The sequence below is a fragment of the Nicotiana sylvestris genome, chromosome 8 (assembly GCF_000393655.2).
Source record: "Nicotiana sylvestris chromosome 8, ASM39365v2, whole genome shotgun sequence".
In the NCBI taxonomy this organism is placed as follows: domain Eukaryota; kingdom Viridiplantae; phylum Streptophyta; class Magnoliopsida; order Solanales; family Solanaceae; genus Nicotiana; species Nicotiana sylvestris.
Genome location: NC_091064.1, coordinates 123,133,114 through 123,205,202, shown reverse-complemented (window position 1 = coordinate 123,205,202; position 72,089 = coordinate 123,133,114). Strand labels below are relative to the sequence as shown.

The 72,089-nt window shown below is 40.2% G+C and overlaps 1 protein-coding gene across 1 annotated transcript; it reads left to right on the top strand.

Moving 5' to 3' along the window:
- Positions 1-53,040: 53,040 nt before the first annotated feature.
- LOC104233564 (lysine-specific demethylase JMJ13-like) lies at positions 53,041-60,192 on the top strand. The gene is made up of 11 exons (XM_009786974.2): positions 53,041-53,513; positions 55,164-55,545; positions 55,850-56,006; positions 56,085-56,304; positions 56,735-56,788; positions 56,879-56,958; positions 57,032-57,309; positions 57,512-57,907; positions 58,003-58,346; positions 58,461-58,721; positions 59,314-60,192. Exons 1-11 carry the CDS (start codon positions 53,511-53,513, stop codon positions 59,674-59,676), a joined length of 2,538 nt encoding a protein of 845 aa, XP_009785276.1. The 5' UTR covers positions 53,041-53,510; the 3' UTR covers positions 59,677-60,192.
- Positions 60,193-72,089: the final 11,897 nt, after the last annotated feature.

Here is a 72,089-nt window from a genome sequence, read left to right as displayed (position 1 = left end):
TAGAACTTCGAACTTCTACATTCGATGTCGAAACCTTAGATCACGTCCGATTGACCTAAAATTTTGCACACAAGTCAAATTCGACGTTACGGACCTACTCCAACTTCCAGAATTGGATTCCAACCCCAATATCAAAAAGTCTACTTCCGGTTAAAATCCTTAAGAACCTTCAAATTTCTATCTTTAGTCAAATGACTCCAAAATGACCCACGGACCTCCGAATTCACTTCCGATTGCGCTCCCAACACCAGAATCACCCTATGGAGCTATTACCAGACTCGAAATCCTAAACAGACATTGATAATACTGAAACACACTCCAATCCAAACTTATGAAACTCTATCAAAATGCTAACTTCCACAATAGGTGCTGAAACATTTCCGGGTCTTCCAAAACCCGATCCAGACATACGCCCAAGTCCGAAATCATCATATGAACCTGCTGGAACCTTTGAATCCCAATTCCAAGGTCGTTTACTCAAAAATTCAATCTTAGTCAATTCTTTCAACTTAAATCTTTTGAAATGAGAATTCTCTTTCCAAATCAACTCCAAACTTCCCGAAATTCAATCCTGACCATGCGCACAAGTCATAATACCTAAAGTGAAGCTGCTCGCGGCCTCAAACTACCGAACGACGTGCTAGATCCCAAAATAACCGGTTGGGTCGTTACATATGCTATGGTTATATTTACTTAGAGGTTTTGCAGACAGTATCCTTTATATAGTTTTGGGTATGACATGTTTGTGGCCTGGTCGACCTCTATATATATAAACCTTTTTCTAAATTAGTTATGCAAGTTATGTGTTAATATTGTTACCTATATATATATAGATGTAGCACGAAGTGGCCCGTGATAGATTTGATAACCAAGGATAAGGTATGTGGTGTTCGGTTGGGTAGAACTTGATATTATTGTGGGTATGGATTGGTTGGCCTTTTGTTATGCTAACATCAAGTGTATATCAAAGATGGTTTGATTTCAGTTCCCAGTAGAGCATGTTTTAGAATGGAAAGGTAATACAGCATCGCCAAGAGGTAAATTTATCTCCTATCTCAAGGCAAGGAAGATGATCATAAAGGACTATATTTATCACTGAGTTCGGGTTTGGGATGTGGAAGTAGAGTTACCAACCATTCCGTCCTTCCCTGTGGCTAATGAGTTTCCCGATGCTTTCCCTGATGAACTTTAGGGTCTTCCGCCAGAGCAAGAAATTGAGTGGTTATTGACCTACTACCAGATACGCATCCAATACTCCCTATAGAATGTCCCCCACAAAACTAAAGAGTTGAAGTAACAACTAAAGGATTTTCTTGAAATATTCTTTATCAGACCTAGTACATAACCATGGGGAGCACCGTGTTATTTGTGAGGAAGAAATATGGTTCCTTACGGATATGTATTGATTATAGACAGTAGAATAAGGTAAAGATCAATAATAAGTACCCCACTCCCGAGGATTGATGATTTATTTGATCAGTTGCAAGGTGACAAGTGTTTTCCAAAGATAGACTTGGGGTCCGAGTACAATCAGGTAAGGTTTAAGGAGGAAGATATTCCAAAGACAGCATTCAGGACCAGATAGGGGCACTTTGAGTTTCGTGTTATACCGTTCGGTTTGACCAATACCCCAGCAGTATTTATGGATTTGATAAACCGTGTGTTCAGGCCCTTTTTTGATCTATTCGTAATGGTATTTATCGATGATATATATTTTTATATTCTCATTCAGAGGCTGAGCATGCAGATCAATTGCGTACGGTGCTCAAAGTTCTACAAAAAAGGGAAGTTGTATGCAAAATTCTCTAAATGTGAATTCTAGTTGAACTCTGTAACTTTCCTTGGGCATATCATTTCGGGTGAAGGCATCCGGGTGGATACACGAAAGATTGAGGCAGTGAAGACTTGGCCTAGACCCACAACACTGACAGAGGTTCGTAGCTTCTTCTTTTGGCACGTTATTACAAGAAACTTGTAACAGAATTTTCTTCTCTTTTAGCACCTTTGACCAAAGTGGTATGTGGTGTCTCGCTTGATGATCCAAAATAACATAAGGAAATCTATGGTGCAAGTATGTTGAAGGAAGGTTGTGAATAAGTATAAATAGATATGTGTAGGTCGCAAGCTAAAGTATGGTAGAGTGACAAGGTTTTAGGAAGACACGAGGAAGGATAAGAAAAGATGAGTGAAAATGTGACGAGAATGGATAAGTCCTTAGGGTTAAGCTCTTAAGAGAGCTGATGGTTTCTCTAAGTTATAGAAGGCTCAGTATAGCCTGAATGAACTCAAAGGAGTCTAAGACTAGTAATATTTGGAATAGATGAAATGTTGCCCTGGTAGTAGAGTAAAGGCATAGTTGTGATAAATAAAGGATGAAGTTTGGGCCTTCGAAGAGGGGAATTTCATGAACTGTGAAAGATTAGAATACCCATATAAGTTAATTCAGAAAGGAGCCAAGTTTTAATGGATAGATGCTTGCGAATGGAGTTCCCGGGCATTGAAGGACAAATTAACTTCAACAATGGCTCTAACGCTCCCAGAAGGGACCGATGGTTATGTTATCTATTGTGACGCCTCGGGCGTTGGGTTGGGTTGTGTACTGATGCAGCATGTTAAGGTTATAGCTTATTCTTATAGACAACTAAGAAAGCATGAGAAGAACTACCCGACCCACGATCTAGAGTTAGCTGCAGTGATCCATGCACTAAAGATGTGGAGGCACTACTTGTAAGGCATTCATGTTGATATCTATATGGATCATAAGAGCCTCCAGTATATCTTCAAGCAAAAGGAATTGAATTTACGTCAACAGAGATGGTTGGAGCTACTTAAAGATTATGACACTAATATTTTATACCATCCGGGGAAGGCAAACGTAGTAGCTTACGCCCTCAGCCGTAGATCTATGGGTAGCCTATTATATTTACAGCCAGAAAAGAGAAGAATAGCCCATGAGGTTCATCAGCTAGCTAGTCTCGGAGTTCGGTTACTGGACTCAGGTGATATTGGAATTACTATTCAGGATACGACAACATCCTCTTTAGTAACTGAAGTAAAGGAACGCCAGTACGAGGATCCTGTGTTAGTTCATTATAGGGATACCACCACTCAGAAGGAGAAGACACCGTTTGAGATTACAGAAGATGGGGTACTTAGATATCGAGAACGAATATGTGTCCCTAATGTTGTAGGGCTGCGTCAGCAGGTTATAGGAGAAACTCACTATTCTCATTATTCTATCCATCCAGGAGCAACAAAGATGTATCATAATATCAAGGAAGTATGTTGGTGAGACGGAATGAAAAAAGATATAGTGGGGTTTGTTGCTCAATGTCCTAACTGTCAACAGGTTAACATTGAGCATCAGAAACCCGGTGGGTTATTGTAGGCTATGGAGATTCCGACTTGGAAATGGGAAATAATAAATATGGATTTCATCGTAGGCTTACCTCGTACACAGCGTAAGTTCGATTCGATATGGGTGATTATTTATAGGCTTACAAAGTCAGTCCATTTTCTGCCCGTTAGAACTACATACTATGCAAGGCTTTATATTAAGGAGATATTAAGACTACATGTTGTCCCTGTATCTATTATCACGGATAGAGGAGCTCAATTTATAGCTAACTTCTGGAGGTCCTTCCAAAAAGGATTGGGGACTCAGGTAAGTCTTAGTACAATATTTCATCCCCAGACAGACGGACAAGCTGAGCGTAATATTCAGACACTTGAGAATATGTTACGAGCTTGTGTGATATGTCCACGAAGGATGTACAGATTATAGAGGACTTGTCATACAAGGAAATTCTGGTTGCCATCCTAGACCGACAAATTCGCAAGCTACGGAATAAGGAGGTAGCCTCCGCGAAAGTACTTTGGAGGACAACAATGTGGAAGAAATGACTTGGGAGGCCGAGGAAGACATGAAGTCTAGATATCCCTACTTATTTCCTCTTCCAGAGAAGGGCCCAACTGAGACGTCATAACTATAAGGTACATATATAAATTCTTATGTTGGTTATTGTCGTTGGTCGTGTGAGGCCATTATCGTTATTGATGATCATCATCCTATGTGGCATTAAATTATTGAGTTTCTACAGGAAGAGTAAGTAGTAGCGTTGTTACAAAGGCGACCCAGCCAAAGTTATATAGACCCCGGGGAGTTAAACATTCGAGGACGAATGTTTCTAGGGGGAGGATATTACATCCCGCATTTTCGTAATTTAAAAGTTTTGTCTTCAGTTAATTGACGTAGACTCGGGGATAATATCATCTTGACATTAACATATTTATATATTTATAACAAGCAATAAATAAGTATCATAAAGGATTAAGGGTACACGAATTAAAGAAAACGAGTTTCGTTGAAAGTGGCCAATTTGGGAGAAAATATGGGTCGAGCGATAATACCCGATAATTATGAACTAGTACCATGCAAGGTACCATATAACCATGGTAGTATAATATATAAAGTATCTTAAAAATAAGTAGAATTTTAAGTAATTTGAGGCAATTTCAAAATTATGCGGGTAATTGGCTAATTACCGGATAACGGGACATTACCCAGTTAACTAATAAGTGAATAAAAATTAATAAATTACACACACACAAAAACGTGGCACAAATACACAAGACTAAGAATGACTCTTAGTTATTTATGCTTAGGTGGCTACCTAAGGTTGAATTGAAACTTAATGAAGTAAAGACTTATGATAAGTCTTAGCTTATCTTTCATTTGGACAAAGAAAGAAAAGAACGTTCATAACCCAAGGACAAAGAAATTGCACGTATAGGTGACTGATTAGTCTAATCCTATCTATTAGTATAGAACAACCTTCTCTTTATTAACTATTTTAGCCATAAATATATCAAAGTATGCAGAACAAATTTGAGATATCATCAATATCACTTTTTCCTTTCCTTTCTGGTCACAATTAGTTAGTTGGTCCATCTACTACCTTCTTATTTGGAGCAGAATACCATTTTCCTAGTTCCAAATGCTTCAAGGAGCAAAATCTTAGTTCATTCAAATTGCTTCAAGAACATAAGCTAATTCAGTCCAGTTCTTGCGATTTTAAATTCAATCAAACGTACAATCTTCTCCAAGAATATTATACGGAGTTTTACCTACTCCAGGTATGTTAGGGCTACCCCTTCCTTCTTTTTGGCATGGTCCAAGTTATACAGAAGAAACGAGCAAATGCACGGTTTTCATAAACGACTCTATTCATAGAAATACTAGGGGTCTCTTTGTTCTTGATTCTCCATGTGATATATTATTATATCTTATATTCATGGGTCTCAGAATAATATGCAGTTGAAAAAGTTTATCCGAAAAGAATATTGAGATTATTACATATTTTTCATGCATGTCATTCATTTATACATGTACATTGACCCATGATCAGATGACGTTATATACACGTATTTATATGTATATATATATATATATATATGGGATATGGAAAAAAGGTTACGGTATTATATACGCAACACCACCTGATCAGTTGGTATATGTTGATGATGTTGCCCACAGTGGCCGAGATGATATGATGGGATGCCCTTAGTGGCTTGATGATGTTATGTACACCTATACCCATGCATGACACGACATTTATATACATGTGCATGACATTATAAATGTTTCAGAATTTACAAAGTTATTCAGATTACAGATGGATTTCTTTATCCCATGTTTCATCTATGTCTTTTACGTACAGATTTTCATGTCTTACATACTCTGTACATTTTTCGTACTGACGCCCTATTTCACGGGGCCTGCGTTTCATGCCAGCAGGTGCAGGTAGGCAAGCTAACGGTCCCCTTTCTTAGGATCCCTTATTAGCGAAAGTTCGCGTGCTCCACTTGATCCGGAGCTGCTTTTGATTTTGGTATGATATGTTTGTATATAGATATGGGTATGACGTGGCTCAGTCCCATCTTTGTACAGTTATATTTCTATTAGGGGTCTGTAGACAGTATGTCTAGTTGGATAGTATGTGGCCTTGTCGGCTTTCAGTCTATAGCAGCCTTATCGGCTCGCCTTACGTATGTTGCACGTATATGTATGTATGCTTGTTGGGTAGATTTCCTTCATGTACAATATTCTCGTAATTCAATAGATGTTATTCAGGTTTATATCTTAGACGCATGCTTAAAGGTATTTGACAGGTAGGACTCGGGCACTCGTCGCGGCCCATCGGTTTGGGTCGTGACAAAAACTAGGCCCTTAGGATTAGTAGTATTTCTTTTAAAGTTGTCCTTGGCCTTTGTAAAAAGTTTTAGATCGGACCAAACGGTGCTTGTAAGAAAAATTTAGGTATATAAAAAATTTCCTTTCTGAATTTCCCTTGTTTTGTCTTGACTTGTTTTATTTCAATTTCCGCCTCGTACAAATTTTGTTTCGACCAAGTCTTGGAAATTTTCACAAGTGTGAGGCTTGGGCAGTTTGATCAAAATCGGACTAGTGCAGTCTCTATAGTCGAGCAAGTATTTGCTTGAACTCGAAGTATGATGACCCTTAGGTTTTAGTTGAGTGAGGATGACTTTTCGAACTCAAAAATAAAACGGCCCCTAGGCTCTTGAATTAGGCCGATACGGTCTTAAAAGAATGGCTTCTTTCCCTTTTTCGGCTTAAAAGAATTAATCATATAAAGGTTGTTATGCCTTAGCATAAGATTGTTTTGAGAGTTTGAACAATCCGGTATCCCTTTGGGATTTTTGGAGGGTTGATATTATCGAAACCCTTTTTTAACTTTGCCGAGGGTAGCCTTTTTTAACCGATTTTGTGAAAATATTATAAGGCCTATTTTTATTATGGAATTTGGACGTCTCCGAACCGTGTTAGTTTGGTCGTAGCCTTAGGATTTGCCTATTGGGATTATTTCGAAGTATTAGTCCCCGAGTGGGGCGGCCTTGGCCTAAAAAATATTGAGGATTGCATTTTTAAGGTCTTATAATTTCAAAGTTCAATAATTCGGGCATGTCGATTTTCGGACGGCAGTCCTCGAGTACGGGGTTGATTGCCCGAGCTTTTAGTTGCGATCTGCGCTTGAGCCAGTTTCCGCAATAAATCATAATCATGAAATTGTAAAGTAGAAATTTTACTAAGGCATGGAACATCTGATAGGGAAAAAATACTTCTTCCAATAGAACATTCATGCGTACATGATTTGTCATTAGGGCTCGGGCAATCTACATGGGCATGGTTTGTTTGACCGTTTGTCCCTTTACAAAATTTACCTACCAAGACCCCGTTGACACAAAACATTTTCCTCGAAGACATAACATCCAAGGGTGATTCCCCCCAGTATTCGAGGTTGATTGTAAAGGAGTCTCGGATATTGTTGAATTCCTCTAAGTTAGCATGAACAATGGTTGCCTCGTTAAAAACCTTGCCGGAAAAACCCACTTGGGATAAAAATCGGTCGACGGGAAAAAGAGTGGAACACGTACTTTCAGACCTAAGGACTTCATTTTTTGAGAGAACTTAGACGTCTTCGACCAAACACCTGCAATAAGTTAGTGCAAAATACAAATGAAAAAGGAGAAAACCATGCCTTAGCAATAATATCGTTTGAGGAGTGATATGTTCCAATTATTCGGCAATTGTTCGCCGTTCATCGTGCAAAGTTTGTAAGACCTTTTTCCGATGATGTCGATGACCTAATACGGTCCCTCCCAATTTGGACAGAGTTTTCCCTCGTTTGGGTCTCAGGTGTTGATAGTGACTTTTCTCAGAACTAAGTCCCCACTTTTGAAGTATCGAAGATTGGATCTTCGATTGTAATATCTTTCGATTCGCTATTTCTGGGCGGCCACCCGAACGAGGGTTGCTTCTCGTTTTTCATCTAGCAATTCGAGGCTTATGTTCATAGCCTCGTGATTTGATTCTTCCGTTATGTATCTAAACTTGACTCTTGGTTCCCCAACTTCGACCAAGATCAGAGCTTCGAGGCTATATACTAAGGAGAACGGCGTTTCCCCTATACCAGATTTTGTTGTTGTCCGATATGCCCAAAGGACTTCGGGCAATTTTTTTTATTTCCCCTTAGCATCGTTTAATATTTTCTTTAGGTTCCGAATGATGGTCTTGTTTGTTGATTCAGCCTGTCCGTTCTCGCTAGGATGATATGGCATCGACAAGATCCATTTTATCTTGTGATCTTTGAGGAACTTTGTTATTTTGTTGCGGATGAATTGTTTTCCATTGTCGCATACGATCTCGGCGGGTATCCTGAATCGGCATATGATGTGATCCCAAATGAAGTCTATGACTTCTTTTTCTCTGACTTTCTCGAAGGCCTGTGCTTCAACCTACTTAGAGAAATAGTCAAACATAAATAAAATGAATTTAGCTTTACCTAGGGCTGATGACAGAGGGCCAACGATATCCATTCCCCATTTCCTGAACGGCCATGGGGATAGGACTGAATGAAGTTGTTCCACGGGCTAGTGGATCGGTGCATGTCTTTGGCATTTGTCACATTTTCGAACGAACTCCTTAGTACTCCCTCTATTTCAATTTATGTGAACCTATTTCCTTTTTGGCCCATTCCAAAAAGAATGATCCCTTTCTAAATTTGGTAACAATTTAGCTTAAACTTACAATTCTACCCTTAATGAGAAGCTTTTATAACCACACAAATACTCTAGGCCCCTTTATGACTTGTTTAGTACCACAAATTTCAAAAGTCTTCATTTTTTCTTAAACTCCGTGCCCAGTCAAAAAAGTTCAAATAAATTGGAACAGAGGGAGTATCTTTTACCATATTGACCCAATAGTACCCTACTCAGATGATTTTGTGAACCAGTGATTCGGCACCGGAATGGTTCCTGCAAGTACCCTCGTGAATTTCTCGTAGGACGTAGTCGGTGTCTCCTGGACCCAAACATATTGCCAATAGCCCATCGAACATCCTTCTGTACAACGTTCCATCTTTAGCCAATGTGAATCGTGCAACTTTCATTCGTAGAGCCCTCGATTCCTTAGGGTCACATGGAAGCTTCCCGTTCTTTAAATACTCGATGTATTTGTTCCTCAAATCCCAAGTTAGGCTTGTGGAGTTTATTTCGGCGTGGGCTTCTTCGACCACTGACTTTGAAAGTTGTACGGCAGTCCCCACGCTAATTTCATCGTCGTCGATTAATGACCCCAAATTTGCAAGGGCATCGGCCTCATTGTTCTGCTCTCGAGGTAAATGTTGTAGGGTCCATTTTTTGAACCGGTGTAGGGTTACCTGCAGTTTGTCCAAGTACCTCTGCATTCGATCCTCTCGAACTTCGAAGGTCTTGTTTTCTTGGTTAACCACAAGTAAGGAATCACACTTGGCCTTGATGACCTCTGCTCTCAGGCTTTTAGCTAGCTCGAGACCTGCAATCATAGCCTCATACTCGGCCTTATTGTTAGTCAACTTAGCGGTTTTGATAGATTGTCTAATTGTATTACCTGTAGGCGGCTTCAAAACGATGCCTAGACCGGACCCCTTCACATTTGAAGCACCATCCATGAAAAGGGTCCACACCCCCGAAGACATACCCACTTTTATCAATAGTTCCCTTTCGACCTCGGGTACGAGGGCTGGCGTGAAGTCGGCTACGAAGCCTACTAAGATTTAAGACTTGATGGTCGTTCGGGGCTGATATTCGATATCGTACCCACTAATTTTGTTGGCCCATTTAGCCAGTCGGCCCGAGAGTTCGGGCTTGTGCAAAATGTTGCAAAGGGGGTAAGTGGTTATAACACAAATTGGGTGGCATTAAAAATACGGTTTTAATTTCCTAGAGGCGCTTATTAGAGCAAGCACTAATTTTTCTAAGTGTGGGTACCGGGTCTCGGCTTCACCTAAAGTTCAACTAACGTAGTAAACAGGAAATTGCATACCTTGCTCTTCTCGAACTAGGACACCACTTACCGCAACTTCCGAGACTGCCAAATATAAGTAGAGTTGCTCGTCCGCTTTTGGAGTATGAAGCAATTGTGGGATCGAAAGATACCGCTTTAATTCTTCCAATGTTTGTTGGCATTCCGAGGTCCAAGTTAAATTGTTCTTCTTTATGAGCACTGAGAAGAACCTGTGACTTCGATCCGAAGACCTCGAGATGAACCGGCCTTAAGCGGATATCCACCCTGTTAATCCTTGTACGACCTTAACGCTGTCCACAACTGTGATGTCTTCAATTGCCTTGATTTTATCGGGGATGATATCGATTCCCCAGTTTGACACCATAAAGCCGAGGAACTTGCCTAAACCGACCCCGAATGCACATTTCTCGGGTTTGAGCTTCATGTTGTATTTTCTCAATATGTTAAAGGTTTCCTGCAAATGTGTCAAATGGTCCTCTGCGCGCAGGAACTTAACTAACGTGTCATCAATATAAATGTCACGAACCCAGTTTGCCCTCCGTGAACTATCGTGATGGCACCTAGTCTCTACGACTAGGTAAGCCTAACAATTGCGGAAAAAGGGAAAACAATAGATAAAACAAATAAAAACTGCGGAATAAACATAATGAAGGTTTAAAGATGTCACTCGGCATATACAATATAACTCTCAAACTGAACAACTTCCCAAAACCCGGAATTTCATGAAAATCACAAGCTGCGGAATAACTACAAGTGTCTAACTCCAGAATGTCTAAACAAAAGTAAATACAAAAGGGCTAATACTATAATAGAGAATGGAATGGGACTCCTCAGTCTGCGGACGCAGCAGATATACCTCGAAGTCTCTGGAGAATCGCCTCGCCTCAAGGGTAGTAGGGCTGAGTCAAAGTACCTGGATCTGCACATAAAAAACATGCGCAGAAAGGGCATGAGTACACCACAGCGGTACTCAGTAAGTGCCAAGCCTAACCTCGGCCGAGTAGTGACGAGGAAGGCCAGGGCCTTACTGACTGTAGCTGAAAAATGAGATAAAACAGTGTAGAATACGACAATATAATAAAATGCTAACAGTATGAAGTAACACAGGATAATAAGACTAACAACTATAACAGAGACAAAATAATCACAAAAGGAATACAGCTCAACATAGAGATAACAATCGGGGATCTCCCAAGATAACGTCCTGTAGTCCCCAAACGTAAATATCCAGTGGATCTCTCGGGTGTCGTCCCGTAGTCCAACTCATAGTACGGGGGATCTACTGGAATTCCGATCCGTAGTCCTAAATGTAAATGCCCAGTACTGGGGGAATCTACCAAGTGAAGTCCCATAGTTCCAATATAAATGTGCAAGGGGATCTATCGGAATACAAATCCGTTGTCCCAAAGTAAACATGCAGGGGGATCTCCCGGGATACCGTCCCAAAGTAAACACACAACAGCAACATGAAAAATACTCAATTCAATTCAAATTTCATACCAAGGTAAAACAGGTATTTCTAACCTAGCATGCTGGACATAATCCAAAAAAGGCAGTTTGAGCAAGTAAAGCAATTAAGTCAATTAGACATGCTTTCCTAAGCTAACAATATGCTTAAATTGCAAGTAGTATAAACAGGAAAGGAAACACAATTATAGTTACTTAATGAACTCGAAACCACGTTCTTGCCACGAGTGTCCAACTCCGAATAGCCTAAATCTATTTAAAGTAATTGCATCATGTAAATATAACTTCAAGTAACTAATTCAACTAGTTAATTCTAAGCTAATACGCGAAATTAAGAAAAAATTACCAAAACGCCCCCCGGGCCCACGTCTTGAAATCGAGTAAAATTTACGAATTCGGAATCCTCTCACTCTCAAAAGTTCAGTCATACCAAAAGTACCAAAATCGGACTTTAAATGGTCCCTCAAATCACCACTCAAAGCTCTCCAATTAACCAAGCCCTAACCCCCAATTTACCACTCATTTTCCTTCAAATTTCATGCTTACAATGATAAAAATCACCATAATAATGAGCTTAAGGACCAAAGGCCTTACTCAATTAATCCCTCTGAAAATCTCCCTTGAAAATTCCCTCCAAAGCTTCACCCCGAATGAAAAATTGAGAGAAATGGTCAAAAATCGCGAAGGGTGGAATTTATAGTTTCTGCCCCAGCAAAACCGTACCTGCGGTTAAATAGTCACACCTGTGGACTTCACTTAAAACACCAGGGCTGCACCTATGCAAGAAATCCCGCATTTGCGCAATCGCATGTGCGACCAGGACCTCGCTTTTGTGATCCCAGCCTGCCCCTCTCTTGGCCGCATCTGCGGCTTCCTATCCGCTCCTGCATTCCCGCACATGTGGTCCCCTAGCCGCAAGTGCGGTTATGACAGCAACAGAACTCCTTCAGCTGCCAAACTCAATTCAAAATCACCCGTTAACCACTCGAAATCACCCCGAGGCCCCCGGGACCTCAACCAAAGGTAGGAGCAAGTCATATACCACCTTCCAAACTTGTACCAATCCTCAAAACACCTAAAACAACATCGAAACATAGAATTAACCATGGATTCAAACTTAAAAATTCTAAAGACTTCCGAATTCCACTTTCGATCAAGAAGTCTATCAAACCTCGTCCGGATGACCTAAAACTTTGCACACACATCCCAAATGACATAACGGACCTCCTGCGACTTTCGGAACTCCATTCCGACCCCGATATCAAAATCTCACTACTGAACCGGAAACTTAAAAAATTCAACTTTCAGCATTTCAAGCCTAATTAAGCTACGAACCTCCAAAACATGATCCGAACACGCCCCTAAGCCTGAAATCACCTAACGGAGCTAACGAAACTAACAAAATTCCATTCTGAGGTCGTCTTCACATTGCTTCAACTACAGCCCAAATTTTAAAGCTTAAGCTCTCTTTTAGGGACTAAATGTCCCAAAACACTCCGAAACTCAAAACCAAACATCCCGGCAAATCAAAATAGCAGAAATAAATAAGGGGAAAGCAGTTAATAGGGGATCAGAGTGTTAATTCTTAAAACGACTGGCCGGGTCGCTACATCCTCCTACACTTAAACATTTGTTCGTCCTCGAACGAGCATAGAGACATACCTGAAGTAGTGAAAAGATAAGGGTAACGGTTGCGCATATCCTGCTCGGTTTCCCAGGTCACCTCCTCGACCGGCTGACCCTGCCACTGAACCTTCACTAATGCAATGTTCTTTGACCTCAGCTTCCAAACTTGCCTATCCAATATTGCCACCGGCTCCTCAACATTAGATAGATCCTTGTCCAACTGGACTGAACTGAAATCCAACACATGTGACGGATCACCGTGATACCTCCGGAGCATCGAAACATGAAATAACGGATGAACTCCTGCCAAGATGGGAGGTAAGGCAAGCTCATAAGCAACCTCCCCAACCTGTCTCAATATCTCAAAAAGGCTAATGAACCTCGAACTCAATTCCCCTTTCTTCCCAAATCTCATAACGCCCTTCATGGGCGAAACCCGAAGTAGAACCCGCTCTCCAATCATATAGGAAACATCATGAACCTTCCGATCCGCGTAACTCTTCTATCTGGATTGGGCTATACGGAGTCTATCCTGAATCACCTTAACCTTTTCCAAAACATCCCGAACAAAGTTTGTGCCCAATAATCTAGCCTTACCTGGATCAAACCAACCCACGGGGGATCTACATTACCCACCATACAAGGCCACATACGATGCCATTTGAATGATGGACTAATAGTTGTTGTTGTAGGCAAACTCTGGCAGTGGCAAGAATTGATACCAAGAACCTCCAAACTCCATCGTACACGCACAAAGCATATCCTCAAGAATCTAAATAGTGTGTTTGGACTGTCCGTCCATCTAGGGGTGAAATGTTGTACTCAACTCCACCTGAGTACCCAACTCATGCTGTACGACCCTCCAGAGCCGTGATGTGAATTGAGTACCTCTATCTGAAATGATAGAAACTGGAATACCATGCAGACGAACAATCTCCCGGATATAAATCTTTGCCAACCGCTCTGAAGAATAGGTAGTACACAGATGAATAAAGTGCGCGGACTTGGTCAGCCGATACACAATCACCTAAATGGCATCGAACTTCCTCAAAGTCCGTAGGAGCCCAACTAAGAAGTCCACGGTGATCCGCTCCCACTTCCACTCCGGAATCTCTATCTGCTGAAGCAACCCAACCGGTCTCTGGTGCTCATATTTCACCTACTGACAATTGAGGCACCGAGCTACAAACCTAACTATATTTTTCTTCATCCACCTCTACCAATAGTGCTGCCTTAAATCCTAGTACATCTTCGCGGCACCCGGATGAATGAAATACCGCAAACTATGGGCCTCCTCTAGAATCAACTCCCAAAGCCCATTAACATTGGGTACATACCCGACCCTGCATCCTTAATACCCCGTCATCACCAATAGTCACATCTCTGGCATCACCATGCAGAACCTTGTCCTTGAGGACAAGCAAATGAGGGTCATCAAACTAACGCTCCCGAATACAATCAAACAAGGAAGACCGAGAGACCATGCAAGCTAGAACCCGATTGGGCTCCGAAAGATGCAATCTCACAAACTGGCTGGCTAAGGCCAGAACATCCATTGCCTGGGCCTCTTCGTGGATGGTAAATAAGCCAAACTCCCCAAACTCTCTGGCCAGCACTCAAAGCATCGGCCACCACATTGGCCTTGCCCGGATGATACAAAATAGTGATATCATAGTCCTTCAGCAGCTCTAACCACCTCCGCTGACGCAAATTAAGATCCTTATGCTTGAATAGATGCTGCAAACTCTGGTGATCAGTATAAATCTCACAAGGCACACCGTACAAATAATGACGCCAGATCTTCAAGGCGTGAACAATAGCAACTAACTCGAGATCATGGACATGATAATTCTTCCCATGTACCTTCAACTGCCGGGACACGTAGGCAATCACCCTACCTCCTTGCATCAATACCGCTCCAAGGCTAATCCTCGAGGCATCACAATAGATAGTATAAGACCCCGAACATGTAGGCACTATCAAAACTAGGGATGTAGTCAAAGCTGTCATGAGCTTCTGAAAGCTCGCCTCACACTCTTCCATCTACTGGAACGGAGCGCCCTTCTAGGTCAGCCTGGTCATCGGGGCTGCAATAGATGAAAACCTCTCAATAGATCGACGGTAATAACCCGCCAAGCCAAGAAAATTGCAGATCTCTGTAGATGAGGATGGTTTGGGCCAACTTTGCACTGCTTCCACTTTCTTCGGATCCACCTGAATACCCTCACTTGATACCACGTGGCTTAAGAATGCCACAGAATCCAACCAAAACTCACATTTCGAGAACTTTGCATATAACTTCTTTTCCCTCAAAGTCTGAAGCACTGTCATCAGGTATTGCTCATGATCTTCCCGAATCCGGGAGTATACCAGATATCATCAATAAAGACAATGACGAACGAGTCAAGATAATGACTGTGAAGGGTACAGAACATAATAGGGCCCTCTATTTGACTGTGAAGTGTGAAGACTCGGTAGTCACTCGAGTACTGATTGATAATGGCTCTAGTGCCAATATCTGTCCGTTGACCACTTTGAACAAACTGAAGGTCGATGGTGACAGAATTCACAAGAACATCATCCATGTTCGAGGGTTTGATGGTGGTGGTACAGACATAGGGGGTGACATCGTACTTGAATTAACAATTGGTCCGGTCGAGTTCACCATGGAGTTTCAAGTGCTGGAGTGGAATAAAATATTGGTTGTGTCCGAGGAGTAGGCAAAATTAGCCGAACCTCGTAAATTCTGGTGTTCCCTTTATTGTTGCTTTATTGTCTTATTTATTATTTGGTGGCTGTCATAATTTTTGGTATAGTAGTTGTGACTTATTCACACTATATACATTTGGCTTCCGCAACAATTGGTATCAGAGCCAAGGTACTGTCTAAGTATGCTCTGTGGTTGCAGCATAGTCTGATCTTCCACATCAGAAAAGATTTATCTTGGTAACTGAGTCAAGGTTCTGTCTGAGTATGCTCTGTAGTTGCAGCTTAGTCTGATCTTCTACATCAGAAAGGAAATAATCTTGATTTGTGTCGTCAGCTATTAAATAATATTTGTGTCAAATATGGGGGACAATAAACAAGAAGAATCTACATCAAGTGTCAACAATACGTCATCATTGGCATCTTCGCTTATGACAAGAATTGTGTCAAATGCGAAATTTGCGGTAGAAATTTTTGACGGGTCCGGACATTTTGGGATGTGGCAAGGCGAGGTTCTAGATGTCCTTTTTCAACAAGGGCTAGATCTGGCCATTGAAGATAAACTTGGTTCTTCGCTAATTGAATAGCACTTTGACTATCACAAAAAAATGTGATACCTTTTTGTTCAACACCAAGCTCCTTTAAGCAATCCTTGAAGCCAAATTGCCTCCTTCACAGCCTCTGTAATAGCCATATACTCTGCCTCTGTTGTAGACAAAGCAACTGTTGACTGCAAAGTAGACTTCCAACTAACTGGTGCCTTTGCAAAAGTAAACACATAACCAGTAGTTGATCTTCGTTTGTCCAGATCACCCGCAAAATCTGAGTCACAATATCCAACTACAGACTGATTGTCTTCCTGCTCAAAAACTAACCCGACATCTACAGTATTATGAATATACCGTAGAATCCACTTCACAGCTTGCCAATGCTCCTTCCCTGGATTGTGCATATATCTGCTAATAACTCCAACAGCTTGTGAAATGTCAGGCCTTGTGCAAACCATTGCATACATCAAGCTACCAACAGCATTTGCGTATGGTACCTTTGACATATACTCTCGTTCAGCTTCATCCATTGGCGACATAGTAGTACTTAGCTTAAAATGGGAAGCAAGTGGAGTACTAACTGGCTTAGTCTTGTCATCTATGCCAAAACGTTGAAGTACTCTCTTCAAATATTCCTTTTGAGATAAACAGAGTTTCTTTGAACGTCTATCTCTAATTATCTCCATGCCAAGAATTTTCTTTGCCTCACCCAAATCCTTCATCTCGAACTCCTTCTTCAGTTGAATCTTCAACTTATCAATTTCTTCCGAATTCTTGGAAGCTATCAACATATCATCAACATATAGGAGAAGATATACAAAGGAACCATCTTTAAGCTTGTGCAAATACACACAATGATCGTATTTGCTTCTCTTGTACCCTTGCCGCAACATAAACTCGTCAAATCGCTTGTACCATTGTCTAGAAGATTGTTTCAATCCGTACAACGATTTTTCAAGTTTGCACACCATATTTTCTTTTCCAGCAACTTTGAATCCTTCTGGCTGAGTCATGTAGATTTCCTCCTCCAAGTTTCCATGTAAAAACGCAGTTTTTACATCCATCTGAACTAGTTCCAAATCCAATTGTGCTACCAAAGCCAACATAATTCTAATGGAGGAATGTTTTACAACTGGAGAAAACACTTCATTGTAATCAATTCCCTCCTTTTGAGCATATCCTTTGGCCACCAATCTTGCTTTGTAGCGAACATCTACTTGGTTAGGAAATCCTTCCTTCTTTGCAAATACCCATTTGCACCCAATTGCTTTCTTTCCCTTCGGGAGATTGGCCAATCTCCATGTATGATTCTGATGAAGGGACTGTATTTCATCATTCATGGCAATCCTCCACTTATCTTCTTCTGAACTTTGGACAGCGTCTTTATAAGTAGTAGGAACATCATCAGCTACAATTGAGGTTGCACAAGCAACCGTCTCTATGAGACGAACAAGTTTCGTTATTGTTCTTTTTGGCCTGCTGGTTGCTATTGATTCAAGTTGTTGTTGAGGTTCCTGAGTTGGAATCTCCTCTACTGGCTCTTCTTCCAGAGGGTAATCTTCATTTGTTTCCTCCTCTGCTTCTTGTGTAGGAAAAATAAATTTTCCCTCAAACTCCACCTGCTTAGAAGCACCTTTATTTTGTTTGGTGTCTTCTGTTACCTTATTTACCATAGCAGATTCATCAAAGGTAACATCCCTGCTGAATATTACTTTCTTTGTCATAGGACACCATAAGCGATATCCTTTGACTCCAGAAGTAATTCCCATAAAAATAGCCTTCTTTGCCCTTGGATCCAATTTTGACTCTGTCACATGATAATATGCAGTTGAGCCAAACACGTGCAAAGAGTCATAATCTACAACAGGCTTTCCATACCATTTTTCAAATGGTGTTGTCACGACCCAAACTAAAGGGCCATGACTAGCACCCGACCACACTTGCCGAGCACCAACGTACATTTCATCTAACCTTCATTATTATCTTTTAGGGCTGACGAGATCAATATAAATGGTAGACCTAGATCATGGACAACCAGCAATAAAATATGACGGCATGAACATACATAGCAGGGGATGACCAGACAATCAAGAAACTACATATAAGGTATGAGCTACCACGCTACTATGAAAGACTATACAACAAAAACTAGCCGACAAGGCATACCAAACTATACAGGAGCCGACACCTATCTATGAGCCTCTAAAAGAACATAAGTGTTGCAACATAGCCGGAACAGGGCCCCGACATACCCATAATGTCTATAACAAAAATTGCATACCAAGACCAAGGCAAGTCCGGAGAAGGGATCTCGCCAATCACCGCTGAACTGGACAGTCTACTGTGGTGGGGGAGCTGCACCTGCCTGTCTATCAGGACCTGCAGCACGACATGCAGCGTCCACAAATAAAAGGACGTCAGTACGAATAAAGTACTGAGTATGTAAGGCAAGGAACCATAAATACGATCAGTAATGTAAGCAAGGATAGAGAATATACAACCTGTAACATCTTAGTACCTCTGAGGGCTACTTACATGAAATGCATGATACATATGTATAAATACATAAACCTTTAAAGCATTCGCCTCTGTGGGCATCATTATCATCATATCGTACCCGGCCATAATAGGCTCGGTAGAATCGTACCCGGCCACGTGGAGCTCGGTAAAACCCAACTGATCAGTGGTTGCACAATAGGTGCCGTACCCGGCCAACTATAGCGTGGCTCGGTAGAGTAAAATAGATACATATATATAATGCATGCTCGACTCATGGAATCACATTCTAAACCTTTCGGAGTGACGTAAGGTCGGTATCCTCTGTACACGTTATTAGGACTAACTCTTCACTATGAACCTTATAAGAATCAGGAAGTACCAACAACATTGATAACATAAGACTAAGAGAAGCAACATTAACATCAATCGTTCCATAAGAGGGAAAACAATGTAAGTACTGCTAGCTTCTAAGAGTAGAGTATCTTTGGAAGCTCGTTCATTACATTATGTACAATTGAAGTCGTGCAAATGAAGAAAAGGGATAGTCTCACATACCTTGTATATACTGCCCCAATCTCAAGCTATGCAATTGTCAAAACTCCTTAGTCTACAATAAGAGAAACGATACTATCGTTATCATTTAAGCGTCATAACTATTATGTATCGACCACAACCTATTTTACGATGAAACGGACAGCACCTCCCCTATATATATGACCTCACACCATTCAAAACAGTCACCAAACAGCCCAAACAACATCAATAATAAACATATTGAGCCTCCCAAAATAGTCCACACACAGCCTAATCACTCCATACATACGACGACCACCGTAGTCGTGTCAAACAACCTGGAAATATTACGAATAACTATCAGCCCATAAACCTACATATATATGGTGTTTCTCCACACCCTTCCTCCTCCAAAACTCCACAAGATAGTAGTAAAATACACAGCCCAACAACAACGCAAAACAGTCCACAAAACAATAACATTACTACCAAGCCTTTCGATATATATCTCACAAGTTCTAGCTTCAATGGCTTAGCCGCAACTTGGATAATCTTAAATACATATAGAGTAAGAGGTTCCTTACCTTTATACAGAAATAACAACTCCAATTTGACCTTAAATTTCCATGAAATATCCCTCCAATGCTGCCACAACAACAAAAAAGCGAAACTAGCGATCAATTAGTGTTTTTCGGCACTAGAATCACTTTAGAAGGCTTGAAATCACCTAGGATTGATATTAAGAACATGAGGGAGTATTTACAGAACATAAACCCTTTAAAACAACCTCCCACACGAGCTGGAACGACACAAAAATGAGCAACAACAAGAAGAACAAGAGACTTACTAGCGCCACGGAATTCCCGACACTTGATTTGTGTTGTTTGCCCTTTTTTGGGTCTTGAATCTTGAGAGAACCTTGAGAGGATGTTCCTAGGGTTCTAAGGTCTGAAAATAGTGAAAATAAATGACTTAAAACGGGTTGGAGTCATCCTATATAGGTCCAAATATCTTAAACCGACTTAGTGGGCCCCATAGAGAGGTGCTTGGCGCAGTCTCGCGAAAACGCGAATATCTCTCTACTCCGAGATCGTATCGATGAATGGTTTAATGCGTTGGAAACTAGACTCATAGATCTTTAATTTTGTTGATATATCAACTCGTAATTCCTTGTAAATTATGAGAAAAGATTAGAAACATTTGACCTAATGTTTAAGTAAAATTATGAACCTAAGTTGCGACAACCTTTGTCGACTTTTGTTTCATAACTCGTTTGACTTCAAAACTTATGATACGGATATTATATGATTAAAATACCTTAATAAATGACCTCTTGAGTGTATTAAGCACCGCTAGATTACCTGAAAATACGAGTTACAACATCCTTGATTCGTTTAACTTCTAATACTGGTTAATCACCCTTATACACTCTTGTATCACTTAAGACCAATAGGATTGACTTCTTATCATCTCAAAGATAATTCCTTCTTGGATTTATGTTAACTAATATATGGCATGAACTAACACATGTGGATATGGGTTGTAACACCCTCCCCCCCTTAGGAACATTCGTCCTCGAATGTAAGGGTTTATGGGGAGTTTAAATCATCGTGGATTCCAATGGAAATTTCCGATCAATTTTCCCCTATAAAATGGTCACTAGCAAAACTTGCAAGTAATTAAGCCCAACATATGGCTTCACAAGGCTACACAAAGCATTATGCGTATTTACATTATCTACATATCACCATTTTGTATTAAGGAGGAGTATTCTCAAATTATTGCTTACCTCATAGAGCCGTTTCACCTTCCAATGTATCCTGTCTTCCACCAGCATCCTTGTTATCTTCATTCTGGAATAAGTAAGGGTATTTAGACTTCATCTCCTCTTCTGCTTCCCATGTCATTTCTTCCATATTTTTGTTCCTCCACAATACTTTGACGGAAGCTACATCTTTTGTTCTCAGCTTGCGGACTTGCCGATCTAATATCGCCACTGGCACTTCTTCATATGATAGGTCCTCTGTAACTTGTACATCTTTGATAGGGACGACTCGAGAAGGGTCTCCAATACATTTTCTCAACATAGATACATGGAATACCGGGTGGACAAATTCCAATTCGGATGGCAATTCTAACTCATAAGCAACCTGTCCAATCCGTCGAAGAATTTTATACGGCCCGATATACCTTGGACTCAGCTTACCTTTCTTCCCAAAACGCATAATACCCTTCATTGGTGAGATCCTCAGGAAAACCCAATCACCAACCTCAAACTCTAGATCACGACGTCGGACATCAGAATAAGATTTTTGCCTGCTTTGTGCCGTCCTCAATCGCTCCTGTATCACTTTCACCTTCTCAATAGCTTGGTGAATCAAATCTGGCCCATATAATTCTGTTTCACCGACTTCGAACCATCCAACTGGTGATCTACATCTCCTCCCGTATAGTGCCTCGTATGGGGCCATTTTAATACTGGAATGGTAGCTATTGTTATAGGCGAATTCTATGAGTGGAAGATGATCATCCCAATTCCCCTTAAAATCTAGAACACATGCTCGTAGCATATCTTCCAGTGTCTGAATGGTACGTTCAGCCTGTCCGTCAGTCTGCGGATGAAATGCAGTGCTGAGATTTACCTGTGTGCCTAAACCCTTCTGGAAAGACCTCCAAAAGTTAGCCGTAAATTGAGCTCCTCGGTCTGATATAATAGATATGGGCACACCATGAAGCCTAACAATCTCCTTGATATACAACTTTGCATAATCTTCAGCCGTGTAAGTTGTCTTCACTGGCAGAAAATGGGCACATTTTGTAAGTCGATCAATTATCACCCAGATGGAGTCAAACTTATGATAAGAGCGAGGTAATCCAATAATGAAGTCCATATTAATCACCTCCCACTTCCAGGTCGGAATCTCTATATTTTGAAGCAATCCACCGGGTTTCTGATGTTCTATCTTTACTTGTTGACAATTGGGACACTGGGCTACAAATTCTGCAATAGACTTCTTCATATTATCCCACCAATACTGCTCCTTGACATCATGATACATCTTTGTCGAGCCGGGATGGATGGAATATCGGGATTGATGAATCTCATTCATAATCTTCTCTCGCAACCCTGCCACATTAGGCACACACAATCGGCTCTGGTATCTCAGTGCCCCATCTTTTCCGATCCCAAAAGCCATACTTTTACACTGTTGAATGCTTTCTCTTAATCGTACTAAGATAGGATCTTCATATTGTCGTGCTTTTACCTCGGCTACCAAAGATGATTCTGATGTATTCTGTACAGTAACACCTCCGTCATCAGAGTCTAACAATCTGATTCTCATATTGGCTAGCTGATGAAGCTCTTTAATCAACCCCCATCTACCTGCCTCAATATGTACTAAGCTTCCCATTGATTTACGGCTGAGAGCATCTGCCACAACATTGGCTTTACCGGGATGATACAATATCTCGACGTCGTAGTCTTTCAATAATTCAAGCCACCTACGCTGCCTCAAATTCAACTCTTTCTGCTTGAAGATGTATTGTAAACTCTTGTGATCTGTGTAGATGTCAACATGGACGTCGTATAAGTAGTGCCGCCATATCTTCAAAGCATATATTACTGCAGCCAATTCCAAATCATGGGTTGGATAATTCTTTTCATGCTTCTTCAATTGTCTTGATGCATAAGCAATCACATTCCCACGCTGCATCAATACGCACCCCAAACCTATACCTGAGGCATCACAATATACCACATAATCTTCTGTTCCTTCAGGAAGAGTGAGCACTGGTGCAGATGTCAATCGATTCTTCAGCTCCTGAAAACTACGTTCACAAGTGTCAGACCACTGGAATTTGGTAGCTTTTTGTGTTAACTTAGTCAATGGTGATGATATAGAGGAAAATCCTTCTACAAACCGCCTATAATATCCTGCTAGTCCTAGGAAGCTGCGGACTTCTGATGGTGTTGTAGGTCTCGGCCAATTCTTTACTGCATCGATCTTCTGAGTGTCGACACTAATACCCTCATCAGATATCACATGGCCAAGGAATGCTACTGAGTTCAGCCAGAATTCACATTTGGAGAGCTTAGCATATAACTTACGATCCTGAAGCGTCTGTAATACTATCCGCAAGTGGCCCGCATGTTCCGCCTCCGAACGAGAATACACTAGAATGTCATCAATGAATACAATCACGAACACATCAAGATAGGGCCTGAATATAGTATTCATGAGATCCATAAAAGCTGCTGGGGCATTTGTTAGCCCGAACGACATCACCAAGAACTCAAAGTGCCCATATCTTGTCCGGAAGGCCGTCTTTGGAATATCCTTCTCCCTAACCCTCACCTGATGATACCCTGAACGTAAATCAATCTTAGAGAAATACTTGGCACCCTGGAGTTGGTCAAACAGGTCATCAATTCTTGGAAGTGGATACTTGTTCTTTATAGTAGACTTATTCAACTGTCGATAGTCGATACACATCCGTAACGACCCGTCTTTCTTCCGCACGAATAGGACTGGTGCACCCCAAGGTGAAGTGCTAGGCCTAATAAAGCCCTTATCCAGCAAGTCCTTCAACTGCACCTTCAACTCTCGCAACTCTGCCGGGGCCATTCTGTATGGAGGAATAGAGATCGGTTGAGTGTCAGGCAACACATCAATGCTAAACTCAATCTCCCTTTCAGGAGGAAGGCCTGGGAGTTCATCTGGGAAAACATCTGGGAATTCGTTGACCACAGGGATTGATTGTAAAGTAGGCGGTTTCGCCTACGCATCCCTAACGCGAACGAGATGATAAATATAACCTTTTGAGATCATTTTCCTTGCCTTAAGATAGGAAATAAACCTACCTTTCGGTGTAGCAATGTTCCCTTTCCATTCAATGACGGGTTCACTCGGAAATTGGAACCTAACCATCTTCGTACGGCAGTCAACATTTGCATAGCATGAGGCCAACCAGTCCATTCCCATTATCACATCAAAATCAACCATTTCTAACTCAAATAAATTTGCCGAGGTTTGACGACTACAAATCATCACAGTGCAACCTCTATATACCCTTCTAGCAATCACAGAATCTCCTATCGGAGTAGATACCGCGAGAGGTTTACTTATCAATTCAGGTTCAATGCCAAACTTATTAGACACAAAGGGTGTAACATATGATAATGTAGATCCCGGATCAATCAACGCATATACATCATAAGAAAACACAGATATAATACCTGTAATAACATCTGGAGACGACTCGAGATCCTGTCGACCTACTAGAGCATAGGTTCGATTTTGAGCACCACTCGAACTCGGCACTGCACCTCTACCCCTACCACGACCTGTCGACTGCTGAAAACCCCGTGCTGGAGGTCGAACTGATGAGGAAGAACCAGACACAGATCCAGTCGGCTGAGCCATACCATCACCTCCTCTATTAGGACAATCCCGCATCATATGGCCAGGCTGCCCGCACGAATAGCATGCATCAGAACCTCGACGACACAGTCCAAAGTGGGCCTTGCCGCACTGATCACAATGTGGTGTTGGGGGTCTCATCTGACTAGTATCCCTGTGATGTTGCGAGCCAGATGCCCGCGAACTCTGACCTGGACCAGAATAGGATCGATCATATCGAGGCCTCTGAAACTGTGGAGGAGCACTAGCTACAGGTGGCGCCGAACTCCTCGAAAACTGTGGCCTGATGCGGCCTCTGAAGTCATCAGAATACCCTGCAAATCTCGCCCTCTTATGCTGGCCTCTATCCTGCTCCCTAACTGCCCTCTGCTGGCGCTTACGATCCTCTAGGGTCTGGGCATAAGCTTGAATACGGGAAATATCCATGCCCTCCACCAAGGAGGCTGTCGTACACTCATTTATTAGATGTGGTCCCAACCCATTCACGAACATATGCACCCTATCACTCATCTCGGCCACCATATGGGGAGCATACCTTGCCAAAGAATCAAACTGCATACTGTACTCTCGCACACTCATATTACCTTGTCTAAGGTTCAAGAACTTATCAGCTCTAGCTCGTCGTATCTCAACTGGCAAGTAGTGACGAAGAAAGGCCTCAGAAAATTCCTTCCACACAGCTGGAGGAGGGTTCGGACCCCTGGATCTCTCCCAACTATCATACCAGAGAACCGCTAAATCCCGTAGCCGATAAGAAGCCAACTCTACTGCCTCTGTATCACTAACATGCATAACCCGAAGTGTACGATGAACCTGGTCAATAAAAGTCTGTGGGTCCTCCTTGGGGTCTGATCCGGTAAACACTGGAGGGTCTAAATTAATAAAATCACGAACTCTTGTACTAACTGGTTTCTCAGCAGCACCTGTATTCTGCCTCTGAGCCTGAGCAGCTACCAAGCTAGTCAATAACTACAAAGCACTCCGCATATCCTGGTCTGGAGTGCCAGACGGAGGAACTGGAGGCGCTGGGTGCCTTCTAATATCATCTGGAAGAGATGGAGTAGATGAGGTATGAGAGGGCATCTCACTTTGAGCCTCACTTTGTCCTGCTCTGACTTGGGGCACCTGACTGGTACCCTTTCCCGCTGCTGTATCAAGCCGTCTACTAATCGTTTGCTTCCTAGTCGAAGGCATCACTGAAAAAACAAGGTGAATATTAGAGACGAACACTTACGACTCAACTCTATGCACGATCTAGATTCAGGAAGAAGGTAACAACCCTAGATGTCATGTAGCCTCCTGATTATAAATGTGGCGCGCTACACATCCATAATCAAGACTCTACTAGACACGGCTCATAGACAACCCCTAGGACAGACTTGCTCTGATACCAAGTTTGTCACGACCCAAACTAAAGGGCCATGACTAGCACCCGACCACACTTGCCGAGCACCAACGTACATTTCATCTAACCTTCATTATTATCTTTTAGGGCTGACGAGATCAATATAAATGGTAGACCTAGATCATGGACAACCAGCAATAAAATATGACGGCATGAACATACATAGCAGGGGATGACCAGACAATCAAGAAACTACATATAAGGTATGAGCTACCACGCTACTATGAAAGACTATACAACAAAAACTAGCCGACAAGGCATACCAAACTATACAGGAGCCGACACCTATCTATGAGCCTCTAAAAGAACATAAGTGTTGCAACATAGCCAGAACAGGGCCCCGACATACCCATAATGTCTATAACAAAAATTGCATACCAAGACCAAGGCAAGTCCGGAGAAGGGATCTCGCCAATCACCGCTGAACTGGACAGTCTACTGTGGTGGGGGAGCTGCACCTGCCTGTCTATCAGGACCTGCAGCACGACATGCAGCGTCCACAAATAAAAGGACGTCAGTACGAATAAAGTACTGAGTATGTAAGGCAAGGAACCATAAATACGATCAGTAATGTAAGCAAGGATAGAGAATATACAACCTGTAACATCTTAGTACCTCTGAGGGCTACTTACATGAAATGCATGATACATATGTATAAATACATAAACCTTTAAAGCATTCACCTCTGTGGGCATCATCATCATCATATCGTACCCGGCCATAATAGGCTCGGTAGAATCGTACCCGGCCACGTGGAGCTCGGTAAAACCCAACTGATCAGTGGTTGCACAATAGGTGTCGTACCCGGCCAACTATAGCGTGGCTCGGTAGAGTAAAATAGATACATATATATAATGCATGCTCGACTCATGGAATCACATTCTAAACCTTTCGGAGTGACGTAAGGTCGGTATCCTCTGTACACGTTATTAGGACTAACTCTTCACTATGAACCTTATAAGAATCAGGAAGTACCAACAACATTGATAACATAAGACTAAGAGAAGCAACATTAACATCAATCGTTCCATAAGAGGGAAAACAATGTAAGTACTGCTAGCTTCTAAGAGTAGAGTATCTTTGGAAGCTCGTTCATTACATTATGTACAATTGAAGTCGTGCAAATGAAGAAAAGGGATAGTCTCACATACCTTGTATATACTGCCCCAATCTCAAGCTATGCAATTGTCAAAACTCCTTAGTCTACAATAAGAGAAACGATACTATCGTTATCATTTAAGCGTCATAACTATTATGTATCGACCACAACCTATTTTACGATGAAACGGACAGCACCTCCCCTATATATATGACCTTACACCATTCAAAACAGTCACCAAACAGCCCAAACAACATCAATAATAAACATATTGAGCCTCCCAAAATAGTTCACACACAGCCTAATCACTCCATACATACGACGACCACCGTAGTCGTGTCAAACAACCTGGAAATATTACGAATAACTATCAGCCCATAAACCTACATATATATGGTGTTTCTCCACACCCTTCCTCCTCCAAAACTCCACAAGATAGTAGTAAAATACGCAGCCCAACAATAACGCAAAACAGTCCACAAAACAATAACATTACTACCAAGCCTTTCGATATATATCTCACAAGTTCTAGCTTCAATGGCTTAGCTGCAACTTGGATAATCTTAAATACATATAGAGTAAGAGGTTCCTTACCTTTATACAGAAAGAACAACTCCAATTTGACCTTAAATTTCCATGAAATATCCCTCCAATGCTGCCACAACAACAAAAGAGCGAAACTAGCGATCAATTAGTGTTTTTCGGCACTAGAATCACTTTAGAAGGCTTGAAATCACCTAGGATTGATATTAAGAACATGAGGGAGTATTTACAGAACATAAACCCTTTAAAACAACCTCCCACACGGGCTGGAACGACACAAAAATGAGCAACAACAAGAAGAACAAGAGACTTACTAGCGCCACGGAATTCCCGACACTTGATTTGTGTTGTTTGCCCTTTGTTTGGGTCTTGAATCTTGAGAGAACCTTGAGAGGATGTTCCTAGGGTTCTAAGGTCTGAAAATAGTGAAAAGAAATGACTTAAAACGGGTTGGAGTCATCCTATATAGGTCCAAATATCTTAAACCGACTTAGTGGGCCCCATAGAGAGGTGCTTGGCGCAGTCTCGCGAAAACGCGAATATCTCTCTACTCCGAGATCGTATCGATGAACGGTTTAATGCGTTGGAAACTAGACTCATATATCTTTAATTTGGTTGGTATATCACCCTGTAATTCCTTGTAAATTATGAGAAAAGATTAGAAACATTTGACCTAATGTTTAAGTAAAATTATGAACCTAAGTTGCGACAACCTTTGTCGACTTTTGTTTCATAACTCGTTTGACTTCAAAACCTATGATACGGATATTATATGATTAAAATACCTTAATAAATGACCTCTTGAGTGTATTAAGCGCCGCTAGATTACCTGAAAATACGAGTTACAACATCCTTGATTCGTTTAACTTCTAATACTGGTTAATCACTCTTATACACTCTTGTATCACTTAAGACCAATAGGATTGACTTCTTATCATCTCAAAGATAATTCCTTTTTGGATTTATGTTAACTAATATATGGCATGAACTAACACATGTGGATATGGGTTGTAACACCCTCCCCCCTTAGGAACATTCGTCCTCGAATGTAAGGGTTTATGGGGAGTTTAAATCATCGTGGATTCCAATGGAAATTTCCGATCAATTTTCCCCTATAAAATGGTCACTAGCAAAACTTGCAAGTAATTAAGCCCAACATATGGCTTCACAAGGCTACACAAAGCATTATGCGTATTTACATTATCTACATATCACCATTTTGTATTAAGGAGGAGTATTCTCAAATTATTGCTTACCTCATAGAGCCGTTTCACCTTCCAATGTATCCTGTCTTCCACCAGCATCCTTGTTATCTTCATTCTGGAATAAGTAAGGGTATTTAGACTTCATCTCCTCTTCTGCTTCCCATGTCATTTCTTCCATATTTTTGTTCCTCCACAATACTTTGACGGAAGCTACATCTTTTGTTCTCAGCTTGCGGACTTGCCGATCTAATATCGCCACTGGCACTTCTTCATATGATAGGTCCTCTGTAACTTGTACATCTTTGATAGGGACGACTCGAGAAGGGTCTCCAATACATTTTCTCAACATAGATACATGGAATACCGGGTGGACAAATTCCAATTCGGATGGCAATTCTAACTCATAAGCAACCTGTCCAATCCGTCGAAGAATTTTATACGGCCCGATATACCTTGGACTCAGCTTACCTTTCTTCCCAAAACGCATAATACCCTTCATTGGTGAGATCCTCAGGAAAACCCAATCACCAACCTCAAACTCTAGATCACGACGTCGGACATCAGAATAAGATTTTTGCCTGCTTTGTGCCGTCCTCAATCGCTCCTGTATCACTTTCACCTTCTCAATAGCTTGGTGAATCAAATCTGGCCCATATAATTCTGTTTCACCGACTTCGAACCATCCAACTGGTGATCTACATCTCCTCCCGTATAGTGCCTCGTATGGGGCCATTTTAATACTGGAATGGTAGCTATTGTTATAGGCGAATTCTATGAGTGGAAGATGATCATCCCAATTCCCCTTAAAATCTAGAACACATGCTCGTAGCATATCTTCCAGTGTCTGAATGGTACGTTCAGCCTGTCCGTCAGTCTGCGGATGAAATGCAGTGCTGAGATTTACCTGTGTGCCTAAACCCTTCTGGAAAGACCTCCAAAAGTTAGCCGTAAATTGAGCTCCTCGGTCTGATATAATAGATATGGGCACACCATGAAGCCTAACAATCTCCTTGATATACAACTTTGCATAATCTTCAGCCGTGTAAGTTGTCTTCACTGGCAGAAAATGGGCACATTTTGTAAGTCGATCAATTATCACCCAGATGGAGTCAAACTTATGATAAGAGCGAGGTAATCCAATAATGAAGTCCATATTAATCACCTCCCACTTCCAGGTCGGAATCTCTATATTTTGAAGCAATCCACCGGGTTTCTGATGTTCTATCTTTACTTGTTGACAATTGGGACACTGGGCTACAAATTCTGCAATAGACTTCTTCATATTATCCCACCAATACTGCTCCTTGACATCATGATACATCTTTGTCGAGCCGGGATGGATGGAATATCGGGATTGATGAATCTCATTCATAATCTTCTCTCGCAACCCTGCCACATTAGGCACACACAATCGGCTCTGGTATCTCAGTGCCCCATCTTTTCCGATCCCAAAAGCCATACTTTTACACTGTTGAATGCTTTCTCTTAATCGTACTAAGATAGGATCTTCATATTGTCGTGTTTTTACCTCGGCTACCAAAGATGATTCTGATGTATTCTGTACAGTAACACCTCCGTCATCAGAGTCTAACAATCTGATTCTCATATTGGCTAGCTGATGAAGCTCTTTAATCAACCCCCATCTACCTGCCTCAATATGTACTAAGCTTCCCATTGATTTACGGCTGAGAGCGTCTGCCACAACATTGGCTTTACCGGGATGATACAATATCTCGACGTCGTAGTCTTTCAATAATTCAAGCCACCTACGCTGCCTCAAATTCAACTCTTTCTGCTTGAAGATGTATTGTAAACTCTTGTGATCTGTGTAGATGTCAACATGGACGTCGTATAAGTAGTGCCGCCATATCTTCAAAGCATATATTACTGCAGCCAATTCCAAATCATGGGTTGGATAATTCTTTTCATGCTTCTTCAATTGTCTTGATGCATAAGCAATCACATTCCCACGCTGCATCAATATGCACCCCAAACCTATACCTGAGGCATCACAATATACCACATAATCTTCTGTTCCTTCAGGAAGAGTGAGCACTGGTGCAGATGTCAATCGATTCTTCAGCTCCTGAAAACTACGTTCACAAGTGTCAGACCACTGGAATTTGGTAGCTTTTTGTGTTAACTTAGTCAATGGTGATGATATAGAGGAAAATCCTTCTACAAACCGCCTATAATATCCTGCTAGTCCTAGGAAGCTGCGGACTTCTGATGGTGTTGTAGGTCTCGGCCAATTCTTTACTGCATCGATCTTCTGAGTGTCGACACTAATACCCTCATCAGATATCACATGGCCAAGGAATGCTACTGAGTTCAGCCAGAATTCACATTTGGAGAGCTTAGCATATAACTTACGATCCTGAAGCGTCTGTAATACTATCCGCAAGTGGCCCGCATGTTCCGCCTCCGAACGAGAATACACTAGAATGTCATCAATGAATACAATCACGAACACATCAAGATAGGGCCTGAATATAGTATTCATGAGATCCATAAAAGCTGCTGGGGCATTTGTTAGCCCGAACGACATCACCAAGAACTCAAAGTGCCCATATCTTGTCCGGAAGGCCGTCTTTGGAATATCCTTCTCCCTAACCCTCACCTGATGATACCCTGAACGTAAATCAATCTTAGAGAAATACTTGGCACCCTGGAGTTGGTCAAACAGGTCATCAATTCTTGGAAGTGGATACTTGTTCTTTATAGTAGACTTATTCAACTGTCGATAGTCGATACACATCCGTAACGACCCGTCTTTCTTCCGCACGAATAGGACTGGTGCACCCCAAGGTGAAGTGCTAGGCCTAATAAAGCCCTTATCCAGCAAGTCCTTCAACTGCACCTTCAACTCTCGCAACTCTGCCGGGGCCATTCTGTATGGAGGAATAGAGATCGGTTGAGTGTCAGGCAACACATCAATGCTAAACTCAATCTCCCTTTCAGGAGGAAGGCCTGGGAGTTCATCTGGGAAAACATCTGGGAATTCGTTGACCACAGGGATTGATTGTAAAGTAGGCGGTTTCGCCTCCGCATCCCTAACGCGAACGAGATGATAAATGTAACCTTTTGAGATCATTTTCCTTGCCTTAAGATAGGAAATAAACCTACCTTTCGGTGTAGCAATGTTCCCTTTCCATTCAATGACGGGTTCACCCGGAAATTGGAACCTAACCATCTTCGTACGGCAGTCAACATTTGCATAGCATGAGGCCAACCAGTCCATTCCCATTATCACATCAAAATCAACCATTTCTAACTCAAATAAATTTGCCGAGGTTTGACGACTACAAATCATCACAGTGCAACCTCTATATACCCTTCTAGCAATCACAGAATCTCCTATCGGAGTAGATACCGCGAGAGGTTTACTTATCAATTCAGGTTCAATGCCAAATTCATTAGCCACAAAGGGTGTAACATATGATAATGTAGATCCCGGATCAATCAACGCATATACATCATAAGAAAACACAGATATAATACCTGTAACAACATCTGGAGACGACTCGAGATCCTGTCGACCTACTAGAGCATAGGTTCGATTTTGAGCACCACTCGAACTCGGCACTGCACCTCTACCCCTACCACGACCTGTCGACTGCTGAAAACCCCGTGCTGGAGGTCGAACTGATGAGGAAGAACCAGACACAGATCCAGTCGGCTGAGCCATACCATCACCTCCTCTATTAGGACAATCCCGCATCATATGGCCAGGCTGCCCGCACGAATAGCATGCATCAGAACCTCGACGACACAGTCCAAAGTGGGCCTTGCCGCACTGATCACAATATGGTGTTGGGGGTCTCATCTGACTAGTATCCCTGTGATGTTGCGAGCCAAATGCCCGCGAACTCTGACCTGGACCAGAATAGGATCGATCATATCGAGGCCTCTGAAACTGTGGAGGAGCACTAGCTACAGGAGGCGCCGAACTCCTCGAAAACTGTGGCCTGATGCGGCCTCTGAAGTCATCAGAATACCCTGCAAATCTCGCCCTCTTATGCAGGCCTCTATCCTGCTCCCTAACTGCCCTCTGCTGGCGCTTACGATCCTGTAGGGTCTGGGCATAAGCTTGAATACGGGAAATATCCATGCCCTCCACCAAGGAGGCTGTCGTACACTCATTTATTAGATGTGGTCCCAACCCATTCACGAACATATGCACTCTATCACTCATCTCGGCCACCATATGGGGAGCATACCTTGCCAAAATATCAAACTGCATATTGTACTCTCGCACACTCATATTACCTTGTCTAAGGTTCAAGAACTTATCAGCTCTAGCTCGTCGTATCTCAACGGGCAAGTAGTGACGAAGAAAGGCCTCAGAAAATTCCTTCCACACAGCTGGAGGACGGTTCGGACCCCTGGATCTCTCCCAACTATCATACCAGAGAACCGCTAAATCCCGTAGCCGATAAGAAGCCAACTCTACTGCCTCTATATCACTAACATGCATAACCCGAAGTGTACGATGAACCTGGTCAATAAAAGTCTGTGGGTCCTCCTTGGGGTCTGATCCGGTAAACACTGGAGGGTCTAAATTAATAAAATCACAAACTCTTGTACTAACTGGTTTCTCAGCAGCACCTGTATTCTGCCTCTGAGCCTGAGCAGCTACCAAGCTAGTCAATAACTGCAAAGCACTCTGCATATCCTGGTCTGGAGTGCCAGACGGAGGAACTGGAGGCGCTGGGTGCCTTCTAATATCCTCTGGAGGAGATGGAGTAGATGAGGTATGAGAGGGCATCTCACTTTGAGCCTCACTTTGTCCTGCTCTGACTTGGGGCACCTGACTGGTACCCTCTCCCGCTGCTGTATCAAGCCGTCTACTAATCGTTTGCTTCCTAGTCGAAGGCATCACTGAAAAAACAAGGTGAATATTAGAGACGAACACTTACGACTCAACTCTACGCACGATCTAGATTCAGGAAGAAGGTAACAACCCTAGATGTCATGTAGCCTCCTGATTATAAATGTGGCGCGCTACACATCCATAATCAAGACTCTACTAGACACGGCTCATAGACAACCCCTAGGACAGACTTGCTCTGATACCAAGTTTGTCACGACCCAAACTGAAGGGCCATGACTAGCACCCGACCACACTTGCCGAGCACCAACGTACATTTCATCTAACCTTCATTATTATCTTTTAGGGCTGACGAGATCAATATAAATGGTAGACCTAGATCATGGACAACCAGCAATAAAATATGACGGCATGAACATACATAGCAGGGGATGACCAGACAATCAAGAAACTACATATAAGGTATGAGCTACCACGCTACTATGAAAGACTATACAACAAAAACTAGCCGACAAGGCATACCAAACTATACAGGAGCCGACACCTATCTATGAGCCTCTAAAAGAACATAAGTGTTGCAACATAGCCGGAACAGGGCCCCGACATACCCATAATGTCTATAACAAAAATTGCATACCAAGACCAAGGCAAGTCCGGAGAAGGGATCTCGCCAATCACCGCTGAACTGGACAGTCTACTGTGGTGGGGGAGCTGCACCTGCCTGTCTATCAGGACCTGCAGCACGACATGCAGCGTCCACAAATAAAAGGACGTCAGTACGAATAAAGTACTGAGTATGTAAGGCAAGGAACCATAAATACGATCAGTAATGTAAGCAAGGATAGAGAATATACAACCTGTAACATCTTAGTACCTCTGAGGGCTACTTACATGAAATGCATGATACATATGTATAAATACATAAACCTTTAAAGCATTCACCTCTGTGGGCATCATCATCATCATATCGTACCCGGCCATAATAGGCTCGGTAGAATCGTACCCGGCCACGTGGAGCTCGGTAAAACCCAACTGATCAGTGGTTGCACAATAGGTGCCGTACCCGGCCAACTATAGCGTGGCTCGGTAGAGTAAAATAGATACATATATATAATGCATGCTCGACTCATGGAATCACATTCTAAACCTTTCGGAGTGACGTAAGGTCGGTATCCTCTGTACGCGTTATTAGGACTAACTCTTCACTATGAACCTTATAAGAATCAGGAAGTACCAACAACATTGATAACATAAGACTAAGAGAAGCAACATTAACATCAATCGTTCCATAAGAGGGAAAACAATGTAAGTACTGCTAGCTTCTAAGAGTAGAGTATCTTTGGAAGCTCGTTCATTACATTATGTACAATTGAAGTCGTGCAAATGAAGAAAAGGGATAGTCTCACATACCTTGTATATACTGCCCCAATCTCAAGCTATGCAATTGTCAAAACTCCTTAGTCTACAATAAGAGAAACGATACTATCGTTATCATTTAAGCGTCATAACTATTATGTATCGACCACAACCTATTTTACGATGAAACGGACAGCACCTCCCCTATATATATGACCTCACACCATTCAAAACAGTCACCAAACAGCCCAAACAACATCAATAATAAACATATTGAGCCTCCCAAAATAGTTCACACACAGCCTAATCACTCCATACATACGACGACCACCGTAGTCGTGTCAAACAACCTGGAAATATTACGAATAACTATCAGCCCATAAACCTACATATATATGGTGTTTCTCCACACCCTTCCTCCTCCAAAACTCCACAAGATAGTAGTAAAATACGCAGCCCAACAACAACGCAAAACAGTCCACAAAACAATAACATTACTACCAAGCCTTTCGATATATATCTCACAAGTTCTAGCTTCAATGGCTTAGCCGCAACTTGGATAATCTTAAATACATATAGAGTAAGAGGTTCCTTACCTTTATACAGAAAGAACAACTCCAATTTGACCTTAAATTTCCATGAAATATCCCTCCAATGCTGCCACAACAACAAAAAAGCGAAACTAGCGATCAATTAGTGTTTTTCGGCACTAGAATCACTTTAGAAGGCTTGAAATCACCTAGGATTGATATTAAGAACATGAGGGAGTATTTACAGAACATAAACCCTTTAAAACAACCTCCCACACGAGCTGGAACGACACAAAAATGAGCAACAACAAGAAGAACAAGAGACTTACTAGCGCCACGGAATTCCCGACACTTGATTTGTGTTGTTTGCCCTTTTTTGGGTCTTGAATCTTGAGAGAACCTTGAGAGGATGTTCCTAGGGTTCTAAGGTCTGAAAATAGTGAAAATAAATGACTTAAAACGGGTTGGAGTCATCCTATATAGGTCCAAATATCTTAAACCGACTTAGTGGGCCCCATAGAGAGGTGCTTGGCGCAGTCTCGCAAAAACGCGAATATCTCTCTACTCCGAGATCGTATCGATGAACGGTTTAATGCGTTGGAAACTAGACTCATAGATCATTAATTTGGTTGGTATATCACCCCGTAATTCCTTGTAAATTATGAGAAAAGATTAGAAACATTTGACCTAATGTTTAAGTAAAATTATGAACCTAAGTTGCGACAACCTTTGTCGACTTTTGTTTCATAACTCGTTTGACTTCAAAACTTATGATACGGATATTATATGATTAAAATACCTTAATAAATGACCTCTTGAGTGTATTAAGCACCGCTAGATTACCTGAAAATACGAGTTACAACATCCTTGATTCGTTTAACTTCTAATACTGGTTAATCACCCTTATACACTCTTGTATCACTTAAGACCAATAGGATTGACTTCTTATCATCTCAAAGATAATTCCTTCTTGGATTTATGTTAACTAATATATGGCATGAACTAACACATGTGGATATGGGTTGTAACACCCTCCCCCCCTTAGGAACATTCGTCCTCGAATGTAAGGGTTCATGGGGAGTTTAAATCATCGTGGATTCCAATGGAAATTTCCGATCAATTTTCCCCTATAAAATGGTCACTAGCAAAACTTGCAAGCAATTAAGCCCAACATATGGCTTCACAAGGCTACACAAAGCATTATGCATATTTTTGTATTCACCTCCATTGTCTGTGCGAATACACTTGATCCTCTTGCCTGTTTGATTCTCCACCATCGTCTTCCATTTGACAAAAATTCCCAACACTTCATCTTTGTTCTTCATTGTATACATCCACACTCTTCGGGAAAAATCATCAACAAAGGTTACAAAATAGTGTTTCCCACCCAATGAAGGTGTTTTGGAAGGACCCCAAACATCAGAGTGTACATAATCCAAAATGCCTTTAGTATTATGGATCGCTGTACCAAATTTAACCCTTGTCTGTTTCCCTTTGACACAATGCTCACAAAACTCCAAGTTGCAAGCCTTTACTCCTTTTAACAATCCTTGATCTGATAGAGTTTTCAAGGATTTTCCTCCAGCATGTCCCAAGCGCATGTGCCATAGCTTGGTTGCTTCTGCCTCTTTGTCGTCACTGGATGTCACTGTCGCTGTCCCAATAACTGTACTGCCACGATAGCGGTACATATTATTATTCTTCCGATTAGCCTTCATTACCACTAGTGCACCGGAGCATACTCTCATCACTCCATTTTCTGCAATGATTTTGAACCCTTTTGATTCTAGGGCTCCCACAGAGATGAGATTCTTCTTCAAATCCGGTACATATCGAACATCTGTTAATGTTCTGATCATTCCATCATGGTTCCTTAATTGTATTGAACCAATTCCATATGAGGTAAGAGGTCTGTTATCCGCTGTGTGGATGACTCCATATTCTCCTTCTTGAAATTCCACGAACCAGTCCCTATTGGGACACATATGATAGCTACAAGCCGAGTCCATCAACCATATGTCTGATGATGTTGATGACTCTGTTGTAACTAATGAGAAGTCTGAATCATCACAATCAGCTACATTTGAATCCATAATGGCCTTTCCATTGTTATGTTTGGCCTTATTCTTCAACTTCGGACAGTCTTTCTTCCAGTGCCCTTTTTCTCGACAAAAGGCACATTCATCTTTGCTGGGTCTGGATCTTGACTTGGATCTTCCCTTCTTTGTCCTCGTTTGATTTTGAGGACGACCCCTCACAAATAGTGCTTCTCCTTCTCCGCCCTTCTGTTTTTCTCGCTTTCTTTGTTCATAGCTGTACAAAGCCGAACAAACTTCTCTAAGAGAAACTTCGTCATTTCCATGGAGTAGAGTAGTTTCAAGGTGCTCGTACTCATCAGGAAGTGACGCCAACAACATCAAGGCCAAGTCACCATCATCATAAGTTGTATCCATATTTTGCAAATCTGTGACCAACTTATTGAAACTGGTGATATGTTCATTCATCGTGGTACCAGGAACATAGGTGAAGTGAAACAGTCTCTTCTTCATGTACAATTTATTTTGACTGTTTTTCTTCAAAAATTTATCCTCCAGTGCTTTCCATAATTTACTTGCAGAAGTTTCCTTTGTGTATGGATATTTCTGCTCTCTAGCAAGGTAGGATCGAATGGTACCGCAAGCAACACGGTTGAGAATCTTCCAATCTTCTTCTCCAATAACATCTGGTTTCTTTTCTTCAATGGCCAGATCTAGCCCTTGTTGAAAAAGGACATCTAGAACCTCGCCTTGCCACATCCCAAAATGTCCGGACCCGTCAAATATTTCTACCGCAAATTTCGCATTTGACACAATTCTTGTCATAAGCGAAGATGCCAATGATGACGTATTGTTGACACTTGATGTAGATTCTTCTCGTTTATTGTCTCCCATTTTTGACACAAATATTATTTAATAGCTGACGACACAAATCAAGATTATTTCCTTTCTGGTGTAGAAGATCAGACTAAGCTGCAATCACAGAGCATACTCAGACAGAACCTTGACTCAGTTACCAAGATAAATCTTTTCTGAGGTGGAAGATCAGACTATGCTGCAACCATAGAGCATACTTAGACAGTACCTTGGCTCTGATACCAATTGTTGCGGAAGCCAAATGTATATAGTGTGAATAAGTCACAACTACTATACCAAAAATTATGACAGCCACCAAATAATAACTAAGACAATAAAGCAACAATAAAGGGAACACCAGAATTTACGAGGTTCGGCTAATTTTGCCTACTCCTCGGACACAACAAATATTTTATTCCACTCCAAAAATACAAGTGAAATAATACTAAAGAGAGAAGATACAAATGACTACACACTGTGCATCAAATGCATGAAGGCTGCTAGGACATTGGTCAGCCCAAATGACATAACAAGGAACTCGTAATGACCATACCGAGTCCTGAAAGCAGTCTTCAGGATATTTAGCTCCCGAATTTTCAACGGATGGTAACCTGAACGCAAGTCAATCTTAGAAAACACCCGTGCACCCTGTAGCTGGTCAAACAAATCATCAATACGGGGCAAGGGATAACGGTTCTTCATTGTAACTTTGTTCAACTAGCAATAATCAATGCACATACGCATAGAACCATCCTTTTTCTTCACAAACAAGACAGGAGCACCCCAAGGTGATACACTGTGCCGAATAAAACCCTTATCAAGCAATTCCTATAACTGATCCTTCAACTCAGGAGAGGCCACATGATACGGAGGAATAAAAATGGGTCGAGTGCCCGGCAACAGGTCAATGCCAAAATCAATATCTCTATCGGGCGGTATGCCCGAGAGATCAGGTGGAAACACATCAGAAAATCCTGTACTACTGGGACTGAATCAACTATAGGGTTATCAATACTGACATCTCTCACATAAGCTAGATACGCGTCACACCCTTATCAACCATACACTGAGCCTTAAGGAATGAAATAACTCTACTGGAAGTATGATCTAAGTTACCCCTCCACTCTACTCGCGGTACACCTGGCATAGCCAGCTTCATAATTTTGGCGTGACAATCAAGAATAGCATAATGGGGCGACAACCAGTACATGCCTAAGATAACATCAAAATCTACAATGCTGAAGAATAATAAATCGACTCTGGTCTCAAAACCACTAAGAGCAACCACACACGACCGATAAATGTGGTCCACAACAAGAGAATTTCTTACATGAGTAGAAACATAAATAGGGGAACTCAAAGAATCCCGAGATACACCCAAATACGGGGCAAAATAAGAAGACACATAAGAATAGGTGGAGCCTGGATCGAATAAAACTGTTGCATCTCTAAGACAAACCAGGACAATACCAATGATGACAAAATCGGAGACGACAGCCTCTGTACGGGCAGGAAAGGCATAATATCTAACCTGGCCTCCCCCTATAGGGCGACCTCTACCTCCCCAACCTCCACCTCTAGCTGGCTGAGCAGGTGGGGTAGCAACTGGAGCTGTAACCATCGCCTGAGAACTCTGCGGGGCACGCTGTGGCTGAGAAGTTTGTGGAGGTGCACCCCTCCTAAGTCTAGGGCAATCCCTCACCATATGGCATGTGTCACCACACTCAAAACAAGCTCTGGGAGGATGTGGTAGCTGTGACTGGCTCGGGCCAAGTCTACTGGACTGACCACTAAAATCACCCCACGCAGGAGGCGCACTAGATACTAGAGGTGCATAATAAGGCTCATGGGGCCTAGGAGGAGCTGGAATACCACTGGCTGCTGGAAGAGCTGAGTGAATGGGGCGACTCATATTACCCCTACCAGGATGACCTGTAGCTGGGGCACGAGCACCAGAATAATGGCCCGACTCTCGAGATCTCTTGGCCTCCCTCTTCTCTTTGTCCCGAGCATACATACCCTCTATCCTCCTAGCAATGCTCACCACTTGCTGATAAGAAATATCCATCTCCAGCTCACGAGCCATGCTAGACCTGATGTTGGGAACAAGCCCCTCAATAAACTGGCAAACCCTCTCGTTAACAGTAGAAACCAAAGCTGGTGCATGTCTAGCCAAGCTAGTATAACGGACAGCATACTCCGAGACATTCATAGTACCCTAGCTCAAATGTTCAAACTCTGCGCGCCATGCGTTCCTGAGGCTCTAAGAAACATACTCTCTCAAGAACATATCTGAAAACCGAGTCCAAGTCAGGGAAGTTGCCTCATCCAGACTATCTAACTCATAAGTACGCCACCACTCATAGGCGGCTCCACCAAGCTGGAAAGTAGTGAAGGAAACCCCACTCGATCATGATATACCCATGGTATGGAGGATACGGTAGCACTCATCTAGAAATCCCAGAGCATCATCTGATGCTAGACCACTGAATACAGGAGGCTTATACTTCTTGAACCTCTCAAGCCTCTACTGCTCATCCTCAGAAGCCGTTGCCCCGTCCTCACTACATGTTGTACATGAATAATCTCTAGGACCTGATCAACATGCACTCGCTGCTCAAGAGTGCAGGCAGCGGGAGTCTGTGCTCCTCTCCCGACCTGAGATGTAGTTGCAGCAAAGGGAAGCAACCCTGCCTAAGCCAGAGTGGTGTACATGCTCATGAACTGTTCAAGAGTCTCCCGGAGAGCTACAGTAGTAGTAGCAGTAGGCGTATCAGGTGCTTGGGCTCTGGCTGGAACTGCTGATGGCACCTCGGTGGCATCTCGCGCGGGTTCTCTAGATACACCATGTGCGCTTCCCCGACCCCGACCTCTGACGGCTCCAGTAGGGGGCGCGGGTGCCTGATCATCTCTGGTAGCATGTGTCCTCGTCATCTGTGAGAGAATAGAAGATAGAAGTTTAGAATTGTGATATCAAAATCTCGCATGACAAGGAAATCAAATGAAGTGGAATTATCCTAACAGTTACATAGCCTCTCATAAATAAGTACAGACGTCTCCGTACCGATCCCCGAGACTCTAATAAACCGGCTTGTGATTCATGACTCCTATGAACCTAGAACTCTGATACCAACTTGTCACGACCCCATTTTGCCCTCCGTGAACTATCATGACGGCACCTAGTCTCTACGACTAGGTAAGCCTAACAATTGTGGAAAAAGGGAAAACAATAGATAAAATAAATAAAAACTGCGGAATAAACATAATAAAGGTTTTAAGATGCCACTCGGCATATACAATATAACTCTCAAACTGAACAACTGCCCAAAACCCGGAATCTCATGAAAATCACAAGTTGTTGAATAACTACAAGTGTCTAACTCTAGAATGTTTAAACAAAAGTAAATACATAAGGGATACTATAAGAGAGAATGGAAAGGGACTCCTCGGTCTGCAGATGTGGAAATATACCTCGAAGTCTCTGGAGAATCGCCTCGCCTCAAGGGTAGTAGGGCTGAGTTGAAGTACCTGGATCTGCACAAGAAAAACATGCGCAGAAAGGGCATGAGTATACCATATCGGTACTCAGTAAGTGCCAAGCCTAACCTCGATCGAGTAGTGACGAGGAAGGTCAGGGCCCTACTGACTATAGCTGAAAATGAGGTAAAACAGTATAGAATACGACAATATAATTAAATGCTAACAGTATGAAGTAACACATGATAATAAGAATAACAACAACTATAACAAATAGAAAATAATCATAGAAAGAATACAGCTCAACACAGCGATAACAACCGGGGATCTCCCAAGATACCGTCCTGTAGTCCCCAAATGCAAATATCCAGTGGATCTCCCATGTGTCGTCCCGTAGTCCAACTCATAGTGCGCGGGGAGCTGCCGGAATCCCGATCTGTAGTCCTAAATGTAAATACCCAGTACTGGGGGAAATCTACCGGGTGCAGTCCCGTAGTTCCAATATATATATGCAATGGGATCTACCGGAATACAAATCCGTAGTCCCAAAGTAAATAGGCAGGGTGATCTTCCGGGATACCGACCCGTAGTCCCAAAGTAAACACACAACAGCAACATGAAGAATACTCAATTCAATTCAAATTTCATACCAAGGTAAAATAGGTATTTCTAACATAGCATGCTGCACATAATCCAAATAAGGCAGTTTGAGCAAGTAAAGCAATTAAGTCAATTAGACATGCTTCCCTAAGCTAGCATGCAAGGCATTTCAAATATCAACAATACCAAATCCTAAGGGAAATTCCCCCACACAAGGTTAGCCAAGCCACTTACCTCGAACCAGCTCAATCAACTTGAAACCACGTTCTTGCCATGAGTATTCGACTCTGAATGGCCCCAATCTATTTAAAGTAATTTCATAATGTAAATATAACTTCAAGTAACTAATTCAACTAATTAATTCTAAGTTAATACGCGAAATTAGGAAAACAATGATCAAAACGCCCCCCGGGCCCACGTCTCGGAATCGGGTAAAATTTACAAATTCGGAATCCTTACACTCTCACGAGTTCAGTCATACCAAAAGTACCAAAATCGGACCTCAAATGGCCTCTCAAATCACCACTCAACGCTCTCCAATTAACCAAGCCCTAACCCCCAATTTACCACTGATATTTCTTCAAATTTCATGCTTACAATGATAAAAATCACCATAATAACGAGCTTAAGGACCAAAGGCCTTACCTCAATGAATCCCTCTGAAAATCTCCCTTGAAAATGCCCTCCAAAGCTTCACCCCGAATGAAATATTGAGAGAAATGGTCCAAAATTGCGAAGGGTGGAATTTATAGTTTCTGCCCCAGCAAAACCGCACCTGTAGTTAAATAGTCGCACATGCGGACTTCACTTAAAATACCAGGGCCGCACTTGCGCAAGAAATCCAGCATATGCACAATCGCAAGTGCGGCCAAGACCTCGCTTGCCCCTCGCTTGGCCGCATCTGCGGCTTCCTAGCCGCTCTTGCGTGCCCGCACATGTGGTCCCCTAGCTGCAGGTGCGGTTATGACAACAACAGAACTCCTTCAGCTGCCAAACTCAACTCAAAATCACCCGTTAACCACCGGAAATCACCTTGGGGCCCCCGGGACCTCAACAAAAGGCACGAGTAAGTAATATACCACTTTCCAAACTTGTACCAATCCTCAAAACACCTAAAATAACATCGAAACATCGAATTAACCATGGATTCAAACCTAAAAACTCTAAAGACTTCTGAATTCCGCTTTCGATCAAAAAGTCTATCAAACCTCGTCTGAATGACCTGAAACTTTGCACACACATCCCAAATGACACAACGGACCTACTACGACTTCCGGAACTCCATTCCGATCCCGATATCAAAATCTCACTAGCGAACCGGAAACTTCAAAAATTCAACTTTCGGCATTTCAAGCCTAATTAAGCTACGGGCCTCCAAAATACGATCCGAACATGCCCCTAAGCCTGAAATTACCCAACCGAGCTAACGGAATCAACGGAATTCCATTCTGAGGCCGTCTTCATACTGCTCCGACTACGGTCCAAATTCTAAGGCTTAAGCTCTCTTTTAGGGACTAAGTGTACCAAAACACTCCGAAACTCAAACCCAAACATTCCGACAAATCAAAATAGCAGAAACAAACATGTGGAAAGTAGTTAATAGGGGATCAGGGCGTTAATTTTTAAAACGACCGGCCGGATCGTTACAATAAACCTCCATTGATTTACCTATTTGTTCTTTGAACATTCAATTTACTAGGTGTTGATATGTAGCACTGACATTTTTTTAGCCCAAACGACATTACATTATAGCAATATGTACCGTACTTAGTAATAAACAAAGTCTTTTCCTGATCCTCCGGGCTGATTTGTATTTGGTTGTACCCCGAGTAGGCGTCGAGAAATCTGAAGATCTCGTGGTCGGCCGTGAGATTGATCATGCGATTGATATTCGCCAAAGGAAAGGAGTCCTTAGGGCATTCTTTGTTTAAGTCTTTGTAGTCTAGGCACATTCTAAGTTTATTCCCCTTCTTGGGGACTACAACTACTTTTACTAACCATTCGGGATTTTTTACTTCCTGGATGGATCCTATTTTGAGAAGTTTGGTTACCTCATCCTTGATGAACGCATGCTTTACCTCGGACTGTGACCTTCTATTTTGCTATACTGGTCTGAACTTTGGGTCCAAACTCAATCGATGAGTGGTAATCTCCGGCGGGATCCCTGTCATGTCAGGGTAGGACCAAGCAAAATAATACATATTTTTAATAAGGAATTTAATGGGTTTTTCCCTAAGCTCTAGAGTTAACCCATGCCCAGGTATACCTTTCGATCGTGCAGATGCTCGATCAATATGACTTGTTCAAGCTCTTCGATCGTTGATTTCGTGGCATCGGGATCATCGGGATTACGAAGGTTCGAGGTATCACATAATCATCATCCTCGAGAGTTTCCTGCTGTTCCAATCTGGTCAAGGCCGACGACTGTGGTTGCTATTTGACTTCCTTCTTTTCCTTTGATTCTGGTCCCTTTATTGATGTTAGTGCCGATAGTGGTATCACCTCATCAATTGCAAACGTCTCTTTGGCTGTTGGTTGTTCGCCGTACACTATTTTGATTCCTTCCGGTGTTGGGAATTTCAAGACTTGATAAAGTGTTGAAGGTACCGCCCTCATATTATGGATCCAAGATCTCCCGACCAGCGTGTTGTATCTCATATCACCTTCGATTATATGGAACTTTGTTTCCTGGATAGTTCCGACCACGTTTACTAGCAACATGATTTCCCCATTGGTGGTTTCACTTGCCATGTTAAAAATTGAGCACCCGAGCTGCAGGCACGATTTGATCCAGGAGGCCAAGTTGCTCTACGACCCTTAATCAAAATGTTTGCTGAGCTACCTAGATCAACTAACACACGTTTAACTTGAATTTTATTCATAACGATAGATATTACCAGTGCGTCGTTGTGAGGCTGTTCGATCCCTTCTATATCCTCATCGTTGAAAAACAAGGTGTCCTCTGGTAAATAGTCTCGGGTACGCTTCTCCCTTGTGATTGTCACTTTTGTGCGTTTGAATATCGGTCCTTGAGGAATATCGACCCCACCAACAATCATATGAATCACGTGCTGCAGTTCTTCCTATTCGTTTTTCCTGTTTGCATCCATGTCTTTGAAGTGATTTTTAGCTCGGTCACTCAAGAACTCTCGAAGGTGGTCCTTCTTGAATAAACAAGCTACCTCCTCCTTTAACTGTCTGCATTCTTCGGTTCTGTGACCATGGGTTCCACGGTACTTGCACATTTGATTTGGATTCCTTTGATTTGGATCCGTCTGTAGGGGTCTGGGCCACCTATTATCCTTGATTCGTCCAATGGCTGACACAATACCCGAAGCATTGATGCTGAAGTTGTATTCCGATAATCGTGGAGCTTCTTTAGGCTCGACATGTTTATCAAAGCCACTCTTACTCATGATCCCGTGGGGATTTTGACCTCGATCACTTCGAACGGGATTACGTCCTGGTCCGTTATTTCTATGATCTGCGCTATATGGTTGGTATCATTCCCTGTTTGATCAAGGCTCTCTGTCGATGTCTCTTTGAATCCTGCCTTCAGATCTATTTGGGTAAACGGAACCATAAAGGGCTCCCAACTGATATACTCGACTCTAATCTTTGACTGGTATCAGTTATGCACATCGGCCCAGGTTACCGCTGGATATTCAATCAAATTCTACTTTAGTTGACGTGATGCTATCGAACTTTGCTCATTCAAACCTTGGGTGAAAGCTTAGACAACCCAATCATCGGTAAACGGGGGTAGGTCCATGCATTCCATCTGAAACTAAGATACAAATTTCCTTAGCATTTCATTGTCCTTTTGTCTCACTTTGAAGAGGTCCGACTTTCTAGTCGCGACCTTTATCGCTCTGGCGTGTGCCTTTATGAACGAATCAGCAAGCATGACAAAGGAATCGATGGAATTGAGCGGCAAATTGTGGTACCATATCATTGCCCCCTTCAAAAAAGTTTCTCCAAACTTTTTCAACAGAACAGATTCAATTTCATCATCTTCTAAGTCATTTCCTTTTATTGTGCATATATAAGAAGTGACATGCTCATTAGGATCGGTGGTCCCACTGTACTTGGGAATTTCTGGCGTGCAGAACTTCTTTGGAATGGGCTTCGGAGCCGCACTTGGTGGGAAGGGCTTATGTACGAACTTCTTTAAATCCAAACCTTTTAGAATCGGGGGTGCCCCCGGTATTTGATCAACCCGTGAATTGTATGTTTCTACCTTTTTATCATTAACTTCGATTTTCTTTTCTCTCGATTTAACCCATTTAGTGAGTTCCTCGACCATCTTCATGATGGCGGGGTCAGTTCCCGATCTATTATCGTTCAATTTCTCCTGTACAGGTTCGACCCTATGAATAACTTCCTCTGATATATCAAGTTCGATTCTGCTAGGTGCTCGATTCTGATTTTAGAGTTGCGCTATCGCCGCCTACTGAGTTTGTAACATGTCAAATATCATTCGAAGGCCAATCCCGCCTTCTTCACCACTCTGTGCGTTCTAATCGGCTGCCCGGACGTCTCTGCGGATACTATTTTCAGGGTCGGTGCCTAAATCTCCACAAATGGCGACATGAGAACTGACATCAACTGGATCTACAACCTGTGGTGCATCGGGATTGATTGGAGGTACTCCGTTTCCCGGGGCGACTATGTGCTCGTTTTTGCCATGAAAACCAAGGCCAATATCTATGTGAGTGGGCACTGCTTGAGAATTTGACATGTTGATTCCTGAAATCAAAAACACCTACGAGAACAAACGTAAAAGCAATGTGTTGTGAGGGTTAATACTAAGCAATCACTATTATCCTTAGCCCCATGGTGGGCGCCAAACTGTTTACCTTAAAAATTGGATAACAATTAAACTTATAATGTGGTTTTAAGGATATGTGATTTCACATAATACCAATTGATAAACGTAAAGATAAATGATGGAAATTGATAGTAATATAAAGCAAACCAGCGTTTGGACAGAGCCCTCGAGCTTGAGTACCCTCGAGCTGGTTATGCAATGACAATTAAAATACAGCAAGCTGATAAACAAGAGAATGCGAATTAAAGAGAGAATATTGTATTGCTTTGATATGAGTGAATGTAAGATGGTTACAAAATGATTAGAGCCCTCTTTATATAGCAGAGGAGTCCTAGTTATGGTACAATTCTAATTACGGAAGTAAATCCCATGATTAGCCTAAATAATCGCCCTTGATTTGATCAGTTTCGTGATCTCCGCTCGTGATTTTTGACCAGTTACGGATGTTTCGCTTTTCCGTTACTGCGCTTCGCTCGAAGTCTGTCATATTTGGCCTTGATCGCTGCTGACCTCGATCTCGACAAGCACCTCGATCCTCGAATTAGCTACCTTATCTTCGTGCTCTGGTCTGATCCATTACGAGGCTGATCCTCGACCCAGTTTCGTGGTCTCGATCAAATAGGAAAATCGGATAACCCTATACAGGCACCTCGATCCTCGAATTAGCTACCTTATCTTCGTGCTCTGGCATAATCCATTACGAGGCTGACCCTCGACCCAATTTCGTGGTCTCGATCAAATAGCAAAATCGGGTAAGTCAGGTTTTAATCGTATACAATGTTCAATCATTTATCCAAGAATATTTATGATCAATTTTTATATGGTAGGATTATGATGCGATCGATATGGAGTTAAAGATAACCACTAATTGTGAAAGTTATTTTTGTCACTAACATATATTGGACGTTTTGTGTATATGTTTCATTCACGGAATGAAATGAGATAAAAAATATTGGAACGTGCGGATGATCAAATCGTTACTTCATTTATCTCAATATAAACGACTTTTTTAATCTTAAAATATACATTATGTCAGCAATACATATTCATTTAAAGAGATTAATATGTCATTAACCTTAAATTATTACAGTATAACATTCCCTATTTTACCTCAACATGTATTCACTTTTTTCAATACAAACATGTATGTGAATATAATATGTTTGGCACTATATATAACCTCTTAACCTTAAAATCGAGTATAAATTCTGAGTCTTTATCTAAATATTTTTTAAATTTGTAATAAGTTTATGTTACCTTTTTTTAAAGTTTCACCCGGCGTTAACAGGTACAAAGAGTAAAGTATTTCCTTAAGGAGGAGCGGATCATCCATCCATCCAATTCATGCATCATACAAATTATTCGGTGCAACAAGATTCAAGTTGTCATTAATTAAACAAATGAAAATTGTGTCATTAACTTTTTGGTAGAGTTTCTGAATTTGCTCGTGCATCTTGGATGAAATAATTTAATTCTAAAACAAAACCTGGACACTAAAAATTTAGAAAGATATATTTTAAACAGTAACGTTTTCATGATCAACAGAGTGAAGAGCAATTAAAAGATCATAATTAGGTCAATATTTCCTTGCGTTTAAACTCGTTTTAGTACATTAGAGATTTTACACAAATAATTGACCAAGAGTTTCTACATACATCGATTTGTTCTAAAAATATTGGCAACACAAGTAACACTCAATAAAATTAAAAAGGGCTAATAAAGCATCTGTTGTTATTTTCCAAGTCATACAACAAAATCAATAATTTAGTCGAGCATTATAGCAGTAATTTCATGTGATTAAATAGTAGTAACTGAAGAGTCTTGGGAAAGGCAAGCTCAACTCAGCTCAGCTCAGCTACCCCAGCTGAAAGTAAACTGAGCCACATAGCCGTAAACAAGAACAGTAAAAACTGTTGACCGTCCATTAATTGAGTCCAAAAGAAGACGAGCCGCCAACGAAAGCGAAGACCATTTCTCCAATTTGTTTCTCTATCCTTCAAAACTTCGTTTTCGCTGACTGTCGAATTCTAATCATTAGTTTCTTCCAGCCTCCGCGTAATCAAAAGATAAAAAGATTCCCCCATAGCTATCTACACGGCTACACCCCTCCCCCACCGGGTGCATCCGTGCATGCTCTCCTCCAATAAATATATACTCCGTTTTGATTATTTATGTGTCATCATTTAACTAAACATTACGCTAAGAATGTAAAATTATTTTTGAATTCTCATTTGGTGTCCTATACATTTTGAATCTTGGGTAATTCGAATTGCATCGTATAATATAAATTATAAGGGGAGTGTTTCGATCAATATTTTTTTTTTAATTTGCATGATTCAAATATGAAATCTCTAATCAACGGAGGATAGAGTTTTAAATAATATACTAAAAATATCATATGAATCTAGTAATTTAACATATCACGTTAAGCGAGTGCCATAAATGTAAACCGAGAATGTTAGAATTAAAACATACTTCCTCCGGTCTAAAATAAGTGATTTTTTAGCTGTTTTCACCCATATTATTAAGAAATCTACTTTTTAACATTAATTAGCAATAAAATTGACCATATTAACCTTTACTATCTCTTCACATAAATACTATAAAACATACTACAACACTATTTACTCCAAGGACAATGTAAGAAAAAAATAATTAATTTATTTTTGAAATCTGAAAAAATTACTTATTTTGGATCGGAAGTAAGTACTAAATTCAGTTCTTGAGATAGAAAATGTTCATCTCCTTGACGGAGTTGATCACAAGGGAACGAGAAACCAGCAGGAAGAGCCAGGTAATATCCTTCTGGCAATTCTTGAGAAAGCAAAGCAAATTGCATGACACCTCAGCATCGTGCCACGTGTTTCCCCCCTCTCGTCATTGGTCCACGTTTCACATGAACCACTCCACGTTTCGCTTGCTAATGAGAAACCTACGCCCATATTAGACAACTCCTATTTGCCGTTTCTGAATATTCTAATCAAATGACTTATTCACCCCTCACCCAACGCTTCTAACAAGGATTGAACAGGGACAAAGATATCTTTTGAGTTGGACCATGTATATAACTAACAGAAACTTAGTTTAAACTGACCTGCGAATATGGGTCTTTGATTTCACGGCCAAACACAGATGAATTTCTACCCTCTATACAGTATAATTGGAATGCTTTATTATAGTCCACAAACTTCTTTCATATACCGTAGCACTGAGGATTATTTTTTCTCCCACTTCTTCCTTCTTTCCCTCCTTTGACCGCAAGTGAAAGCGAAACTCTTCAGTAACACCGTCAATCTTAATTCTATAATTGCCCTTTTCCTTTTCAAGTTCCAAAATCACCCTTGAAAAAAGAAGATGTCAGAAAACATATAGTACTCATAATTATTTCTCCCTCTCCGCAATAATCAATTTACTTTGGACACACCCATCAAAAAAATTTTAAATTCTATACGAAAATAATTAGTGTGATTAAACTACCCTTCACTAAATATTGCACCATTATTATAATAGCACTTACTTCTCTTCTCAGTGTAAGGAGTAAATGACTTTTTAAGAATACGTATATAAGGGTAATTTTAGAAAAATAAAATGAATTTTTTTTGATTATATAATTAGACATTTATTTTGGACCAAAATAAAAAAATAAATTGATCACTTATTATGGACCGAAGAGAGTATATTATTTTTATTTTTTACCCGCTATTTTTTACGCGTATTTGATTAATTTAAATTTGTGAAGCATAAGACCTATAAAAGAAAAAGTGCTCCATAATATTTTTTTATTACCGGTGTTCAAAGTTAAAATTCTAATTAAGAGTGAATAGATTTTGTCCCTCCAATCATAACCCTTGATGGTAAAATCTTAGGGCGATTGTATCATTCAACTTTTATTAGATTTAGTATCACTTATTCAGTTTATTTAGTTTTTGTCCTCTTTTTTTAATATAAAAAACGGCAAAAAATACTCCCAACTATGAGAAATTGAGCAAATTTACCTTTATTTTGAATTTGGTTTCAAATATGCTCTTATCATTAATGGGTTCAAATTTACTCTCAACTATGAGAAACGGAATAAATTTTCTCCTTTTGACTTTAGTCCCAAATATGCCTTATTATGAGTGGATTGTCTCATATTTGCCCCTCAAAACTAACAAAATTAATTTATTTTATCAACCCTTTTATTTTAGTATTAAAATTTTAGTTGACTACTATTTCTAAAACAAAAAAGAAGAAGAACATAAAGAAAAGAAAAAGGACATGTAATTTTTTTTTAAAAAAAATACACATTAAAAGCAGAGATTCATAAAATTATTTATCTTACTCGGATAGCTTATAGTAATTCTTATCTCTTTCAGTTTATGTTTGTTGACCATCAATACTTTTTTATCTATGCAATTACAATTATATACATAAATTTAGCTCAAAGAAATAAACTTAATATTTTATGAAGTTTTTTTTTCTGCCATGGCAACAAAAGCAAATTCTCTGTTTACTTTCAAATATTTTTCACTAATTTAAGAATTTCAGTTTATATTCGGGTTTTTGAAGATTGTTTATTTTTCCATGAAAAAATATTTAATTTTCTAAAATTGTTGTTATGATTAATTATTGTTACATTTAGGAGAGTACTTTAAAAAAAAAAGGAGAAATACATGAAAATGATGACCAATTAGATGTACGTATGTCAATTCTTTTAACCATCTTGGATCTGTATAATTTTCTAGTTACTATTCTTACAAGAAAAAAATTGGAGTTAAGATTATTATCTTATAATATGTTACTCTATTTTGATAATAAAATATGTTTTAATGCGTAAAAATAAGAAGTTAAAAGTCCATTAATTTTGAAGGGCAAATATGAGGCAGCTCATTAATGATAAGGGTATATTTGAGATTACAGTCAACCAGAGGATAAATTTATTCTATTTCCCTAGTTGAGGAATAAATCTGAACCAATCCACTAAAGATAAGGTCATGTCTGAGACTAAATTCAAAATAAGGGCAAATTTGCTATATTTCTCATAGTCGAGAGGCATTTTTGGGTCTTTTTCCCGAATATAATCCTAGGAAGCAAATGTAATATTTTTTTAATTATAATTTTAATTGAATAACTTTTTAACTATATCATTTAGACATGTTACAACCCAAACAAAGAAGTCCCACGTGATATTCGAAGAGATTAAAATCAAAACGAAGTAATTTTTTTTGTCAACAAATCGAAGTAATTAAGTTCAATGTCGTATACCTATAAGTTTAGAAAAGAATCGAGATAAAGCTCAAACCATCCTAAGAAAAGTTTTGAAAAAAAAATACACATCCCTAGTCATTGTGTATATCGCAATAGGGGTATTATTGGGAAAGCACGTGTCCGTGACTGCTCAAAACGGGCGTTTGAAGGACGGTTGGCGTTTGGTTGAACCAACCTAACAACTACCACTTTCCTTCACACTTCTTAGCTTTTACCAAATAAACGAGTAATTAAAAAAAGGCAGCCTTATTATTCATTTAATATTATTATTATTATTAGTTTCCATCTTTAGATAAAATAATAATCTCAAAAGAAAAAATAAAAAGCAATCGAATTTCCATCATTTGCCCTATATATAAAACTATAAATTTTCCTCTCCTTTCTCTTTTTCGGTTTTCTAAAAGCCAATACTTCTGGATTTCCCCATCTACTGTTCCCCTCTCTCGCCCCTTCTCTCTCTTCCCTTGTTCTCTCTTTCTACCTACCGGAAAACCTCTTCCACCGCCCGGGAAACCGCTTTTCCGTTTGCCGGTGAACAGAGTCGCCGGAGAATTCACACGCACTCACTCTACATGTTTCGTTCGCTTTGATTAATGCTTCTCGTTTTTTGCGTGTAACTCAGTCACTCGGTTGGTGGAATTGCTCTGATCTCTGAGTTTGACTCGTTCCATGCAGTGCTAAGGGAATGTGGCGAGTCTAAGTCTGTTTTTCTGGTTCCTTGTGCCCTAGATCCTGATCTAGGGCTTGACTGACGCTTGTGTTGTTGTTTGTTAGTAGTTTTTTTGGTTTTGTTTTTGTCTGTGAAGAGTGGAAAGACGACGAAGAATAGAGAAAAGCGTCGTAATGAGATGGTATGTTATTATCAGTTGGATGTATTGTGTATTTCTTTGTAAAGTTTTGAGTTGTGAATGTTATTCTTTTTGTTCCTTTGGAAGTTTGGATCTCTCAAGTATTCTTAGGATTGTAGTGAAAATTGAAGGGTTTTTTCCTCTCTTTTTTTGCATTATCTTTTCTCAGCGATTTCATATGCTTAATCTGAACTAATTGCACATATTGAAATGAACATTTGTTCCTGTTATTTTCTTAGAGAAAATCGAATGAACATAATTCTTAATGGAAATTTTGAGCTGATTTTTTTCCAGTATTCATAGTTGAATTTTGATACTATCACCGATTTTCTCCCTATTTCTGATGAAAAACTCTCAAAATCCATCTCTGTACTGTAGTAATTGTTTCCTTATTGTTTCAGATCTTACAAGTTACATTTTGGGCGGTTTATTAGCGGTATCTGTTTATGGATTGGCTCAATTTTTTCAAATACATAGTCTGGTTTTGGTAGTTATTCTTTCTTCGTCTTTTATCCCCTTTTGTCGGGCAGAAAAAAAATGTTGAAGAAAATTATAATTTCTGATTATTTACGCTCTTGGAACTTATGATTTGGTTCCAATTTTGTTAGAGTCGTCAAATTTTGAGATGCATCAAATTTTGATAAAATTTCTGCTTTCTGTGTTCACACCTTTTGTTTATATTTTTTTTTGGGGTGGGGAAGTTGTGTTCACACCTTTAAAAACTTTTTCATAATTTGTGCAGATAGCTAGCGTGAGTAACTTTTTTTTTTACTGTGTCTTTGGTTAATAACTAGTGTTCTCGTGTTATTAATATATACTCCTTCAGAAGGCAAGGGAATGGTTAGCTACATGCAGTTGAGTGGATTTGGACTGAAAAAATCCCCGTCCCTGGCTTTAGGTTGAGGGCTTGTGAGAGCTGGCTTTTCTGAATGAACATGCTTGGATTTATTAATAATTCAGTACCATATATTTCACTCATGGTCATACTCTTTCCTCGTTTTATTGTGGGTTCCCTGTTGTCTCATGACATTTACTACTGTATAAGTCAGATCAAAGCATCAAATGATTGATTGTATGTTCTGCAACAACAACTACAAAATCAACAAACCGAGTAAAATTCCACAAGTGGGGTCCGGGGAGGTTAGTGTGTTCGCAGACCTAAACCCCCTACCTTGTGAAGGTAGAGAGGCTGTTTCCGATAGACCCTCGTCTGTTTTCGATTGTCTGATCTGATTTCTTGATAAATTGTCTTGGTTGTTTTGGTTTGGCCTTGTTATGAGACTGTTTTTCTTACTCTTGATTGTAAGAGAATTTGTATTCCTAGTTGAGCTGTGCGAGATTTGTACACACTTTCTTACCCCTACCTTGTGAAGGTAGAGAGGCTGTTTCCGATAGACCCCCTGCTCTGATTGTATGTTCTGATTTCGAGATAAATGTCTGGTTGTTTTGGTTTAGCCTTGTTTTGGTTTAGCCTTGTTATGAGACTGTTTTTCTTACAATTGTAAGAGAATTTGTATTCTTAGATGAGCTGTGTGAGATTTTTTCACTTTCTTAATTCTATAATGGAATCGAAACATGCAACAATTGTTTAGGGTTTGTGATACTGTTCGGTTTACTTGTTCAATCTTAATGAGCTTATTTTCACTATGGCAGGTGGAAGGGAGAGTCTGCATGTCGAGGGAGGCTAAATTGGAATTTTTGAAGCAAAAAAGGCTTCAAAGAATGAAGACAGAATCTATGAATGATCTCAATTGTGTCAGCAACATGCTGAGTAGAAGCGGAGGAGATGCCTTAAGATCTTCTGCTTCATGTGGTGTTAGAATCCATGTTAATAGTGATTCATATCCAGGATCTGGGTCTTCTTCTTATAATGGAAAAGATGTTTTCTCAAAGCACAAGGTTGCAAAGTTTGACACCTCCAATCTGGACTGGATTGATAAAGTTCCAGAATGTCCAGTGTACTATCCAAATAAAGAGGAGTTTGAGGATCCTTTAGTTTATCTCCAGAAGTTAGCTCCTGAAGCTTCTAAATATGGTAAGGCTTCATCAGTTTTCTTTGTCTGTCAAACAAATTAAGTGATTTTGCTATGACTCTCTGCTTCAGGTTAATTCAATTGCTGTTATGCATTCTGCCTCTCTCTAGAATCTTTGGCCTTTTATTTTGGAGTTGCTCTAAAAAAAATGAAAATTCTATCCCAGCTCTTCCTGCAATTTAACGGCTGTGTAAATTATATATACGATATTGATTATTCAGGCTGTGTTCTTGTTTCTAAAGGCATTTTATCCTGTGGTAGCTTCATTGATTGATAAGGGCTGATACTATGTTTGAAATGTAATAGGTATATGCAAGATTGTTTCCCCCATAACAGCTTCTGTTCCTGCTGGAGTTGTTCTGAATAAAGAGAAGGCTGGTTTTAAATTTACTACTAGGGTACAGCCACTTCGCCTAGCCGAATGGGACACAGATGACAGGGTCACCTTTTTTATGAGTGGGAGGTTAGTTTTAATTTGTAGTTGGTAATTGCTACTATGAATTAGTTGCTTGCCTCGCTTTTGACTAGTCCGGTCTTTCAGAAACTATACATTTCGAGATTTCGAGAAAATGGCAAACAAGGTATTTGCTCGTCGATATTATAGTGCTGGATGTCTTCCTCCGACATACCTAGAAAAAGAATTTTGGCATGAGATAGCTTGTGGAAAGACTGAGAGCGTGGAATATGCCTGTGATGTTGATGGTAGTGCATTTTCCTCTTCTCCCAATGATCAACTTGGAAAAAGCAAATGGAATATGAAGGTGTGAATTCTATTAAAAAGTAATTTCTTTACTGTGCTGTCTCCCCCTTTTTTCCGTTCTGGATATAATGTCAAATTGTTGTATGAAAGAGTCAACTTGTATTGTTGTTAGGATGCATATTGATTCTTGCCATTTTTATGTCTGAAACTTCTTATGATGCTAATGCGGTTACTGTTTTATAGACAGGGAGATATTTCCTCGAAGTCCTCTTTAGGTTGCTTCTCCATTCTTATGGTCTTCCTTCTTTTCCTTCCCTTCTTGTCCCAAGACAAATAATGAATCACCTACTTCATTTCCTGCATAGTTATCCTAGACCACAACTCTCCCCGTCAACATTTAGCTGTAGTCTTAAGGTGGTCTATGTTGGCCATATTGTTTTGAAATAACCACTTATGAAATTCTAATTATGTGCTTTTATTTGTGTTTCCAGGGGCTTTCTCGGTTGCCTAAATCAGTACTGCGACTCCTTGAGAAATCGATCCCGGTACAGTAATTATCTTATCCCATCTTCTACTGAAAATATGATGAATCAGAAAATGTGTAGCAGTTTATTGACACAATTGTTATTCTCCAGGGAGTTACTGAACCTATGTTGTATATTGGAATGCTATTCAGTATGTTTGCTTGGCATGTGGAAGACCACTACTTATATAGGTATGTGTTTTTTATTTGAACCATGTTAGTCCTTGCTATTTCCGGGGCTGAACATTTTTTAATCTGTTTGTAGTATCAATTATCAGCATTGTGGGGCCGCAAAAACTTGGTATGGCATTCCAGGTCATGCAGCACTTGACTTCGAGAAGGTTGTCCGAGAGCATGTTTACACCAATGATATCTTATCAGCTGATGGAGAGGATGGAGCTTTTGATGTGCTTTTGGGGAAGACAACATTGTTTCCTCCTAACATTCTGTCAGAGCATGGTGTTCCTGTCTATAAAGCAGTTCAAAAACCGGGGGAGTTCGTAGTAACTTTTCCTAGAGCGTATCATGCAGGATTTAGTCATGGTAAGAGCCTGCCTTTGTTTACCCTGAAAACAAATGGTCTGCTTTGTTTTGAGTTTAGTGCAATGAAGCATGGGTGCGGAACTGCTTATTCACACATCCCAGACAGATGTTATCTCATCCTCCACTGATTTACGCTTGATTGTTGTTCTGTTTCTCTGAGGATGTAAAAGTTTGGACTCTCAAATCTTTTCTTTATATGTAGGTTTCAATTGTGGTGAGGCCGTTAACTTTGCAACGGGCGATTGGTTTTCTATGGGTTCAATTGCCAGCATTCGCTATGCACTCCTGAACAGGGTGCCTCTACTTCCTCACGAGGAACTTCTCTGCAAAGAAGCGATGCTTCTATGTACGAGATTTGAACTGGAAGATCCTGACTATTCCTCTGCAGACTTGATGACTCATCATAGCATCAAAGTTTCTTTTCTGAATTTGATGCGTTTTCAGCACTGTGCTCGTTGGTGCCTCGCGAGGTTAATAGCATTTTCAGGCATATCCTTATTCGCACATGGTACCATTCTTTGCAGCATATGCAAGCGTGACTGTTATGTCGCTTATCTTAATTGCAGCTGCTATGCACACGCAGTGTGCCTTCGCCATGGTATTTTTAAACTGAATGTTTTCTCTTCTTTTAATTGTCTATTATATTGGCAATGCTCGTTGTAACTGATGATTGGTCGCATGATTGTTCATCAGATCCCAGGTCACTTAATTTTCCTTGCGGCAGCAGTAGAACGCTTTGCCTAAGGGAAGATATATTGGACATGGAAACTGCAGCTAGACAGTTTGAGCAGGATAAGGTAGTTTTGCATGAAGTTCAACAGCGATATAGAAAAACTGATGACTTTTCTCTCCTTTTAAACATGTTTCCGCGAGCTGAGGAAGATGGCTATGTTCCATATTGTGAAATCAATTTTGAATGGTCGGAGGACTCGGTTGAACAGACAGTTCATGAGTCAGCACCTAATGCTTCTGCCTCACTTTTGTCTGATCTCGACTCTCCGATGGAGCCGAAAGATAACCTTTTCGCTGGTGTGAATGTAAGTGGTCTTTGGTCTGTAATTCTATATATGCCTACTTTCTTTGAGTTCTGCCTTGCAGAAAAAGAACTGCTTTATGTCTCAAGCTAATCCAGCCCCCAACTGTAAGTACAGGGAAATGCAATCTGTAACTTAGATACTGCATCAATGAAGTTCCATGGTGATGTTTCTAGTTGTCGGAGTGAAAGATCGGAGAGTTCATCAAGTGATAACAATTTTAAAGTCCATCCGAAAGTAGCTCATGAGACAGACTGTAAAACTGTTGTAGATCAAGACAGTGATGAGTCTGATACAGAAATTTTCAGGGTGAAGAGACGTCCCAGAGCAGAACATAGAAACGGATATGATTCAGTCTCTATCAACATTGAGCACCAGGTATAGCTTAATAGAGACATTAACACGTTTAAGTTTTATTAATCAGTTTGCAAAGAGGGTGAAAGGTATGTGATTAAATACTTTATTCTCTTTTCTTTGTTCCGTATCTCCACAATTGATACTTTTCTAAATGTCAGTGCAAGAACAAAGTTCTGTGAACTGATACTTGTAATTATTAGTACAAGAGCAAAGTTCTAATTATTGCTTCTGTCCTTGCATATTTGTGCCCATTGCTTGTCATCAGGACTTTCTGTTTTGTTTTCTTATCCAGTTCCAGTGGGTTATGGATTTAGTTTTAATTTCGCTACAAGGATTCATCATATTCAATTTTGTATCTATTAGATGGCTTATTGGTAGATTACAAATATGTGTTTCAGTAAGCGAGATTCATTAGGAAGTGAAACTAATTGGTTTTTGGAAGATAGTTATTGACCACCTAATATTAACTTAGTATGCTTTCAAATATGAATTTTATTTCATTGACAAAATATAGTGTACATTCATGTCAATTTCCTTCAGCTTTGAAGTTCTTGTTTTGGGAGCGACCAATTATCAAAAATCTAAATAAGTACTTTCGGCATGTACTTTGCAGAGTTTCAAAAGATTAAAGAAACGTCAATCAGAAGGACGGCTTGGGCCATTGTCTTTTCCAGAGTGTTCTACGGCTAATGATGCAACTCACAGTTCCATTGCTAATTCAAGTCAATCCAAAGAAGCACCGGACTTTCATCCCAGAGACAAGTCCGTCAGAGGTGGTCCAGTTCCGGTATCCATTAAGTTGAAGAAGGTGGCTGTGAATGAACAAGCACTGAGCAAGCAGGACGAGTACAAGAGAGATCACAAGATCCAGTTTGAATTGGGGCAAAATATGAGGGAATCACCCAGAATACAGAGTGGATCGAAGCGTCTGAAAGTCAGAGGTCCTTCAGTTTTAGGGTTTGGAGGCAGTATGTAGTGAATAGATAGCTAACTTACAAGTAAAAGAGCATCTTGGCTTGCTTGCCTCTGGAGTGGCTTATAGAACCTGACTTTGCTAACACTTATTCTCTAACGGAGAGCTAACAACACGATAAAAAAGCTAAGCATTTTGGAGGCAGCAGCAGTGCAACTTTTAACCCAATCTTTAGTTTAAAGAGGTATATTCTTTGTGCAGGCCTCTAAAGTGGGGCAAGTAGCACACTGGTGATTCTTATGGCTCTCGAGCCGGGGTGTTTTTCTGTCTTTGGCTGGAGAACCTCTCTCCTTCCATTCCACTTCCAGATTGTAGATTTCGGGTTATTAGTGAATTCTCTCATGTACATTTTATTTTTGACAAATTGATCAATTCTTACGAGGTGCAAATGGGTATTTCCACAAGCCCTCTGATTTAATGTGAAGTCTGTTGCCTTCCTAGTTAGGGTTCATTATTCTTTCTGTAGCTGCGGGTCATTTTGGCTCGAGACTACATGAATAAATACATAGAATTTTTTCCCTTGCTGTCTTTTTTCCTTTCTCATAATGTTCTACATTTTAGTAATTTCATAATCTCCTTTGATGATAAAGATTTTTTTATTTCATATTTACCAATCAAGTGCTATCTGTAACAGTTGCATATTTTAGGTCTTCGCCTGGTTGATGTTTTATATATTTGGACTCCCGACTTTCTTTATCCTTTTTTTTTGTTCATATTGTATATATTGTGGAGTTGGAAAGACGTAATAGCGGCTGATCTTTTGGAATGGGCTGTCTTCTTGAGGGCTTCCCGATTACTGAAACAGGAAACTATGGGACTTCACTTGCTTGTCCCAAATAAGTGGTATTACCGTAAAAAGGATGTGAAAATGGCGTGTAGTAGCCACTAAATAAGGGTGTATTTAATTTTTATCCACTATTTAAAATGCTTATAAAAAATAGCCACTACTAAGGGGGAAAAGACACAATTACCCTTTCTCTATTTCTTGTATAATCCCAAAATCGACGAAAACCCTTATTTCATTCGTTCAGAGTTCTGCGCTTCTTCATCTTCCTCGTATGCAAACTGCAATCTCAGTTAAACTTCTGCTCCTTCATCTTCTCCGTCATCTTCTGTCAATCGCGACTGGTAATATATATATATATTTTTTATGCATTTTCGTTTTTCTTTATTTGTAAGTTGGTTCAATGTCGTGTGAAGTATGTGTGAAATTTCAAAAATTAGCATTATATGTTGATTCAGTGTAGTATATTTTGTGTGATTCTGTTTTTGATAAATTTTTAGTGTGTGAAATTTGAAATGTGTTTGTGGTTGATTCAATATATTTGATTATGTAGGTATATTTCATAAAAATAGTCGTAGAAATTCATAAGCTTACTGATTATGAATTTTCAGTTAACTGTGTTCATTAAATGTAAAGAAGAAACGACATTAAATTTTGTAGTTGGAATTCAAAGTTAAGGACTGATTGTCCTTAACTTTTGCACATGAAACTTGAAGTTAAGGACAAAGTGTCCTTAACTTTGGATGTTGAAAGTATAAGTTAAGGACTGTATTTCCTTAACCTTTGCATTTACAATTTAAAGTTAAGGACTTATTGTCCTTAACTTTTGCACATGAAACTTGAAGTTAAGGACTAAGTGTCCTTAACTTTGGATGTTGAAAGTATATGTTAAGGACTGTATTTCCTTAACCTATGCACTTACAATTTAAAGTTAAGGACTGATTGTCCTTAACTTTTGCACATGAAACTTGAAGTTAAGGACTAAGTGTCCTTAACTTTGGATGTTGAAAGTATAAGTTAAGGACTGTATTTCCTTAACCTTTGCACTTAAAATTTAAAGTTAAGGATTGTATTTGCTTAACTTTTAACTTGAAATTTTAAGTTAAGTCCTAATCTTTGTTTGTTTTTCCTTCTTTTCTAGTGTTATAATGGAAGGCGATCATTTTTTTTGATTTTGACGATTGGCGTAATTTTCTGGTATATTGGAAAGGAGATTTTCAATATAAGGAAACAATTAAAAGTTTTCTGTCGAATAGCCAATGGAAGAAATTGAGGGAAAGTATTTTTGGAAACTTCTTCAGATTACAAAGTGTGAAGTTCTCGGGTAAACTTATGCACTGTGTATTGCTTTCTGAAATTGTTAGTAATGAACCTGATTTGATGACCTTCAAGGTATTTGACCGCGATATTAAGTTTACTCGTGATGCATTCCATATTATTACTGGTTTGAAGTCTTATTCGTCGCTTGACATGAAAGGTTTAAATGAGAAAGAGAATAGGCTTTTAAGAGTCTATTTCCCTGGAAAGGACAAAATTGAGTTGGCTGATTTGTATAGTTTTATTTCTAGTCGCCCACATGGTACAACTTCATCATTTGCTGGCAGTGATGATGATGCTTTGAAGTTGGCAACACTCTATTTTGTTGAGTCGGTTTTGATGGGCAAGAGGAAAAATAGGAATGTGTCGGAGCAAATAATGAAAATTGTTGACGATGATGCACTTTGCGCTTCCTTCAACTGGGGCTCTCTTGCTTATGAGACGCTATTAAAATCATTGAAGAGTTGCTTGAAATCAAATGAGAATGATGTTCAGAAGGAGAAAGAGAAAGAAAAAGATATTGATAGCTACACTTTAGTTGGCTTTCCTTTTGCGTTTTGTGTCTGGATTATGGAAGTACTTCCTATTTTCCAAGAGAAACAATTTGTGAACTTCAAAGAAGTTGGTTATCCTCGAATGTTATGTTATTCTGAAATGAAGTCTCCACAATTTGATGCTCTTTGTAGAAAATATTTCCATAATGAAAAAGTAAGTTAATGTAATTACTATCTCTTTTTTTGTTTATTTGTTTTAGTTATGTATACTTATGTTTAGTTTTTCTTATATAATGGGTGTTTAAGTTGATTGAGGTGTCACCCTTTATTCCCGTGGAAGAAGAAGATACAGAGCCTCTTTGTGTGGAGGAGCCAGTTTCACAAGATCGAGGCTCAAGGTCTTCTTCCACACAATTTGACGAAGGCGTACTTAAGGAAATTGTTAGAGTATGTGTTTCTGCCTTTGAATAGTATTAGTTTTTTATTTGATTATTTCTTGCTTACGAACACCTTTTTTTATATTATGTTTTTTGATTCAGAGATTATCAGAGAGTTTTAAGAAGGATTTGCAAGCAGAAGTTACCAGAGTTAATCAGAAAATTGCTGTATCAGAAAAAAAGATTGAGAACGAAATCAAGGTAATTTCAGTTAATCCAACTTTAGGATTTTGTGTCCTTAAATTTTGAACTTGGAATTGAAAGATAAGGACTTCTTGTCCTTAACTTTTGAACTTTGAAATGAAACTTAAGGACATCATGTCCTTAAGTTTTGAACTTGGAATTCAAAGTTAAGGACTTCTTGTCCTTAACTTTTGAACTTGGAGTTCAAACTTAAGGATTGCATTTCCTTAAGTTTTGAACTTTAAGTTCAAACTTAAGGACTGCTTGTCCTTAAGTTTTAAACATGTCCTTCTCTTTGTAACTTAGTTGCTTTCTCAGGATTTAAAGAAAACTCTAGGATCAAAGCTTGATACTTTGATGAACATGTTTGGGAAAGCTGATCAGATGAACACAGATAGAGAATCTAGTGTTCCAATTAGAAAATATGGAGTTGATGATCATTGTCGTGCTACTGAGCGTACTGGCATATTCAACCAAGATGCAGGTGGTGTTGAACGTAATGATATGGATGTGCATGCAGAGGGTCAGTATGAAAGAGAATTTAGAGATGCACATCTAGATGATGAAACTGAAAATATTACTGATATTGGGAAAGGTTAGATATAGATTTTGATTTTTATTTTCGTTGAAATGTATATTCAATAGATTAATACATATAAACTATGCATGTGCATGCAGAAGTTTGTGGAGTGCCGGAGAAAATTTGTAGAGCTTGTGGATTGTAATCACAGGAGGATTTAACAAGTCCATTGGGGACAAGTGTCAGCGAGATTGTATGCAAATGCTTAAAAGGAACGTATGATCTCTCTACACCGCTGTCATACAAAGAAAAATTTGGAGTTCAAACTTGTGCCAGTCAAGGTTAGATAAAATTTTCATTATATATTGTATCTTTATTTCATTTGTCACACCTCCTTTTTCCGCGCCCGAGGGGGCGCAGGGAGTTTTTTCCAATTAAAGGACAATCGAAACGGGATTGGTTTAATTATTTCAGAGTCGCCACTTGGGAGATTTAGGGTGTCCCAAGTCACCAATTTTAATCCCGAATCGAGGAAAAGAATGACTCTATATTATGGTCTGCGTACCAAAAATCCGGATAAGGAATTCTGTTAACCCGGGAGAAGGTGTTAGGCATTCCCGAGTTCCGGGAGATAGCATTATTAAAGGCGCGCCTAAAGCAACTAGCGCATTATTATTTTGGGCTAGGGCCGTGAAATTTGTTAAACGGCCCGTCCCGGAATCTAAGTATTTAATACATATATTTTGTGAGGGCTCCGCAATTTGTACATTTTTATTTAGCGAAGCTCGTCTCTTTATATTTTTTATTTTTTTTATTATTTTTTAGAAAAAAAAACAAGGCTAAAATAACTACATTTTTTTTTGCTACTTTGCGAGGTCATGAGTTGTAGGTTAAACTTATTTGATGAAACGAATATTTTTCAGTGGGATTAAAATTACTCCTATGATTTTAACATTACTACTATACGTACAAACAATTCTTAAGACAGGCCTGTAGATAACAATAATCTTAATATGAAGAAACAAATTGCGGAATAGCTACTTAAAATAACGAAACAAAGGAAGAGACATTCAGCAAATCCGATACACAAACAGTGCATAGGAAATCTATATCATTTCATTCCATTTAAGCAAATATAACAAGTTTGGAAATGTATATGCACCTGTTTGAAGCAAGAACAACAACCAAACTGTCTCGACAGCTATCGGAAACCTCTCCAATGACAGAACGACGGAACCTCGACGTCAAGCTGAACGTACCGGACCTCGATGAACCAAAGTCGACCTCGACAGAAAACAGAACGCTCGGCCAAGCAGGCTCGCAGCAAACCCAGCTGCTCGCGAAAGATGAAACAACGTCGACGACTGTAAGGTCGACGCGAGGGGGCTGCTGACGGGCGTTTGAACGGCGTCGACGCGAGGAGGATGAAGTAGAAAAAGGGGTCGTTTAGACGCGAGGAAGGAGCAGCTGTGCGTTGCTTGGAAGCGCAGCAACGACTGCTTGTTGGACTAACAATGGCGGAAGTGCTGGGTTTTGTTCGGGCTGTGCGTGGGGGTGGTGTTCGGACGATCGAGCTGGGTCAGTAGTGGTGGGTCGTTGATGCTGCAGCTGTTCCGGCGAGGAAGCAACAACAGCTGCTGCGTGATAGCGGTGGACGTGGGGGGTCGTTTGACTTGAAGAAGTCGGAAATGGTGGTTTTACGTGAGGGTTTTGGAGTAGGGTAGTGTACGCCGGTGGTTGACGAGGGGAAGGTGATGGGTCCGACGATGACAGTGGAAGGGTCTGTTTGCTCGTCGACTGGTTAGTGATGATGGTGGAGCTATGAGGAGGAGGGTGGTTGGTTTCGCTAGGTTTTCCCTTCTTCTTCTCTTTGAAGAAGAAGGATGAACAGTGCCTCCGTTTTTTTAAAAACAATCTGTCCAAATTTTTCAAAGTTTCCCCGGCGTTTTTCTTCTGTTCCTTCTTTTAAAAGAGAAAGAAACCCATGCACAGTGGTCCCTCTCCAATTTTTTTTAAAAAAAGTTTGTTTGTTGGTCCCCCCTTTCTTTTTGTTTGTCCGTGTTTCAATGCCCATAAAAATGAGCCCCACGCGTGGTGGGGTTCGAGGCATATGTCCCCCACGCGTGGTGGGGTTCCCCACGTGTCCTGGACACGGTTTATTATGGGCTAGGTCCGAAAATTAGGCCTAAAACCGGGTAGTTTAAACCCGAATATTATTCTTTTGCCCGGACCCGAGAAATAGGAACACGTTGCTTAACTAGTCCTATGTAAGCAAAATAACTACCAAAAATAAGACTAGTATTTAAACAAAACTATATCTTTTTAAATATTTTTCAAGGTTTAAAATAGCTACAAAATATTAATAAAACTATTTTTTTGTAATTTTCGTTTTTAAATATTAAGATAAAATATGAGGTAATATTTTTGTATTTTTCAAAGTTAAAAATGACTATAAAACCTTAATAGAACTATATTTTTTGTAATTTTCGAAATTATATAAAGTACAAAAATAAAGTGCAATTTTTGTATTTTTCAAGTTTATGAGAAATACATAAACTAAAATTTATATATATATTTTTTGAAATTTTCTTTTTGCAATGAAATAAAGTAAAATAGTTAAAATAGCTATACTAGACCCAATTTCACATATTCACGCTAAAAATGTGAAAATTCTCGGGGAGGGTCAAAAATCACGTGCTTACAGCTGCCCCTCTTTGACTGGAAACACGAAGAGTTTTCCGACAAAGAACGACTAGCCGTGTTTTTGACCCGACCATTACTTGGACGGACTACACTTCAGGAAAGGGAGGGAATGTGACCGAGCCCTGGTATCTGAGCTGCCTACATATCCTTGGTTATACAGGAATCAGGCCACGTGTAGTTCGGGAATGAGAGAGATAGTGAAGTGTACCGAGGTGGAGAGCCGATCGAGGTGCCGTTCCGTTGAGGTTCCGGTCCGCGGTCCTGTCGTTACAACAAAAATGAAAACTGAAAAAGACTAACTAAGCCTATCAGCTACTAGTTACAAGGATTCCTATCTCTTAAGTCTTCTGAAACTTGGTCTTGAGTCTTGAATGGTGCTTCATACAGACTTTGGATTTGAACCTTGATACTTGCTAGTTGTAGGCGCTAGTTCTTGAGCAGATCACATTTGCTCTCCTCATCCGTGCTTCGGATTCATTCATTTTTCTCTTTTTTCCTTTTTCTTCTTTTTTTTTCTTTTTCTTTTTGTGACTAGCTTTTGTTGACCCTCTCAGACTGTTGACTCGCATTCTTGGGGCGAGATTCTTGTTCTTCTATCTTGGATTGAGTGCTGGGGATTTTTGTTGTGGCTTTCTGCCTTCCAATGGGTTACGGCCTGACTTTGAACGATCCCGCTGTTCTGCAGGCGGACCCCTAACTTCTTCAATCTTTGACATATAACAATCTTTTGCTCTACAGGCAGGCCCCTGACAATCAAAACAAACAAAACAAACAAAATTTCCTAACCCAGTTTTCACTGGGAAGGTTTGTGAGTCGTTAGCAAAATCGTAGCCCACTGATACTACTGATGCAGTGCTGGGAGTGAACTAAACACTAGATTAGGATGTATTCTTCTTTTTTTTTTTTCAAAATGTTTTTTTTTTTTTTCAAAATGTTTTTTTTAGCATCTTAGGAGAAAGATTCATCGGACTAAGATTTTGATCCTAGGAGAAGGTTCATCAGACTAGGTCATTTTTTGTTTTTTGGTTATCTTAGGAGAAAGATTCATCAGACTAAGATTTTGATCCTAGGAGAAGGTTCATCAGACTAGGTCATTTTTGTTTTTGGTATCTTAGGAGAAAGATTCATCAGACTAAGATTTTGATCCTAGGAGAAGGTTCGTCAGACTAGGTCTCTATCTTAGGAGAAAAATTCATCGGACTAAGATTTTGATCCTAGGAGAAGGTTCATCAGACTAGGTCATTTTTTGTTTTTTTTGGTTATCTTAGGAGAAAGATTCATCAGACTAAGATTTTGATCCTAGGAGAAGGTTCATCAGACTAGGTCATTTTTTGTTTTTTGGTATCTTAGGAGAAAGATTCATCAGACTAAGATTTTGATCCTAGGAGAAGGTTCGTCAGACTAGGTCTCTATCTTAGGAGAAAAATTCGTCAGACTAAGATTTTGATCCTAGGAGAAGGTTCATCAGACTAGGTCTTTTCTTTTTGGTATCTTAGGAGAAAGATTCATCAGACTAAGATTTTGATCCTAGGAGAAGGTTCGTCAGACTAGGTCTCTATCTTAGGAGAAAAATTCGTCAGACTAAGATTTTGATCCTAGGAGAAGGTTCGTCAGACTAGGTCATTTTTTGTTTTTGGTATCTCAGGAGAAAGATTCATCAGACTGAGATTTTGATCCTAGGAGAAGGTTCGTCAGACTAGGTCTCTATCTTAGGAGAAAAATTCGTCAGACTAAGATTTTGATCCTAGGAGAAGGTTCATCAGACTAGGTCTTGTTTGTTTTTGGTATCTTAGGAGAAAGATTCATCAGACTAAGATTTTTTTTTTTAATCTTTAACAACCACTTAGGAGGAAATGCATCTCCTACGGGTGAAACTGAAACTAAAACCTAGGAGGAAATGTGTCTCCTAGGGGGTAAAACTTAAATTAGGAGGAAATGCGTCTCCTATGGGTAAAACATAAACTTAGGAGGAAATGCGTCTCCTATGGTGAAACTATTCTTAGGAAGTGCGTCTCCTATTGGTAAAAACTAAACTTAGGAGGAAATGCATCTCCTATGGGTAAAACTAAAACAAACTTAGGAGGAAATGCATCTCCTATGGGGTGAAACTAAAATAATCTTAGGAGGAAATGCATCTCCTATGGATAAAACTCAAACTTAGGAGGAAATGCATCTCCTATGGGTGAAACTAAAATGAACTTAGGAGGAAATGCATCTCCTATGGGTAAAACTCAAACTTAGGAGGAAATGCATCTCCTATGGGTGAAACTAAAATGAACTTAGGAGGAAATGCATCTCCTATGGGTAAAACTCAAACTTAGGAGGAAATGCATCTCATATGGGTAGAACTCTAATGATTTCAAACTAGGAAGTGCGTCTCCTATTAATGAAACCTTCGCTTTTTTTTTGAATTATTTACTTACCTGTGTGGTCTTCCATCGAAACTGTTGGGGATTATTTAGACGGGGATGACTTTCCTTTCCCTTTTTTTTGTTTTTTTCATTATTATCTTTTTATTCTTCTTTTTTGATTTTATTCTTTTTTTCGCATAGCTTCTTCCTTCGAAGACTACCTCCCTTGAGAGTCGTTTTGCCTTTCCCTGAAAGGAACCGCTGAGGATACCGACTTTCCAACCTTGTGTTGGACCCCTCGCAACTGCTAGGGATAACACTTTTGAGGAATTATTTACTTACCTGCTAGGGATAACACTGTTGGGTAAAATGTTATCAGCTGGGGGTACCTGACTTCCAGAAAATTTTCTAAATGGAAGGAAAATTTTCTGCCCCAGTTTGATAATATCCCTTGTGGCATGCAGTTCTGGCATCAATGCCATTTCCTTTACCTGTTTCAAATCAAACAAAATTGTTAGTTTAAAACATGGTGGTTGGTTGTGATACTCCCAACGGGATGGCTTTTCCTCTTTTCCTTCCTTGCTTTGCGTTGCACAACTTGTTGGGGACGATTTTATTTGCTGGGTACAATCCCTTTCTGATGGGGATATCCCTCTTCTTTTGTGGCATAGCTCGGAAACTGGCATTTCCCCGACCTTTTAGTCTAGTATGGATTTCGCCAAATCATGCTCACTGCTTTCCTTGCTTTGTCCATGGGCCTTGGCCTTGAGGTTTATAACGCTTGTCAATCCTTCTGTCAATTCCCTTTTGCTGGGGATATCTGTATTGACACTGGCCTCGCGTTTGTTCCCTGCTGACTATACCCCTTGGATGTACTAGTCAGATCTCATTTTTGGAAAGATGATGGCATATTTTGAAGTCATTTCATACTTGTTCTGACCGGACAGACTCTATTGGGGATTTTTCTATGAGAGGAAAAAGATAAAAAAAGAACAGAATAAAAAGACCAAGGGAAAGACGACTCTTTAACAAAAGAAACTATAAATAAAACCTATCAAATGCAGATACCGACTCTAATAGCCATGACATGCGCAGGTGGCCTATCCTTTTACCGTTAATCATCTTTCAAGATCTTCAATTGGCGATTCCCCATCTGATTCTTGATCTTATTCGACTTGTAGTACCCGAAGGGTTTTCACTATCAAGTCTCTCTCATTTTTGGCTTCTCTCTCAGCTTTCATCGCCTTATGGTGCCTGTGAAGGTTTTCACCAATAAGACTCTCTCGTTTTATATCTCTCTCCAGCTGGGGATTTGGAGTGTCGCCGGTACGACTCTTTCTGCTGGAGATTAGAGTCCTTTCTGCTGTGGAACAGAATGTTATGTTCGCCGGTAAGACTCTTCATTTGTCTGACTTGGCATCTTTTGAAGACTGATCGGAAGGTCTTTCTTTGGACCGTAATGTGGGTTTTGGATAGGGCTAGAAAGAAAAGGGTATTAAAAGGCTCAAAAATACATTAATTTTTTGGGTTATTAGTTACAACCTTCGGAATTAGATTTATTTACAACGACCGCAACCTCTGCCCCAGTTTCTTGCTTGGGGATATTTTAATTGATTTTTTTTCATTTTTCAAAACTATGACCGAGCCGTGAAGCGCCTACGTATCCTCTTTGAGGAATCAGGTCAAACGTAGTTCCCAATTCCTCTTTTCATTTGATTTTTTTTTCTTTGTTATCAATTTCTTTTTTTTTCTCTTTTTCATTTTTCTTTTGTCATTTTGCTATTCTCTTTTTTCTTTTTTTTTTCATGCTCGTATCTTCTAGTCGTTGCTACTAGTTCCGAACGAGGGGCATGAAAGAAAATAAATAAGGCTCAAAGGGCTAACGAAGGATAAAGTGTTTAGGTAGCAGAACAAAATGCCTTCGTCATTCCAGTCTTCAAAACATGCCAAGTGCAAACAACACGATTAAAATTTGTAGCCTCTTCTGACGGTGCTGGGCTTGACAATTATGTTAAACATTTGTTTTTCCCTTTGTCACTTCTAAAGCACCGTTGGGCGACACTCTCATTCTCATTATTATGAACGACCCTCATGCCAATTTAGGCGAATCTTGCTTTTAAACGGTTTTCTTTTTTGTTTAACTTGCCCCAGTTCCACATGACTCGAGCTCTGAATAATCTCAAACCGTCCTTATTTTCTTTAAATGGTTTGACCGCCTTTCTGTGGTTTTATGATTAACTTTAAAGAATAAGCCCAAAGTGTGTGCGCATGTCATGTCACTAGAATCGGCACTGAACAAAATGAAAAAAGTACTAAACAAAAGATGACTGGATATAATATAAGACCGGATTTTGCATTAGACTGGTGAAATGGTTTGAAAAAAAATAAAAACAATCCGGAATAAAAATCCTAAACAAACTGGACAAAACTTAAACAAACTGATATGACAAAAGGAAAAGATGAGAAGGTTTGACACAGGACAAAATCCAAATTACAACCTTACTAATCCGGACAACAGAAATGACAACAAAATAAGCCACCACAAGCTTCTCTCTTGCTAACCAAGGAACGGAGCGTCCTCCCATTTTTCAAACTCGGCATCGTAGCCGCTGAGCTTTGCATTAGTATTGCAAAGACTATTACCAGCTTTAATATCATCGTCCTCTGTCAACAAGTTTCCAATAGGATTCAAGTGCTTCTGTTATTAGGCCTGATCCCCGCAGATTGTATATCATGAGGTGCAAGCAAAGGATTCTGGGCGTCATTGTCCGGATTACCACAAACCAACCACCTTAAGTTTATGCTTCAAAACAAAACAGGTGACAACATCTTTTTTTTTTTGTTTTTTTTTTGTTTTTTTTTTCGATTTTTCTTTCTTTTTTTTTTTCATTGCTTTTTTCATTTTGCTTTTTCTATTTTTTCTTTTCGTTTTTTTTTTAAATTTTTTTTTTCATGCTCTTTTTTTCATTCTTTTTTCTTTTCATTTTTTTATTTTTCATTGTGTTGTGGTCGAATCTTATGGAGATTGCCTACGTATCATGACCCCGCATGAATCAGACCTTGCGTAGTTCGGACCAATAAAAGATAAACAACACTAAACACACATTTTTTTTTTAAATTTAAAACAAACTGGGTTTCAAGGATTTAAAGATTACCCACCAGCTTGAAAATTAAACAACCCGCATGTTCTAATCAAAAGATTGGTAGACTTAAAAACAAAATTCCAGCTCCCTTTCTCTGTTCAACAAATGCAACCAAATGGTTATTTTTTGCAAATGTGGCCCCTTCCAATTTTCACATGAATTTTGAGGCCGGGGAGGATTATTTTGACACTTTAAAACTTGTCCATTCTTTTACGAAAATAACCTTTCGACAACTGAAAGATACTCTAAGGCTATTTCGGCAAGAACGGTTTAAGACGCGGCCGAAGCTGGCTCGGCTTATTATGACAAAAGACGGTATTCACATGACCGCTGACTCTTTGATTTTTTTTTCTTTTAAAAATTACAATAAAAGACTTGGCGTTGTAAACACGGCCCTTCAGCGCCTCGGGGACGAAGATTTATAAGGCTGTGTGGGTCCATATCTCAAAATGACCCAAAGGTGGCTGTTTATGCCAAGTCAGCC

Bases quoted from the DNA above. Each gene is read 5' to 3' on its own strand.
- LOC104233564 (XM_009786974.2), top strand. The intron at 56,007-56,084 runs GTTAGTTTTAAT...CCGGTCTTTCAG, and splicing joins ACCTTTTTTATGAGTGGGAG to AAACTATACATTTCGAGATT. The intron at 56,959-57,031 runs GTATGTGTTTTT...ATCTGTTTGTAG, and splicing joins GAAGACCACTACTTATATAG to TATCAATTATCAGCATTGTG.